Here is a 72,089-nt window from a genome sequence, read left to right as displayed (position 1 = left end):
GATACAGAGTGGTTCCCTGCATCGAACTATTATATTAATATGTACTATATACACACTACACAAATTTTTTCATAATTCTGCCGGAGTTTTCGCATCTCAAATGTGAACAGTCACAAACCATTATTAACGTCAGTTTTGTTTTCCTCGCTTCTTTCATCGGAATTTATGCATACTGAGTCGACGTAGATTAGAGCTACCTCGACAGGTGTTTGATTTACTATGTGTTTAAACAGATCTTCGTGCTCCAAATATGCCTGCACAGAAAATTTCCAATCGATCAATTTTTCAATATTCCCTTACTTTAACATCATAAATTATCAACTTCAGAAAGGACTTTCCAGACTAAGCGATGCAAGAATAACACGATAGTACGAATATAATTCCGAAAACCCGAACGTTGTATGATATTCTGTTGCCGAGATGTCGATCGATTTATAAAAGGCCTGAACAACAGTCAGTTATTGAAACAATAAGCTCCTTTTTGAGAATCAAAAATGGCGTAAAAATCATCGATATTGTGTTTTCGGTGTATGAAAACTTGGTTCTAGACACTCAAAAATAGACTGTCATCTATTACGTAGTGTATAGATCATACGCACCAAATTTTATTCAATTCGATTGATCGATTTCCAAGATTGACCCATATATTTTCTAAGTGCTCATTATGTTTTTGTCCGAGCGACAAATAGCGCTGATAGTAATGACTAATGAAACAGTAATAACTTTCCTTCATTCATTACTGGTTATGAAGACTGATACAAGAGCACGCCATAACAAGATACAAAGAATCGCACACGATTTTCAATAGGGGAATTTTTTGACACGCATTCGCAAACACGACTTTTAATGCGGCTCATATTCAATAGAATCCTTGAACTCGTAGAAATCGATTGGCGTTTTTCATCTAATCCCTTTAATAAGCTTGCGTTGAGTTTTTGAAATATAGGTTGTCATAGTTTTGTCATGTGAATTTAAAAAATTTTTGTATTGTACCGGCAATCGGCATCCGACGAATTCGTCGTTATAAAGTTGAAGATCGACCTACATCGTTTTTTTGGAATTAAGTGCACTGAAAATCATCATCGGAAACTCGGAACCATGGTTTAGATTTCATTTTCCTAGTGTAACGTGAATTTAATTACTGGAATCTTTAGTAACGAATGGTGGGGTGACAGTTTCATTTATTTTTTTCAGTGTTAGCCCCAATTCTATACGTAACATTTCGGTATTTTGTGTTTTTGTGCGGGCCATACTGGGCGACCAGGTTTACACACTAATTATTTTTGGCATCCAATAGCGTGGGGCAGGATTTCAGGGTTTTTGCGTTTCTCGGATGTGTTTTAAAGAAAAATTTAGAAAAGAATTAGGAAATTTAATTTAGGTGTTGTTTTGTGTAGTTTTTTTGAGTTGGAATAATTTTTGTGTCTGAATGTAGGGCAGAACAGAGAAGACATAGCCACTTGGAATAAAACCAAATTTAACGCCAGTTTCAAAATTTCGTTTTGCGCATACGCAGTGCCAACTTTCTTATTTATGGAGGGATTTAATTGAAATTTAACACATAGCCACTTGGAATAAAAGTAAATTTAACGCCAGTTTCAAAATTTGGTTTTACCTTACGAATTAGGAAAACTGCAGGTAATCTTAATTCGGAGTAGCCGGCAGAATGCTCGAAACTGATCTAAGGAAATTCCTATCTATGCCGCAGATGAAAAATTCTTACCTCATCCCAGGTGGTCTAATTTTAATTATCAAATAAATATTGCCAGTGATTCTTGTTTGAGGGCCTGGGATTCGATAAAAATGCAGCAAATCATTTTCATCCATGTGCCAAAATTACAAATACTATTTCATGGTAAGGGATGTAAGGGTCTTTGTAGTCCTACTGAAGTTGGTCATGCTCACAAATTTTAACCTTTTGGGAATTGTAGACATAAACATCTCAAAATAAATAGGTACCCTTAGCATCCTGTTACATGTGTGTAGACAATGTAGACATCTCATCTCATCTCATGAAGTGATGCAGTAGTTGGACTACAAACACCACTGGATGTAGTTCAAAGGGTGTACCAATAGCCTTACTTGTAAGCTCATTTGGTTTTTGTTAAATTTTACTTTATATACAAATTCCGCATGTTCCGCATAAAAGTAACAAAAGGCATAGTAATAGCACGTTACTTCAGCAGCCGTGAAAATTAAACACTTTTGCTAACCTTTAAATTTACTCCGTGCAAAGACGCTTTACTGGGTCGAGGATAATATCATTAGGACATAGACCAATAATATCTAAATGGTACTCAGAAGCGCCTAAGTATCTGCAACCAATGAATCTTAGAATTCTGTTACGTATTTTATTTTGTGTTGTTTTTAATGTTTTGCATCTAGTATTTGCTTGAAGAAATCTTCCAGCCGCAGTTAAACTGTTCCCGTTTACCACCAATAAATTTAAAAATACAACTTGATACAAAAAGGAACCTACAACTTTGAAAATTAGTATAAATTTATAGAGAAATGGCTGCCTTCAGAGGCCCCGTATTTTGGTTTGAAGAATCAAAATCAGCAAAAACTGATCGACCTATTTCCTTACAAAATACGATAAACATCCTTCTAGTATGTTAACAATTTAGAATTTAGGAGTAGCATATTATTTGTTCTCCTTTTTTAATCACCCTAACCTTTAACACGCAAGTTTTAATTGTTACAAAGTTGTTGTATAGAAAACCTAACAAGATTCTGATCAAAATCTAAACGTATTCTAAGAACATTCTGGGAAGATCACCCTAGAGAAAGAAAATACTAAGGAATTTTGAAGTTTCTGTAAGTACTAGGGATTTTTTCTATTTTTTTCTCTTCATATGTGCGAGACTTTCAGATGCGCACGCAGCAGATTATAAAATAAAAGTCCCTTTTGATTCTTAAATAATTTTCAATAACTATTGAAAGTGCTGCATGTAGTTACCAAGTTAACAGGAAAAAGATGCCAATTCATCGAATGATAGATCTGGAGAAAATTCGACATTTAATTAAATTTTTACTTTTTGCACCTATTGGTACCTGATGGTATTCCATTTACTTATACACTATGCGATATTAATGATATAGGTATAACTGCCACTATAAAATAGCTGAGGTCATAATAACATACGCGCACCACACTTTTGCGTTTGCTAGCCATAACAATACCGCTAAAATACGCTTTATAGGCACCCCCAGAAACATTAATACAACATAAAGCATAAAACACCTATTAACTTTAATTGTTGTGCATATAACAGACATGCATATACGTACTTTGGAGAACCGACCACTTATCCAACGTTTGATTTATAACTATGAATATTGAAAACGTACCTGTATTAGGCATCTTTGATGATTTAAGGTCGTTATCCATACATAACATGACGCAATTTAAATTATATAATTAAATTTGCTCACCAAAACCCTCCACGTTAAACTCCCAAGCAAGCAAGCTAAACTAAAAGTAATTAACAGAATTCCTGGGAGTTATGTGGACTAGAAATTAGTAGATGAAAACCGCGTCCCGCTTTATTTACTACAGTTAAACACAAAGCGAAATGTATTTAAATGGCGTTCGAAGGTATGAACTGAAAATGCCTCTTGTCAACAACAGCGCCGTCCTGCGTTTCTCGTTTTTAACGGTCCGAACAATGACCATCCCTCGAGCTCCACTTGTGTTATACCTACCTACTCGTCGTACGAGGTACATTAAGTTAAATACTACAACGTTGACAAGCTTTTTACATACTCTTCTTCCTCTTCTTCATATATAATTTAAACGACAAAACAATATCTCTCGAATGCAAAGTCACGTTTTTATATTTTCTTTACGTTTTCAAGTGATATCTTAGAAAACAACTTGTTTTGTAAAAGTTCTCATTCTGGGCCCGAAGTTTGTTTTACCTCGCAGACATGCACATTCGTAATTTTAACTTTTTATTTGAATTATTCGCGTAAATTACCTACATAAATCACAAACACGTACACTCCCTCGTATTTTTAAGAGATTCCATTTCAGAAAAGAAAGATAAGGCATCCTTATTTTTATTCAAACTGGTCTACAGTTAAATCATTTCTGATATAAATGTAGGTGCGATTTCGTTTGCGATTTGACCTTATGTTTTTTTTATATTAAAGATCCTATACGCAATCACATAAAAAAACGTTTTTACCGTTTCTTCAGTTAATCAGTTCACGAAAAACTAATTTTACTTCTCTGTAAGAGAAAAGGATTGATTTACAGTAAATCAACTGTTTTTTTAGTAGTTTTCCAATTACAGAAATAATGGTGTGTTGGAAAATAATCGTGTTTATTGAAATATGACCCACATTACCAGTAAGCTAGGAAATTTCGCATACAAAGACAGCAGAGACAAAAAGACAAAAAACTAATAATTTGGAAAAAGAATCTGATCCAAAAATAGGTATTACTGAAAAATCTTCGAAAATGTGTCAATTATGTAAAACAATTCGTACAGAACTTTGGTTGTATTTCATAACGATTTTGGTTCTTCGCAGGGTGGAATTAAGCCCCCGAATTAACGATTAAGGATGGCCGTTTACGTTAAGAATTCGCTATTTTGTAAGCGTATTAATTATTAAAAAGAAATTAAGAAGGAGTTAGTAGGGAAAATTCTTGAAAGAGATGGTTCTGAACCACTGTGCAAAACTAGGATGGCTGTGAAACAAAAGCATACTTGCCAGACTGTCTTCAAATATGTGGGAAAGATTTTTTCCGCGCCTGTCTCATCATGGGGCTTCGGGTGTACTCTCTAAAACCACGTTCTACATTACTCACACGTTTTGTGTGATTGATCCAAATATGTTTACTCTCTCTTAAACAATGTCCCAACTACAGCCCCGCATAGATGCTTTCATAGTCACTCCCAGTTTTTGGGTAAATTTTGCTTTATTGTCAATTTCAGGCATATGTTCAATAAAAATTGTAGGTCCGTACTTAAAAATCCGAAACGTCGAATTTCAAAATAATGTAATCATTCCAGACACTTCCGTCCTGTTCACTCGAAAATTGCGTTTAAAGTTTTGACTCCACGATCAGTCAGATCTTGTCGGGAGTTAGGGCCTATCACATTCTTTTTGTGGGTACCCACTTCCGACGTCCCGTTCACCCGTAATCCGCATTTTGGTGCGACTACCCCTCGACTTGTTATTTAATTGCACGGTCGGTAGGTACATCTATGTACAAAAAAATGTGCTAAAAAGCGTTATACAAGTGTAACGTCTAACAATTAGAATTAAGTATCTCAAAAAAATTGGGTTTTAGAGGGGACCACAACAAACATTTTTTTTAATAAACCAAATGTCTACAATGGATCGGATGAATTTCTCTTTTTTTCGGAAACCATTACAAATAGACCTAAGGTTTTGCGTATGCTCATTCTTCATTCAAGAATCCAATAGTAGTTTTTAAATATTTGGCAAAAAATTCCAGTTGAAGTTTTTGGTGGGTCAACAAAAATGGTCAGAATTTCATACAATTTGTGGACGTGAGAGTATTTAAGAACAAAACTGCGAAACACTTTTCAAAAAATAGTTATCCGTATTAAGGAATTACAAACATTGAGTTGACCGAAGAAGAACTTTTAGTTTCATTTGGTGTCACTTCATTGTTTTCTAGTATTTTAGGTAGATAAATTTGTAAACAGTTACAACTTTTGGCGGCAATATACAAAAACTGTTAGGTAATTCAAAAGGCTCGGTAGATACGAAGAATAAATTGGAAATATACAAAATGCATTGTAAATTTCAATCAATTGTATATTGGGCCAACAAAAAGATCACTAAAGATTCGTTTTAAGCAGCACATGGCACACTCAGCAGACGATGTAGTTAAGCAAGTAAATAGTAAAAGTGGATTATATTGTTATGAATAATTATAAATGATGAACTTGTAAACTTTCGCTTTCACTTGTAATTTGTAATCCTGAGACGTTCACACCTGATACTGATTGTTGTACTTTTATTTTAAATGCGTATTGCTTAAATTATTTCATCTTATCAAATAATTTTCGTGCCAATACATATCCTTTATTTACTGTTGTATAAGTAAAAATGTAATGTGTGTGAATCTGAAGGAAATAAAGCCGTTGAAATCGATTAGAAATAATCTCCAAATAAGATGAGGGCAAACTAAGAAATATTAAAATTACCAGTCAGGACGTTCCGCTTTCGAAATTTGTGATTCTCTTCTAATTTTCTGGGTTAATGAATCCAAATTATATGCCTGAACACGTCGGCGTCTCATGATAAGAGTAATGCAAATTGCTTTGTAAGAAAGGCTGAAGTTTGGCATAATCAAAATTCGAGCCATGCGACGAGAATTACAGCTAATTTTAAAAAAAGTTTATTTTTCGCAATTAAAACGAAAATATCATTCCGCTGGAATTGTAAATCGCGTAAGATTTAATTGCAAATTGAAAAAATTCGCACTCATGCGTGGGTATATCGGTAAATGTGATATGATAGTATATTTACTACGGTAGTAGCAGATTCCCTGTAGAAGCGGACTTTTGATCGAGATAACCTTTGAGTTGTGTGCCCAAGCGGCCCACCTAGCGAGTGTTAAACTGGCTGCTATTTGTCGCTAGACGCTGAAACTTAGTCTATGGTGTTTCATTTCACAGAGACGTACTCGCCAATATTGGCAATCACATTTTTTACCAATTTCTCTTAAAACTTTCGAGAGGCGAATTTGTCCAAAACTTTTAATCCGAACGATTTCAAACTTTTCCTGATTTATACTCTAAAAAAGTACAAACGAATAAGGCATGTCCTAGACAGTAAATGGCTTGCAAAAAATTGGGTCATCGCTTCCTAGCAAATATCATCGATCAGTTTTTTTTACCGATTCCTTTATCTGCATATTCTTAGTTCAATTATGCGTACAACCCTGCTCTAACCGGGTGTAACACGTTTCTACCGATAGCAAAAATTAATTGACAAGTTAAGCATACACGCGCAATAAAATTGTTAAGAATGTAACATGCCCCATGAATAAACCTTTCATTACACGTAATCGTAAACATATACGTTACACATGGGAACAATTGGGACTTCTTGCCAAATTTAAAATCATGGAAATATGAGCAACGCGACGTTTGAAACGTAATATAACTTTGAATTATCAAGAGAATTTTGAAACACATAAATTATACAAAGATGGGAAATGTACTTATATACTTATTTTTAGGTACGTCGACTGTTTCCCAAAGAAAAGAACACCGTTTTAAACATAAATAATTCCCAGAAAAAACTAAGGCAATAAGTGAATATGATCAAAATATATATTTTTTTTAAGGTATTTTCGTCATTTTAATCCCCCACATTTTTCAATTGTCAGTTTTCGCATTAATTTAATGTTATATGGAAAGGGCGGAAATATGTTTTACGTCAGTTTAATGTACATGCAGTTATTTAGGCTTAACGTAAATAAACCGTCACGTGTGACAGCAATAAATGATTTTAAATACTTTTTGCCCGCAGTCTACTTCAGTGGCACATTTTTTACATGTAGTTTACGGCTGTTACGAATATCCCTAATGTGGAAGCATGTTTGACATCACCGCTTTTATGTAAATGGAATCCACTTTCATTCTATTGTGGTGGGGTAGCTTCAAATTTGGCACTATAATGATTTAACTTTGAACACCAATCCAAAATTAGAGGTGGCAATATTCAGTTTCTAAGTTTTGTGATTTTATGATTTTAGTTAGGGCAATTTTATGGCAATCTTTGAATTATTTATATCATTTATTATAATAATTAGTATGGCAAGTAACAGTTCAATAATCGTTCACAAATTAATTTTGAAAAATTCGTTAAGCCGCTTGTGAACAAGAAGAGAAGAGTGACTTTCAAATTTGTTGTTTAGATTTTAATGGCCATTATGGACTCTATACTCGATCGATAGTTAATGCTCATTACACCAAAGATACATCCAAAAACTATATAGCCATAATGAGACCCAATTCTAATCAATTCAAACTTATGTACCACATTAATGAATGGGTTTCGGATTGCGATATAGCTAAAAGACAGATAGGTAATTATTAAAATATATGGCATAACCTAGAAAGAAAAGTGTTAACAAAAAGGAAAATAACTTACTATCTTAAGAGGGGACAGTGCTGTTCGATTCGCGTAAAGACGATTAGATAAATAACACAGGTCAACAAAAAAATAATTTTTTTTTGCGCATGGGATTTACATAATATATTCTGACTATAATAATCAAAAATAAATAAAAAGTGCAATTAGACATCGAAAATATTTGCTTTTGCAAAAGTTATAGCGATTTGATTGAAAGCTTTCAGGGGCGAAAATTAAAGCTGGAATCTTTGTTTTCCTTCAAATAAAAAGAAAAATGGAGGGTGATATTTTCCCGCGGTTACTTAGCAAAGAGAGAAAAAAATCCTGGAACAGTTTTAAGGCAATAGTCGATGGTTTCCCGTTCAGGGTTTACTGGGAAACCATAGAGCTGAAAATTATGACGAGCTGACAGGTTTTGGTTTTGCATTATCAGGTATAGAATGTCTCTAAAGATGCACAGGTTACATTCTCATTTAGATTAACTTATGGATAATATGGGAGCTTATTCGGAATAACAAGGACAACCCTTTCATCAAGACATAATGGAATTTAGGCACGTTACCAAGGCCAGTAACCTGGAAGCATGATGGAAGATCATATTTGGGGGGTTAATGAGAAAAACTTCAGTTGAACATGACAAAAACAGCAAAACTGTCCTATTTTAAACATTTAGACTCTAAGACAAACAAATTATAAATGTAGGAACGTTACCTTATAATAAATCATGCCAATGTAAGTAAGATTTTATAGGTATTTTTATTTTTTGGTTTTTTGCATTTTTTTCGCACATAAACAAATACATAACCTTTTTTTGTTCTAATTCTTATTTGTGGCTATACAAGCAATACAAATAAGGTATATATGTCCCATGCGCAAAAATGCTGTAGACCGGTGTAATGTTCTTTTTTTTTCGATGAGGGCACTAAAAAATCTGCTTATACTCTGGCCTAAATGCATTTCCAAACCAAACTGTGTGAAATCTAAATTGTAATTCGAGTTGTAATTGCTTTGTTTTTCAATAAATGAATTTAAGTAAAAACACTCATCAAAACGGTCACGCACACCCTATAGTTTTCGTCTCATGGCGCACCAAGCTGTCGCCTCTAATTTTTACACGTACTTAAGTAGCCAAGGCCGTACTGGACCATTCTCCCAAATCCCCCGCAACCAAGTTTTAAAGAAACCTGTTCTCTTAAGAGATTATCTTGTATATTTTACTACAATCCTAACTCCAAAAAAATCGCGCACCGCACAACCCCAAATAAATTCAACTCCAAACCATAACAGTTTGGTGGATGATATCAGCAGAAAGGAATCGAATACGCATATGTTACATAACATAACACCAAATAATAATAATTTAAATTTCTGTTTGTCCGTAGTCTGTAAATAATTGTTGGCACTTGTCTAGCATATTTTCGGAAGTAATCGAAATTTTTTGCTTTTGCTGTACAGTACCTATGATAAAAATTCTTTAATTGCGCAACTTTTTCCTAATCTAACCATCTTGGTATCTTCTATAATTAGTTTCCGAGATCCCACACTAGGTATGACCTTTTTTATTTACTTCGAAGGATGTAATTGTTTCGGTATGATTCCGAATCAATAGTTAATTAGTGACAATTCTAACCGGTTGCTACTCGAAGTTATAATTATAAGTCATTTCTGTCTAATTAAGCATGACAGAATTGGCGCCTACAAAATTCAATTTTGTACATCGTGAGTTAGAAGTTGCTTGATACATTATATTGACAAGCTATCTCAAAAGCTTAATCCTTCGGTAATTAATTTCAATTACTCGAAAATTACAGACAAGTGAATAGATTAACAATATTAATGTCCCTAACTTAACGGTGTAAATTGATCGAAACGAGATTTTTCACCAGAGTGTACTGTCTAAGTCTCTAATATATTACTAGCATATTGTAGGTTTCAGATTTCACGCGTTTGAACAAACTTTGATAATTTATGATGAAAGGTCTGTTATTCATAGGCAATTCCCTCAAAATAACATTTAAATCAACCATAAGAATTTCTTTATTACGCTGTTGTCTTTTTAACGCACTCATTTTAAGTGCAGCTTTTGACGTTTTTATTATACCCACATAGAAACGCAAACGGGAGGTATTATAAATAATTACCTTCGTTTAACTCATGTGGGCATTCTGGTTGTTTAGAATATAATTCCAGTTTAACTTAAATATGAATTAGCTATTTTGCCTTAAATATGTAAGCTAAACCTATACAAAATAAATGGTTATTTACATAAAAATCAGGAAAATGATATACCTATTACTGGCGAGGAAATATTGAAGTGCGAGCGAGTAGTTTAATTTCCGAGTCAGGTAATGACATTTTACTGACGAGTTTTGTATTAAATTTTACCCGAAATCGTCTTTTAATATAAAATTTCAATTTTTATATAGAGCTTTGATTACGAATTTATAGAGGAAACTAGATTTTCCCCCGCGATTTAGAACGCTCTATATTGACGGATATATGATAAAGGTAAGCCGCCAAAATGTACAGAATGTAAAAATGTAAACACATCGGCACGGTGCGACACAAGTAACTTGGCGCATTTATCTAACGCGGTGCGCAAAATAGCAGAGTGCGGCATCAACGGAAAAAGTTTTTTATAGAAAAATCCTATAATCCAATCGGGCCCAATAGTGATTCTAAACCATCTAGGCACACAAAGCCACATAAAAAAATTTCATCAAAATTCGTCAAGCTGTTAGCAGAAGTTCAGTCCCAATCCCAACACACAGAGTACAGAAGAATTTTATATACAAAAGATTGGCCGCAGAGGAAAAACAGAAGAAGAAAATGACAGAAAGAATTGAGAGATACTGGGAAAAACTGAATTGAAGCTAAAATAGAATGAGAATGTGAGTGGGTAAATGGGTAAACGTATGTAAGCAGAATGGAAGTGGGAGAACATAATATAAGCAGTCAGAGACATTAAATCTCTATGGATACCACACGCCAAGAAATGGTGAAGTTTGCATTCCTTCTTTAATTTTTTTCTCAGCAACCATAAGAGTCGCAAAGACTGATGGCACGTATTTGAATACGTTGTAGGGTAACCCTCGGGGTATCCCTTATCCGATTTTGCAATTTTGTTTTCAAAAAACCTGTCACGAAAGGGGGTGCGAAAAAAATTCTGATTTGGACGAAATTTGGTATCTGGGGTTTTTGAACATGAAAATCACCAATCTGAAATTACTTTTCGAAACATACTTATATGTAACACGCTGTATATTGGGCAATCGAAAAGATCATTGAAAATTTGCTCACCTCGTAGCGAGGTCTTACCTATATTTGTTTTCATTTCAGGGGGTAGTGTGTAAGATTACCTAAGGCACTTAGCACTATTATCTTTATTATGTAGATAAATTTGTAGGATAGAATTGTAGGTGTTGTTGACTTTATTGGCGAAATGGCGTCCAGTAGAAACTTCTCATTGCAGTAGCCATCTTGTAGCATTGATTATACGTATGCAAAGTACACATGACCTCGTTGTAATGTAAGTATTTCGATTTAATGGACCTATTCCAGGCACGAAAAATAAATCCTGTACAAATGCAAAAAATAATTAGCAATTATGTTCAAACTGAAATTGTTTAATGGTTTTCAACAAATTGTAGTGAATAAAAGCGTTTTTATGTCTAAAATGGCTGGAGTTTTTGCTTTCATTGTTACTCAACGCTACGTGTATACGTTATAGCAACAGCAAAGTTGAATTCCCTCAATAAAAGTTTATAGACGATTTTATATCAGGGTTTATGGCGTAAACAGACTGTTCTTTTACGCACATAGGTCTATTATGAGACAAGCGTTTAATTTAAGATTTCTGGGTCAAACACACACACAATAGATGGGCCTTTTCGGGTAATGCGAAGCGAACGAAATCGCATTGTACCTAGTACTAAACCAGTCGAAAAATGATCCAACCGCTCTGCAATTTTCCTGTAGTTTTGTACTGAATTTTAACGATGTGAATCAGTGAACGTATATCTCGTATAATCCGCAAACATCGATATTCCTTCCTTATGAACGATTTTAAGCAATATCTTCAAAGTTCTAGCTCATGTATAGTAATTACACCGGATTGGTAGAAAGTAACCTGCAAACTAAGGTGATGAATTTATCTTGATGGACACAATTGTGACAGTATCGTTGTAAGCTCAATTATAAATTGGAAAAAACATGGCCGGCATGGAACATTATGGCCACACTGTCTATTATATAGTCACTAGCAAAAGCTTTGCAAAATGCCGGATTTCGCAGTAACATATATACCAACGCGTTACTTCCATCACTGTTGACTTAGCACACTATTGGGTAATTGTAATAAATTTTTTTTTATAAACAAAATAATTAGAGCCTAAAATCTCAATTGCCAATTCGTAATAGTTATTTACATACGAGTATGGTAAATCAAGGTTTACGTTAACGAGTGAGATGTTTACTGCCGAAGCGTAGCTGAGGCAGGAATTTCGAAACGAGTAACGTTAACTGATTTAACATACAAATAATGTAATAGTTATTTACATTATTAGTGCGGGAACAGTTATTTTGAAGATGAGCGCGAAGTTTGGCGACGCGAGTGCGCAACGCGCACGAGCGACGCATCTCGCGCGAATCAAGCAAATCTGTTCACGCACGTAAAATGTATTCTATTTTTTGCACGGATTAGTTAAATGGAATTTATATAAATTCAAATCCTTTTCGCGAGATTTTTGCGACATTATAATTCTATTGAAAAAATCAAGTCCTCTATGCCGATAAAGTAGAAATTTAGAAATTTAAAATGTCAATTTATTGTTAAAAACTTCTGGTTTAAGCTTATTTTTGCCCGTGTACTACAGGGAATGATGTAAAGTGTATTTATATTTTCTCTTTTACTCTTCCATCATGCTACTTATTAGTTTATGATTCGCACTAAATAGTTAATTTCGTTGAATTTTTAGGCACTAGTGCGCGAAAGTAGATAGTCAATTGTAAAATTGACGTTCTCGACGTTCGTGTTTGATTGGGAAAACGCGATTTAGAACGAAGGAGTGCAAAAAACATTTTATTTCATACTGCTCTTTTTTTTATTAAAATGCCATACAATCTTTGATTAGAATGTTGTACGCATTCAAATGAAAGCAAAAGTCGATCACTTGATTTGTTTGATCTGACAGTAGTTTGACACATTAATATATAGGTTTATATGGACGTCAGCTGATGTTGCTAGGCAACATTTTCAGTCTGGTAAAAGATTTCAGTCTGGTAAAGTACGATTTACCAGACTCAAATGGGTCTGGGAAAGCGGCGATTACTAGATAGTATAAAATAAAATACTTAGGGCCGGTATTTCCATCTCAGGATAAAGTCAAGTATAAGATATCTTCCAGGTAAACCGACAGTTAGTGTCGCTTCGGGTATTTCGAACCTCGTTTAAATATTATCGGCAGGATAAGTTCTAGATAAAGTTATTGGGCAGATTTTCTGCAGCTATCAACATAACCCCAGGATATTGCGTCAAATTTCCAGTAAACTGGTGACGTTTTAAAAATTTGCGAAATTACCAACCGTACCTATACTAAATAGGAAGAAAGAAATTGAAGTATGGAAGTAGAAGTACGCAAATACATACTATGTTTTCTTGAAGGATATAGGTAACCTATTTTAGATTCCAAATGGGTCATGATTTTCTTGAGACAAGCACACGATTTTCAGATGTGCTGAAATTACTTAGCCTTTTCTTTCTACGCGGTGCATTTACATCACGATTTTGGTTCATGTTCAGAGTACTCATAAGTAAAGCTTATTCTGTAATTTACGTTTGACAAGTATATTACAAGTCACTGAATTTCTTTCCAAAACAAAAGCATTCGTTCAAATTGTCAGGTAGTAAGCTATCTTGCTCTAATATATGGCCCTGCCGTTCGCTATTTTTTTCTATTACAGACTTCTAAAATCGGCAACATTGGCTATGGTTAGGTAGCTATCTACGGGATATATTTATACCGCACGCTGATGGAAATACTCGCAGATAGATAAACGGAAGATATCGGGCGGTATAAGTTATGTGGCAGGTACGAATCTAGTACTTTATCCGAAGATGGAAATACCGGCCCTTAATCAGTAATAAAATATGAATTTAACATATCGAAATGTCAAATTAGAGCAATTTTTCTTTCTATAATTGAAATAAACAACCAAACCTGGACAACAGGTTTTAATTAACTTAAATGATAGTTACATATGTGGTAATGAAGTATAACATAAATAACAGGAAGGGAGATTTTTTAAATTTAAACATTTTAGAAAACCTATAGGTAAATGTGCAGATGAAGCGCATTTTTTAAAACCGAAATAGCTTAGTAAGTGGTTGCGTTATATGGTAGCATCATGCTATATTTATCGATGTTTTCTTTCTTGTTAGATAGTACCTAATATTACAGATTTAAACAAATCTGTGGATTTTGGTAATATCTACTGGAATCCTAAGAAATAATGAATGACACCAAATGATACTAAAAGTTCACCTTGAGGCATCTCAACGTTTTTGATTCTTTGCAATTTGGTTGTTGATAGGTACGAGAGATTGTTGAATTTTTCGCATAGGAAGACTTACCATGCACAATAGGTCCCATATAGCTTTACCTGGTTTATGAAATGTGGGAAGGCAATACATTCGTGGTAAAACGGGGTTGGATACCGTTAGTCTAAGTCTAAATTACACATTTACACGCTTTTCCATTCTAACAATACTTTTTTAATACGTGCTATTTAAGTTGCCTAAGTTCTCTAATGCATTGATGAATGTGGAATAGGAAAACGCTACCTATGTATACCTATTCTTGAAAATGAATATTAAAAGTTACATTATTTGCATTGTTTCATATTTTAAATAGTTATCTATAAATATTAGCTAGCTATTATACGCACCGTTTGAAAAATCTTTTGGCTCTTTACACAGAAGAACGACATATTACACAATACCCTCGGTAGTACAGTGGTAAGTACGACCCGCATGATTGTATCATTTGGGCGACCGAGGTTCGATTCCTCGCCGAGGGGAAATATTTTTACATTTTTTTTATAAAAACCATATTAGTATTTGTTCTAAAGCTAAATAAATAAATATTTTGAAACTTCCCTGTTGAATGAATAATTACCTACTTACCTGTAATTGTAACACACCATAAATTTTGGTAATCTTGTTAGCTGACTTGGATAAATTACTGTTTTTCTCAAGGCATAAGATCAAAACTGCATGGTTGGCTTTACTTTTTTAATTTTGATCTTATTCCTCGAAAAAAACAGTAATTTATCCAAGACAAAAATTACCTACACCTTGACATCACATTTCAAGGTATACTACTTCAAAACGTTGAGTGAAGGATCAATTAAAGAAGGTAAAGTTTTTTGGAACAAAACATTAACGTAAAATGAACTGAAAACAATTTTATGCTTTTATGGAATAGACTTTGGTTATACATCCACCACCTCGAATTGAGATCATTTAAAAAGACCTGATCCAGTTTTATGGTATATTTTCCATTGTTCAAAAGAGGCTATGGCGAGTTTTATGGATAATTATTAGCTTGAGCTCTGTGCAGTCCAACGTGAGCTGTCTTTCGTTTGCTACAGAATGCTGCAGCGGCTCCTTACTGAACAGAATATAGCACCTCAATTTTTTTATATTATCGCTAGTAGGTATCTTCTTGGTAGAATCTTCTGTTGTCGCGTGAAAGTGACCAGTGCCACAGATATACGTAAAGAACGTATATCTGTGCTACTGTATTTAAAAAATCCTGTGGGCAGCAGCAAATGTTCTTAAATTCGCGCTTACAGCAAAATCAGTACAATCAATAGGTACTTAATAATTCTGGGCTCAGTTTAAAGCCGTACTTCTCTGCTGCCTCGTGTTCTTCAAGAACTAAGTTTACTGCCATGTTTAGAGACTGGGCGACAACGTTTTGCTATACGATACATGACAGGGACAATTTCGGGAATTTGCTGGAAGTGAGCGTGACCTTTAAAAGCTTAGGTGGCGTTAAGACATGTGAAAATAGTGCGTGGTTATTCTCACGTACGATCCAATTTGATATAAGGGTTTCGCAACCCGCTGACATTAACTCTGTAAAAAAGGCAAGGCGCGCCCATTCTTAAAATCCAATTCGATTCGACCTAGAACTTATAGGTATCAAAGTGATATGTCTAATGATTGGTACCTGGCAATGGTGTTCGCATATGGTATACCTACTCCATATACGCTGTATACTCTGAAACATTTTTAAGACATGTAGCGTACACTCTCAATCAATGCGCCACTGGACATGATAATTATACATCAAGCGAATATCTGCAAAATCTGCAAATTTGTAACACTGGCTCTGCATTTTTGATATAAGATTTTTAAAAATTTGTCAAAGGATGGCCCGTGAACAAATACAATCTCAAAGAAATTGATGGGAACATCACTGGTGTCTGGGACACAGTTCCACGCCAGTTTATTGATTTTCTGGATGAATGAATTCGACTGCACGCATCACCATTATTTTGCTTATTAAAGATTCGAGCAAAATTGTTAACAAGCACATTTTGAAAAAGTGAAGGTCACCTGACATCCTTTTAAGAGTTACTATATATACCTAATCGAAAACTGTTTAAAATCAACTTCAGTTTGTATGTAGTGAACTAAACCCCCAGCACAGATATCGTGCTCCCAGGTTCTACTCTAACTTCACACTACCATAAGAAGTAAATAAAATCCACCTGGCAACGTTTGCAAATAACTATTCCCCCCTCCGAAAGCTAAACGGATCCCGCTTAAATATGAAATCGAAAAGTGGCATGTGATCAAACAATTAAGACAAACACTCCTATGATCTCAAGTACGGTAGGGAAGAAATGCAAAATAAAACATTGTAGTTTGTTTAATGATTGTGAGAGCTCGAAAATTTAGTTGAAATAAATTACATTGCAAGGTTTCCGTTGTGGATGTTAGTGATTATAGGAATTGTGATGTTTAGGCGTAGCAATTTGCCATACTTTAAAAATGGCAATTCACCGAGTAATAGTATTTTACATTATTAGCCAGGTAAGTGAGTTTTTACTGGCGATAGGAGAAGTTGACTGGCGAGCCGTCAGGCGAGCCTGTCATCTCCTACAGCCAGTAAAAACTATTACCTGGCGTATAATGTACAATATTTTATTTGTTACTCATTTGTAAACAATAGTAAACGTAAATAATTAGTTCTTAAATTGATACAAAATATCATAAATTCGCATTAATTCTGGCCAATGAAATTACTAGATTACTAACTTGTAAAATTTTTACAGGTCTGCTGTCAGTGTCAGGTGACTTATTTGCGTCTTTTACCCTGCTAAATATTAGGTAATATTCATTACAAATAGTGCAAGGAGCATAACGTTAATTAAGCTTAAAACAAAAGAGAGAAACAAGTTGTGGCAAAATATGAGTATATTTTCATTTATAATTGGACAAGAGGTTTGTATTTTACCGAGTAAATTTGGGTTGTTAAGGTAATGAAAATCTGTTGCCTAGCAATTAGACGAGAAAAACTGTCAACTAATAAAAATGCGACACCGCTCTTTCAAATCCAGAGTGGTTTAAGTAAACTTTCAAGACATTAGGTACAATAATTACTAGCATTAAACCAAGTACAAATGACAATGACTCACTGGATTATACATATAAACAAGAGAATAAGACCATCACCATTACAAAAGAAACCTTGATGATTATATATTAAGGAGCGTCGGTGCTCTCAAGATAGCGCAGACCACTTCTCCTTCTAAAACGTGGCGCAGTTGCCAGCTCTCAAAATGTGGGCATCATCGCAGGTTGAAACCTCTAAAGATATCAAATATCTAAAATCAGAATCTGGACAATTCATGTTTTGACTGTAAGGTACTTACTCTGAAAAACATATTACCTACCCGTCCATTGTGATTACCCCTGTAACCACACCTGAATGCCAAAGTACAGTTCATGTGTTTTTTATGTAGACACCATACTTATACTTGTTACTAAATCTAATTCGGAGATGCTATACCCGGTCAGGCGAGGCAAGGTCCCTACCTAGGGACAGTTAATTCACCACCAGCCATATCTACTGAGCAATGTGATTGGCATTACACTCCTTAGCAGTCTATTATTATTCCAGTGATAATCTCTGGGTACAATTCATGATTATATTATGGGTACAATTAGATTTGAATTTAGCAACAGTTTGATACGTACAAAACGGAGCGTTGATAATACCTTCTTTGAAGTAGTTTAGGTACCTTAAAATAGTCCCTATTTGATCGTCATCATTCAACAAAGCAAACTTAGCATTGCCGTTAAGCGTGGACCTGTTTAGTCAGGTTCTCAACATTTGACAACTGCATTGAAACCATAAGAAAACCAAGTTACTTTAAAATTAAATATATTCACATAGCGATATAATTTACGAAATATAAAGTTCTGAATAGAGCATTCCATAACATACATTAGAATAATGAATGACCATAGAACATAAATCTTTAAAAAAAAACAGATAAAAATAATTTTAAATATTTACTGTATTTATATTATGATAAATTGATGTATGATATATGATGTTTCAACCAAGTAATCACTTTAACACAAAATGCACTTACCAAATTTAGTACAGCTTTTAACCTTTGAACTAAAACAAATGAAAACATCACCCATTTATTAAAGGCCGATTGCTATCAAATATGTACACATCAAACGGTGAATAAAATTCTGATTGAGCATCTCAGAGAATAATTAGCAACTTAATTACAAATAAATAATTTTAATGATCGATTTCAACCCTAATATGTAATATTCGAGTTGTCGTTTTTTCAATGCTAAACAATAGACCTCTCAAGAGCCGAGCAATGTAAAATTCCTCAGAGTTTAAATGGCCTATTTACAACACAAAAATTGTACACTTTAACTTAAAATGGCAGGGAAAGGCAAGTTTAATTTTGACGACATCCACTGCCCAAGCTTTACAAATCTGACTGTCCATATAAAGCGGTGGAGAACGACATATAATCAAGCGCTCCTGGGATACCTCCACCTCCTTTGTATGGTGGCATGCGTTGGATGCAGTATTCTGCTTGATCCGGCGGTAACTCTCGTCGTAATTCATCGGGAAGTATGTAAGGCTACAAAGCAATCAATGAGAGTTGTTGCAATTTTGATTTTGACCTACCTTGTCGCCTGCCAAAATACGGAAGCTATCAATGACTTGTTCTGCAGTATCTGTATCGGTGCTTTCTCGTGTCATGAAGTCTAAGAAGGCATCAAAGTGTACGTAACCGGTACTGTTAGGATCTACAACCGCTAGAATTCTCTGGAAGTCGATGTCTCCTTGTCTATCCTTTCCAATGGAGTATCCCAAAGAAACTAGGCAAGATTTGAACTCTTCCGGCGTTAGACGACCAGTCCTATTCTTATCGAAATGATTAAATGATGATCTAAATTCGTTGAGCTGCTGTTGTGTAATTCCTTTAGAGTCTCTGGTAAGAATTTGATTTTCGACTTCATTAATGTTACGATTAATTGATGTTAATAATTGTTCCCATCCAACTCTCAATGTATCCATTGTGTATTGTGTGTACCTAAAAGTAAAGCGTGTACATACAATTTTATAGTGCACTGTGGTAGTAGTTACCTATTTTCAAAGATCATGCTTTCTTGGACTGCTTGATGGATCTTTTCTAGTTCTTCGATATGTGGTTTGTAAGCATAAACTCCCTGTTCGTATTCCTTCAAACGATGTAATTGATCTTCGAGGGTGCCATGCAAGCCCATTCCTATTGCGGTTACGGCGTCCAATTGACGTTCAATCCATGGACCAACTGCGTTGGCCTTTTCAGCGAATTGGCGACGTAACATTTCATTATCTTAAAATTCTGGTTAAGGAAAATTGTAATTCAGAATACGCAGACAAACTGTTCCAATAGTGACATCTACTGTTTTTTTAACAAGTCCTGTGCAAGTCTTACTAACTGTTGTTGAGAATTAGGGCCGTCCTTCAGACTTAGTATCTACAGTAAATAAAATTGATGGAAACCTACCCTCAACAGAATGTTTTTTCTGTAAAAATGTTAAAAATCACAAATGCCAATGAATGCATCAGCTAAGGTTAACCTCAAGACAACTCTTTGCTACCCAGACTCACCTCACTACAAATACCAGGTGAAGCATGCCAAATGGGATGGATGTTAGACTGCGATCATTCAAAAAGGGCCATTAAGGTACACTCTTGCAGTATGAGAGAATGCAGAGGATTGTCACAACTTTCATAGGAACACTCACAATTTCAGTCCATAAATCAACGACCTCGTAATAGTGAGCACCCTGACAATGTTACAATGGCAGGGCGGTCTTGAAATTCTTTAAATTTATTGGGACTACGCATTGAAGGTTAACATTATCAATTATATTCATTCTCTCTTTTTGTTTGTGTTCTTTCTGATTTCAGATTGGCAGACAGCACCCTTCTGAGCTCGGAAAGGCTGCAGATAAAATTAAAAGATAAAATATTTTAATTTCGTCAATACTCCGTGAGATAACGTTTGTGGACAGTTAAAAGAAGAATCGATAATAGATATTAGAAGACTATTAATATGGGGTAGCATAAAGGTAAAGCCGGGTCCCCCATTATCAAACTGAACCACAAGCCAAACCCCGCCGCGAGCATGAGCATGGTTCGAGCCAGGTCCAAACTATCGAACTGAACTGAACTTAATTTGTTGTTTAAATTTTATCTTTCGTGTGAGCTTGTTTATTTAAATTATGAGATGTATAAACTGCGTTGTAGAAAAGGATACTTTGTTGTTTTCGTAATTCAGCTTGCAGTGTAGCGTCACGTTGTGGCACCAGTTGTCTAACGTCCGACCATTTTCTTGTTAAATCCTAAAAAAGGCACCATGGAAGTTAAATTCACACTTGTGTTAGGCTAAATAAAAGTAACTTCGAGTGGCTTGATTTTACCTCGAGACTACCAGTGATTCCTTCCTTGGCAGCCAAACATAATGAAAATCATAAGTTTTAAAATAATAATAACGTAACACGTTCACCCTTTTCGTACTCATTCTCTCCTAATAAAAAATAAGTAAATAAGTAGATCTTACATGTGCGGTTAAGGTAGTGTAGGGATTTTCTAAACCTCCGGGTATTTGGTGCTGTTTGACAATGGCTTCCACTTCCCTTACCAATCCTACGATAGTTTGATATTCTTTGTCTGCTTCTCCCAGAGTTGCCTACAATGCTTTGTGAACTTCACTTTCGCGCGTAACGAAATCAATACCTTAAAGTGAGCATGAGCGTCGATCAAACCTTGAATTTCTTCGACGGTATGCACAATGAAAATGTCAACCAAATCTTCGCGGGTGCCATCCAACCAGTTATTAAATGGCGCGGCGCGTTTCGCAAACTCCAGATGCAAGATGTCGATCTTTTCCAATATTCTTTCGGCGTCATCGAGGGCTTGACGACGGCGCTGAGTTAACGCTCCGAGCCTATCCCATTGGTCGCATATTCTTTGGCAACGAGCGTTCACGCTTACACTGTCATGATAGTCCAGAGTACTGCAAGAACAGTTTAGTACATCATTTAGAAACACTGAGTGATACTCACTTGAGTTCCTGAGCTATGGCGGCAATTTGCTCGACGCGGTCCTGATGCGCAGCCAAATCAGATTCAAAAGCTTCATGTTTCTTCTTAAGTGCCTTTAACTCGTTTAATCGACACTGCCTAAAGTCTTGACTTTGTAACATTTCTTCCTTTCCTCGTGTCCACTCTTCGTGGGCGTCCGCTTTGCGTCTGAACTTCTCAGCTAGATGCTCTAGCCGCTCAAGACGCATCATCTCAGACAGTAGCCATTCTTCGAACGCCTTTTCTGCAGTTTCCAGGCCTTTCCATGCGTTTGCAATGTCCTAAAGCGGCTTAATCAGTGGAGAACAATTAATGAAACAGATACCCACCGAAACCATTTTTCCTTCCGTGGGCATGTAGGCAGGTCGATTAGATAAACGCAATTTCGTTTGAAGAGTATTAAAGTTTGTTTCTAATTTCGCTTTTTGCTCAACACGTGGTGGTTTGTGCTTACGCCTGTATGTACGATATTCTTCTAACTTCCTTTGACAGCCGGCCAATGAATTGTCTGTTTGGCGAGAATTTAGCCAAGGCATAGTACGTCGGATCCATTCAAGTAACTACAACAGAAAATATTAGGAGCGCCACCTGCAGTTGCCAACTCACATCACTAGCAAGTCGCTCGTATTCCTCCATAAGCCGCTCGTTCTCCTGGTTGACTTTCAAGACCTTGCAAATTCTGTTGGCTGCGGTTTCGGCCTAAAACACGAAGTGTTATATTCTCTACGATCTGTTTAATTTGGCACATGCTATTATTGATGTTAATAAAAAAAATCACCTTTTGTGCACCTGAGAAGCAATGGTAGTAGGAAGACACATAGGTCATTACAGCACGTTCATCCGGCATAGCAGTATTCTGTAAGTCTGCATGCAAACAACACGGTTAAAACAACAAAAATTACAAATATTGTTAAAATTAGTTAATTCAAAAATCACTGCACAAATATGTTTCAGAATTTTAAAAAAATCGCCTCGCTAAGGTAAAAACTTGTAACTGTACTTGCATAAAGTTTATAATGTTTATAAGTACCTACAATATCAGTGTTCGAATCTATACCACAAAGCGCGATGCCAATTTTGGATTGCTTGTGTTGATATGGATGGAAGAATTGAATTTCGTGAAATTTTTGAAAATCTTTTTAGTTTCATTTTGATGCCACCCAACACAACAATAAAACTTTGGGATATTAAGAATTTACGCAAGTACAGTTTGAAGCAATGTGTAGTTTAGTTAAATCAAAGTGTAGCACGTAAAACAAACAAAATAACAATCATTGAGCCATTTAAATCATACAGCGTTTAAATAATACAAATTTGTTAAAAAGGAGCAACACTGCAACGAATGATACCTGTTGAGCCCCTTGGAAAGCATGATAATAACAAGAAACGTATGTCATGATAGCACGCTCATCGGGCTTAGGAGTGTTGATTAAATCTGCAAATATTGACCCACATTCATATTTTTTACACAATTATCGTCTCCATTTCCGTGTTTCGTTTGTGACAAAACTGATGTGAAGAAGTGGTAAACTGAACGTACCGTCAGGATCTAACATCCTAGGAATGTCGAGATACTTCTCGGCCACGTCAAAGGCAGTGTTCAGGTTCTCCATAGGATTATCTTTCGAAAGTTTATTGTAATCGATGAGATCTGGACGATGACGATGGATAAGCGCGCAGAACGCCAAACCGTCCTTGAACGAGAGATGGAAGTTTTGAACGTTGACATTCTTGTACGGCGCCGTTTTACGTTGGCACCATAGCAGTAATCCCTCCTTCGCCGTCATTTCTTCAACCGAGATGTCCTGAATGGCGAATCGAAGAATGATGGTCCAAATCATGCCCAACGTCATTTTCAGATTACCGTCCACAATTTCTATCGATAACCACCAGTTAACGGTTGAAATTTTAGATTGTATCTGATTCGCTTACCTTCCGCACCAATTGATACAAGTTTCACGCCTTTGCTGGCGATGAAATCCAGCGCCTTGTTGACGTTAGCAATTTTGTGAAACCGCATTTTACCGCGGTCGGGCTTGGGTAGTGTCTCGCCAGAAATGACCTCCAGCAAGAGCATGAGCTTAAGACCATTACGGAAATCATCTTCTATGTTGTCGATGGCTGTGCCGGCTTTACGTAGATGACTGTTGCACCAAGCAGTGAAAGTCTGAAAATAAAATGAGTAGGTTACTATAGTGAAATTCTTTTTGGTCTTAAAGTACTAATTATTCATGGACCATGTCAGTCAATGAAGATCTTTTTGAAGACCGAGTTCAAAGAAAACTAAAATATATATACAACATTTTTTAATTCAACGCTTATACATGTATGTGGGAATTTTAAAAGCTTTGATTACAAAAGTATGACGCTTGTGTTTCTAATTAAAACATTTTTATGAATGGCGAATAGATTACTTTTGAGAGAATCCAAATAACAAGAAAACTTGTGCCAAGTGTTCTCTTTCATACACAACTTGTAGAAAACTATGGGTACAAATTGCTTCGTAAAAAGTTTGCAATTATTGAGTCCTCTACAAAAGAAAAGTGATTTGGCAAAATTAGTTTCACATTGTTTCAATCTACAATTATGCGTTTGCAAGGACATTTTCTATCTTATCTTCATAAATTACTCAATTTCTTTTATTCTATGAAACATTCCCTTTGCCTTCATGGACATTTGAATGACTGCAATACCACATAAAAGAGAAATTCTTTCATAATAATCAATATGAATCATTTACCACGCCGGTGACAATACCTAGTGGAATGCAGATATAAAACAAAGAATACACTGAGATTTGTATAAACGATTTGGAGAAGCAATCGCGAGGTTATGGTCACATACAACGTATTTCAACATTCCTCAATATCCAGTTTATTTTAACAATTTTGTTTACCCGGCTGTCTAACAGTTTATCTAATTACGGGGTCATTATATTGTGGCCAGACACCTTCCTATGAGTCATTGTAAATTAATCGCTATAAACAATGAATGAAATGAAAAATATCCCTTTTTTACTAGGAAATGATGTTATGGGGGACTACATTCGGCCTCGTTTCGTAAATAAAATTGAGGTACCTACCTTTTCCGCTTCCCGTTAGAAGAGCAAACCACAACAAGCTTTTTCCCTATAAACCAACAGTCTAAAAACGCATCCTTTGCGAGATACGCCCCCAAATGTTCCAACATTTGCGTTCCTTCTTTTTTTCGCCAACCGTAATAGATAAAAGGAGGAAGTTACGGATTTAAATAGACCGTATGCTCTTTTTGATTTTGTAAAAATGTTCCCAACATTCCTCCCAAAATCTTTACCCCAAAATTATGAGGGTTCGAAAAAATGCTTTAGAATTCGCTTCCACTGGAATATTTTTTCGTCAGGAAACTCACCTCAAGGAATGTTCACGTTCAGAAAAGATCGACCTCTTGAGGAACTCGTCTTCGAAATATCTTAGCAATTTAATTAATTTGTATTATTTATTGTGTAAGTGTTAGTTTGGCTTTGAATTTGGGTTGGATACGAATGGGTTGTGTAATATGTGTGTCAATCTAAAACAAAATTTAAACGAAGAAGACAATAGAAGAGTTTCCGCATTATATGTTGCGATGGACAAGGAGACGGTATCATGTACTTTGGTGGCACTCCACGCTTGTAGATCTCGAAATGAGGGGGTGGGGAAGTTACCTTACACCCAAAAACTTCTTGAACTACTCTTTCCGGAGGACTTCTATTTTTCTATAGATTCACCGCGTAATTATCGTTGTACTTAGCCACTGCATTGGAATTATTCCATGTAATTAATCCCAAACCGACGCTAAAGTTGTTCCCACTATCTGGGAGCGACTTGGGTACCCAATTTTCCTCAGACCCTCCATAGTGCATCTAAACCCATTGTCATGTAACGGTCTCCATTTTTGATGGTCTATTCGATGAATCCAGTGAATTAACTTCCGGAAGATGAGATGGTACTGGACAGGGGTGTTTAGTGCTCTGAGTAATCGTTTAGTAACAATCGAGGGTTAGAAACAGGTGGTATGTGAGAAAACACCTATGATCATTTTCAACTTAGAATATGCGAACAATTTTAGAAAAATAATCACCGCATCAAAAGAGACACTGTGGATACAAAAATCTGTTATTTTGATTTTGCTTTGACACCAGCTATTAAGCCGATTAGGTGGAATAGTTCAATTAATATAAAAAGCATCATTTGACATGCTACACCAAAGTATTTATTGGAAAAAAAGATTCGTATGTTGTAATGTTTGATAATACCTACATACAATAGACAAAACGTAGCAAAATTAGTACCTACATTGCGAGAACGAAATTCCAATTGTGAGATATAAAAAACCAAACTATAATTAAATATGTACTACATCACGCAATTTAATTATGTTAAGCATGAGGCAGGACGTGTTCCTCTAGTTAAAGGCTATTGTTACACACTTTTATTATTGCTCCCCTTGTGAAACAATGCAATGTGAAATCTGAGATCCTATTTTGTTAAACACTTGCATTCTCATAGCTGTGGTGTGGCTATATTGGAATTTTCAGAATGAATTTTAATCTAAAAAATTAGGTCGGAAAACAGTGCCAAAATGAAATGAGAACTACATTTTGTAATTTCAATTTTTAAGCAAACATTAAAACAAATATAACGTGCCGATTTTCCTACGCTTGCAGCTAAAATCTAAATACATATGTCATTTCTAATTCGTTTGATGGATTCGACAAACATTAAAAGTAAATAGACCAGGAATGCTTGAATTTAAAAGTGAAATTTGGAAATTAATTACACCGACAAAATTCGCGACGTTACACAAGCCGTCTATTTCTGGTAGAATTTGACCTTAGCTGGCTTTTGACGAAAAGTACACGGCAGCGGCGGCGGTTGGTAGTGAAATAATAAAAGACAATATTTCCTATGCTCGCAGTGGAATAACAAAAATATATAATTAAAATTGGGTCATCGAAGGCTTCATGCCAACTTTAACTGGGTTAACCGAAATTGTTACACAATTCTTTAGTTATAAAAATATTGATGGGAAGTTTAAAATGTGATTAAGTTACCTGAATAATTCAAACGTCACGTCATTTAATGAGTTTAATTCATTGAGTTTAGTGTGGAAAAAATGCAAACCTTGAGACCTTGCTTTAGTTTTGAAGTAATCTGGAAGAGCGCCAATTACAAAATATTTTCGTATGACTAACTTGTATAAGCTGGCCAATAACCGTTGAAAATTTTAATTCATAATAACCGTTCGGAACAAGTACTATAAATACCTTCGCATTGACGGTATCTCTATCGGGGGAGAGGAGTACGCAATTTAAACCCGACATATACCTAGTCTGGAAGCAAAACGATTACGGTACATGACTATAATAATGGCATTACTTACAATTACTAGCTTTTGAAGATTCTGGCAAATCATAACTGGCGTTTACATTCTAACCTATTTAAATTTAGTATCAAGAATCATGCACCCGTCAACAAAATTAGTGTTTCATCTCGGATTTATTGGATCTACTGACCGAGTATAAGATTATTCAGCCCCAATGGCGGCATAATGTGACAGATGTCATGTCACAGTATCTCAGTCACAACATGGAAAACCGAAGTGTCAAGAATAGAAAAAACGTTAATGAGAGATGAGAAAGATGCAAAGGTCGTCTGTTTAATAGATAATAGGTCAGTATATCAAATGGGGATTTCATTTCTTGTTGTTAATGTCGTGAATTTTTTTTCAGGAAGCATCTGTGTGGTCTTTGGTAAGAGGCAGCTTAAAAGAATGCTACCTATCGCTTCATTCTGCTGGAAGCCTAAAGTCAGAAAGCAAACTGTAACATCGATGCCGAACATTTCATCGTCTTGTTGGGAATTATCGTGAGACTGGGCGGAGGTAACATGTTCTCAGTCATGAGGGTCGCTCAGATCGGGGTAAAATACTAAAACGGGAGTGTGGATCTATGGCCAGAGTTCGTGGTGCGGTATGAGTTGGATTTCTTTATGGACAATTCAAATAAGTCGTTTTTTTACTTCCGTTTAATTCAACATATGTTTTACCAGTTAAATATTCATTTGATACTTTCTACGACACCTTTACTCGTATAGAGTGCACTTCGTAGTTCCTTTATTCCGCCGCTAGAGCTCACGCAAAGTATCTTTCTTGATTGATTTTCCTTTCCTTGAACCCGCCACCTTGACATTGGCAGTGACAGTAAATAGACATTATTATACTTGGAAGATTTACTTAATGGTCCGTATGAATAAAAAGGAGCATATGCTTATACTTGCAAAATTCAAAGTAAATACTCGTAAGTGCCCCTTCATACTGGTGTGTTTAGCAGCGCTGCACTGGATCCTATCCTGCTCCTCATCAGCGCTGCTAAGTCCCCCAGTGTGAAGGAGCACTTACGAGTATTTACTTTGAATTTTGCAAGTATAAGCATATGCTCCTTTTTATTCATATGGGCCATTGTGCCCTATTTAACTACAAGGATCCTTTTTGGAGATTATTGTTAACTGTGAACTGCTTCGATATAACTTATGAGACCGTTTCGACACCGACATTTTGGATTTTATGTATATATATCTGTATATATTAATTTTTGTCGTTACGAAGAATTCATTCAAAAAATTTAGTTTCTTTTAAATTGTAAATTAGGTTCTTGAAATTACGTTACATTTATTCTTGTACATTGCAGTTGCCGTACATGTTATCGACAACTCGTTTTCAAATCAAAATTTAGCTTTTGCTTTTTAAAGTCATTTAAATTATTGCTTTTTGTTAATTACGATTTTTAGTAATCGAATTATCCGATCTGTGTCAAACATTAATTTTGATCTCGTACATTTGGTATGCCATGCGGTTTTGTATCTGATTAGAGGTTTTATGGGAGCAGCACCCTTCTGAGCTCAGTAAGGCTGAGGGTAGAGTTCTAAGATAAGAGATTTTCGTCGATACTAACATTTGCGCACAATGGGCTTTCGATACGGCAAAATTGTAATTAATCCTTGATAGTCATTTAGCAATTACAGCTTTATTTCTGGTGGAAGCCCATTTCGATATTTAATATTTTCTGACTAAGAGTTAATTCCTCTGGAAAATTAATTTTAAATTCAAATGTTGATACTAAGTAAATTCCATATTCAGTTTCTAGCCGGTGGCAGTATAAAAGAAATAAATGATAAAACTAAACTGCAATACCCGGCGGATGGTGCCTGCTCTGCCATACATATGGTGATCACTTAAAAGGCAACGGTTTATTTACATGAGACACTCTGGGAAGAAATATGTAAGGGGTTGTTGGTATGACCTTTAATATTTCTGCACGGCCTTAAGCAAGTCTCACAGCTGAAACGACCTGTTAATTTTGTAATTTTTAAGATTTACGTTGACATGGTCAGCACACGATTCACCCTGTAACCGTCGGTTTTAATTTGTATTTAAATTTTTTTGAAAAAGTTAGGAATTTTGAGACTTTTAAGGGTAAAGTAAATACATCATCGTATCATCGAAATTTATTAGAATTTGAAAGACTAAATCTTTTGAGCCGATCTGTCTGGCATTCGTATCATATTTCGTCTTCTATTTAGGTACACCTGCCAATGCAACAAGAGATAATTCTCTGGATCATAAGAAGCAAAAATCATTAAACATTTGCTACGTTGGTTGCTGAAGTACGACCCAAAAAACTTATTAAATGGGGGGGGGGGGGGGGGCAATAGATTTCTTTCATTAAACATTTGCTACGTTGGTTGCTGAAGTACGACCCAAAAAAACTTATTAAATGGGGGGGGGGGGGGGGGTCAATAAGATTTCTTTCTAATTTCCCAATTATTTCACCTGCATTGAAATTTGAAAGGCCTGGTTTGGATCAGGAAATAATGTTTTTTACATAAATTATTTTAGAGCTATTTAGCCTGGGCGGAAGTGTCTTTTGCCATCTCGTTCTTACATTGGGAAAAAACAACGTTGAGCTGTTCATACATGCAAAATAAAGAAAGAAAAATAAAAAGTAATTATCAAATTTGTTAGATGGACTCACATAATTGATATACAAAAGGTAAATGCTATGTGGTACTATGGCCCTGGTCATTACTTTAAATAAGTGACAAATGACAGCGTAAAAGGGCCACTTCACTTTCGACCCTCAATTTATCTGAAAATATTTACCGGCCGAATAACTATGGTACAAATTTTCCATTTTCCAAGAAATTTGTCCGATGGTAAGTATTCTCGCACGATTAGGACGTTGATGTGTACGGGTGCACCATTCTGTTGAAACCAACAGTTACTAACTTATGTTTTTTTGTGTGCCGTACATCGTCCATGTAGGAACGCCAGTCTATTTTACCCTATTCCACATCTCGCGCCATTTATTTCTTTAATTTACGAAGAAACAGTAGCACTACATAATAGAGTATTTGTACACAGGTGATTTTAACATGACTTGGCTAATTTTCAAGGTTTGGTGTTAGTAAATTAGCTCTTTGGCAAACAATGTTCCAGAGGTCCTTTGTGGCTTTGAAAAGACATAAAAAATTAGAACATACTATATAGGCAAAGTAGCTGAAACCACATTGAAACAAAAACCAATCATATTTAACATAAGTCAATTAAACTTATTCCAACTAAAACCATTTACTTATTTCTTTTATTCTCCTCTCACATATTATAGATGTAACATACATTGGCTGTAAAGATTAAAAATTTACAAATTTTTTTTGCATTCAGCGATATAACTTCGCAATCTCCGCGATATGTGTATAACAATAAATTGCAAAATTTTTAAGACTCCCACACATGTTAGGATTCTCTAATTACTATTGATTTTCATTTGTGAGCCTGAGTGCTATTGTTTCTTGGTAATGGTAGGTGTCTAATTTGAATAACCTTGCATACACCAAAACAACAATTACTCCAAATGCAAAAACAGGGGAAATGCATTTCTCACCTCCGTGCGTACTCTTTGAAAATTTGCATGTACAAAAACAACAGCCAACAAAACTGGATACGACAGTAGCTTCAAATTCAACACAACCCTAAACTAATTTTAACAAAAAGACTGTTACAATTTATTTTTCTTGAAGATGAAGTTATAAATAAATGCATCGTGTCAAACGCTCCGAAGTAAATCTCTGGCACTTGCAACAATGTTTTACACAACAACAATAAATTGAAGCATACTTAAAACCCATTTTCTTTGGCACCGTAAAACTTTCAATTACAAATCCCCCTCGTAAAACATAAAAAACAAATACCGCGTTTCATTTACTGTACTACATTAGAAAAGACAAATGACAAAATGCTCTCTGCCTAGACGACGTAAAGGATGACACAATCGTAATTATCACCTTAAATTTGTAATTATGGTTACCGCCGATGCTGATGTACAAACTAATTAATCATATTGTAAATTGTTAGTCAAAGGTAACTGGAAACACGTGTTTGCGGCGGTTCATCTAACAGTATACAGAAACTGTTCGCAGGTGGCGTTTTAATTAATAATTACGTACAAATTAGCAACGCACAGTGCAGTATGAATCCTTTTTTTTATTTAAATACGCTAATTACGAAATTGGCACCTACGTTCCGCATGAATGAGGCAACCTGCCAGGTATATAATTGCACCAAATTACAAAAAAAGTATTCCTAAATTATAAGTTAGAAGACAGTATCAGCTACAGTGATACTAAAACGATACAACCCTTTTCACTACCACTACCATAAAGAACCGTTTACCAAAATTTCAGGTCGTAATTACGCTTTCCAGTTACATCGATCGAGGGACGGAAAGTTACTTTTTTGTATCAGAAACGGTACGTGAAAGCTATGCTCCCCTTAGTCTCCTTGTTTCTACGGAATTAGACCTCAAACCTATATCCTGTTATGTTTTTTTGCTTTTAATTTTCACAAATGTAGCATCTTTCTTGCAATTGGTTATGGCATGATCTAGGGAATGACAATATTAGGCAACCGGTTGCAAAAATTGTGTGGCCATGGCCATAATGTACCTAACAGACTGGCAATTATTTCTTCAAAACCCGGTTCTATATATATGACAGCTAATAATTGATCGATTTGGTATATTTTCTCCGTCATAAATATAATTGTAAAACATAATCCCTAAAGTGAAATGTACCTACTTACGCATGGGTGGCGCCTATTCTGTTTTTTACATGCCATTCATAGCATACTTACATGTCTATCCACATTATATAAAAATTCAAAAAACTCGATTTTCGTACACAAATTTATCGGCATCAAAAACATCTCGAATTAAATTTTTAACCACGTGATCAAATCCATTTTTTAACATAACGCTGACTTCGTTAATATTAGTATCTGCAATTTTTTTGAAAAAAGACGCTTTCGATAAAATGCTTACTTTTCGTCCACCCTATGTATTAATTCCTATTAAAGAGTAACACATCTTTCTACGGCATCTAAGTACTAACGATCCCAAGCCCTCTGACGGAATTCACCCAGGTATATTAAAGCTTAGGTAAGTGGTAACAGTATTCTTCTTCAAAAATGAGCTGAAAATTTACCTCCACAGTTCACAGTCAATTCCTAAAATTGTTTACTTTCTATCATCAAGCAACTTATGTAAAAAAATAAACTCGTTTAATATTGGAATATGGGCGTGGTTATACAGGGAAGAGAAGACAAAATACTCATTTTTTTTACAAATAAACCGGAGTTCCAAATGTTTCGTTTGTAACCTACGGCATTAAAATTCCCATAAGATGTAGCAAAGGCCTTACCTATATATTTGCTTATCTCTTTTCCAATTTTATGAAACACTTTAAAAAACTTTTGTAAAGACCCTTTCAAATGTGTAACGTTTGATGACCTGATGATTAGTGGGCAAAACTTTTTTTTAGTCTTTTCGTGTATTATAAGTTATAACAAGTTTTCCCTTCATTTTTATTTAAATTTTCCTTATTAAAAAAATGTACACTTGCACTCTTCTAGAGCTGTTTGCTTCCTTGTTCGGTAGATGGCGTCACTAGTTTTCAAAGTTAAAATTAAATAATTGTTTTTGAAAATTTATATATTTAATCCAGTTTCGAAAAACTTAGTTGATATTGCTAGGTGTGGCCAAGGCTCTTTGGCTTTTCCTTGTCGTGATCCTTCGCTGAAAAGTGGGTCGTTTAGCACATTCTACACTAAAACTAAAAGAGAAAGAAGCCCAACCAGTTAAAGCTAGATCATTCTTCCAAGATATCTAAAGAGGGCGCTTTTAAAAAAAGAAAAATAAAAATTCGTTGACAGATTTTACGATCCTTCCTCTTTATACAAGTTAGACTATTGAATTTTGGGGTCAAAGATCACCAAAATAAAGCTTCTGAAGTACTTTTGTGATTCCTAAAGTCAAACTGTTATGAATAAAATATTTGGTTGCTTTCAAAGTAGCTGTATATCTGCCACTCTTAACTTTTTCAAATAACGAGTGGTCCATCTAATGTTTGGACTTTGAACTACCGATTACTTGACTTCCAAAACTTCAAATGTCATTCGGGAAGTGACAATTATTTAGTAAAAACTCGGACATTTACGAAATGGGACGCTATAAGCTTGAAGAAAGTTAAGTTAATATTAAAAACTTATTTCAAAAGTGGCGAGTCTTCTACTCAAACTGTGCGAAATTGGAAAAAAATTGGCAAAAAAAAGCTGCGATACGACGCCATTGGACTATTATCTTTGGGGAGCGGTGAAAGATAAATGTTACGCCAACAATCCAGAAACAATTTCAAGACCTCAAAACTGAGATTCAAGCTGCTATTGCTGAGATAAGGCCCGAAACAATCGAAAATGTACTTTAAAATTGGGTGGATCGAATGGGCTATTGCCAAGTCAGCCGTGGTGGTTACGGGATTTTTTGGATTTTGATGATAGTCTGCACAGTCTTCCATCATGACAGAATACCACCAGTGAGTAGTGGAAGTTTTGATTAAAAATGAATTCAAACAAATTATTTGGTTAGTAGACCCCATCCATCGAAGCAACTAGAAATGCGCAGTGCGTGGTGGTGCTGGCGATGAATAATTAACAACGGAGCGGTGAAGGTGGTACTAACTAGCAAAGGTCAAAGCAGTAGATCGCACCGAGAGGTATCACTATTTCAAACCGAAAGATAGGTAGCCATTTTCCTCAAAAACTGTTAGAACTTTTAATAAGAGCATAAGCATAAGTAAACATTTGATTACAACTTACTACTTCCATTTAATTGTAGAATTAAATCATAATTCCAGAATTGGCGCACGAAGTTCATGGCACGAACTAATTAAATATTGTGCTTTTATTGTGATGATAGGTAATGGCTCAATACTCAATAGCTTTCTTTCCGAAAAGAATAATTTCCCCGTTTACCTAGTACTGTTGCCGCCAGTAATTTTGTAGGTAACAACATTAACGTAGAATGAAGTTGGCCTTAGAAACAGATAGGAATAAAAAAACATTACATGCCATATAAACACGCCCCAAACTGCCGTAATCGGGGAAAAGCGAGTGAAAACACTTGTTAAACATACAGATTTCATTGACTAACAGATAAAAGTAGAAATACAGTCACCTACGAAAACAAATAAATTACGTAAACACCGCTTCGATTCCTTTATTGACGGCTTATTTGGATGCGATACATGGTAAAGCCATTTGGAAGTTAAGTAAACGAAGATGCATTAAAATTACTATTTATTTGCATACAACCCAGCTACAGATGTATACCAAATGTTAAATTATCTATTACAGCCTGAATGATGTCGAAAGTAGGTTTTGAACAAAAAGCTTAATCCGAAAATACACTTTACATTTCCATAAATATTTTCAAATGTACCAAACCGAACCTAAATTTAGAATGCATTCCTTTCCTACAGTACTACGTACCACTCCTTTTAGCCTTGGTTTCGTTTTTATTTAAGATTTATCTGTACCAATTTCATCTATATTCCTTAGAGAGAACTGCACGATTTTATAGTTTCAGAAAATGCACAAGAATGAAACCAGCACATCTATTAACAATGCACAGCTGACGCGAGATTTTTCCAATTCGAATCCCCCGACACCATTGACCTGCGATTTGTTATAAGAAGAACAAGATTATTTTCTAGGTTTTTCTATTTACAGCAACGGAAGAAATTTCTAAACACATCAACCTACGACATAAATTCTCTGCGACCAATTTAATTTGATACAAAGCGCTTGTGCCGATTTTTTGTAAATTAATAATTCAAGCTTCCCAATTAATTACCTAACGCGATTAGTTTAAATACAGCCATAAAACCTTGTCCATCAATTGCAAACACTCCCGTTGTGACCGTTGGAATAGTATCAAATTAACTAATAGGTGCGTCCTCGTTCTCTTTTGTTAATATAAAATTTACAACTGCGACATTAAATTGCTTTATTGAAAATATCGTTGTAGCAGTGAACAAATGAAACCTCTGGCTAGATGGAAGCAACCCTCCTACGCTCCCTAAGTGGTTGAAATGTATGTTAGGGTGAGGGTGTCTGTACAATGCGTTTGATGATTATTAAACGGACTTGTATTATTGCATTTGAAACCGAATACTACAAATTAATGCTAACCTTTTAACTATAAAATCGCATTACCTACTCTTAACTGTTTTAGCCATCTTCATTATAGATTTTCGAATAGCACCTGCGATTCAGTAATTGTCCGAATCTATCAAATCACAGAAAATAAGAAAGGTGTTTTCATTATGGTTCTGTTGTTAGGGCAAATCCGGTTACAAATTAAAATTATTTGAAGAAATTCTATTGGAAATAACCGCTTGTCTGTGACAATTCGCGAAAAATAATTGCCATCGTTCGCCAAAGCCTCCAAATGCAAATATCAAGTTCCTTTCCTCGTCAATTTCGGCTATCACGTAAGGAATCTGCGAATCCCTCGATCAGGCACTTTTTCATTGCCCAAATCTTCGTGTATAATCCTGAATTTCAGACACCCAGCTTCTTTTGGGATTTTCATTCGTCGCACAAACAGTAAATCTTTAAAAGTCCTCTGGCTTCCCCGGTTATTGCCTCAAACGGTCTTCATGTTCTTGGGTCGCCCTCTCGAGCCCATCAAAACTTTGGCGTGCAATATTTTACTTCAAAATAATATGGGCCGTTCGTACAGTAGTAGTAGTAGTCATCCTTTTACACAATTTCCTTCATTAGTGAGGGAATTTGTAATCGCGGGATTGAGTACATACATTTTTTGAAACAAAAAAAACCTACAAAAACTGCCCAATGTTGTGCAACCGTACAGCCAATGTGTGTGTACCGTCATTATCGTAGCTAGGTAAAACAATCTCGTATTAGATTTTTCGAGAGATTTTTGCTGTATGACTCTCAACACGGCCGGAAGAAAATACCATAAATATCCAAAAAGTAGTAATTGTAAATTTGCCATTTTTTCGATTTAAACTGTTTTTCAAAATGTTCGTTCATTATTTTTTGAAAACAAAAAACTAGCTATCGTACATAAAAAGTAAACAGCGCTAAATTGGTCGCTTTTTTGCAATTAATTGCTTTGGGAATATAAAAATTCTCGCTCATTTACTTATTTGTAATCTTGATATCAACCTACTTTTTGTGGAACGCTTATATCTCGTTTAGCTAGACACTTGATAAACCAGGTGTCAAATTCTTGACAGAATAGCTTCCTAGCTGAGTTTTCTTTTATTAGGAGGACCTACCATCCAAATTTCGTTTTAATTGTTCCATAAATAAGAAAATTGCATTTTTGCGCATGCGCAACAATATTTTTGCGCATGAATTTTGTTTGCTTTTATTAAAGGGACTTACCATAGAAATTTCGTTTAAATTGCTTCAGAAACAAGATCGTTGCGTTTTGCACATATGCAACACAATTTTTTGACTTTGACAATTTTTTTCTCCGTTTTTTGATAATATAACCCGGCCCAATTTTTTGTAGGTTGTACACAGGAAAATAAGGTCTTCCAAATAATAGAATAAAAATTTTAGGTTGCTATTTGAAAAAAAAAGTTCGATGCCGTTACGGCGCTCCAAAATTTTTTTTCAAAAATCCGGCCCGTTATTTTTCTGTTCGGTATGCCTAAAACATATATACAAAATTTCAACAAAATCCGTCGAGCCGTTTTCTCAGAAAATTGCCAACAAACGTACGTACGTACGTACATACAGACGGAAAAAAATTTTATTCTTTAAAAGTTGCTTAAAATGGTCTAAATCGTCGATATTTGATGATATTTTGAAATGTTCAAAAAACGGCTATCGCAATAGCTACCTAGCACATGCTAGGAAGCTAAAAATTAAAGAACGAAAATCTTTTACAATAATTACAGCAAAAAATGTGGCAAACATAACTCTATAACGTTTGCTGTATAAGCAAATCGAATCGTTTCTTAGTTAGTTCCGACATCGACGCCGAATTGATGAGTATTGATTTCGCACTCGTGTGTTATAAATCAAACTTTGATCTGGATAACATTTAATTTTTTCAGGAACCACTGTTTAGAGATCAATCCGCTAAAATGTCGAATGATAGTCTTCGCCCCGCGTCATGTAAGACTTGGGTATGAATATTGATATTACCATAAATCGCAACAGACTGCAATTCACAGAATCTGCAAAATTCTGAATTGAACTTTCTGTCGTGCAAGAATACATATCGGACACAATTTCCATTTTTCAGGACATTTGCCTGATGCGCGGGTGCACCATACTGTTGAAAACAACTTTTGTTTTTTTGTACCGTACATCGTTATCTCGATCGTTACACAGGGTGTTTTTTTTGGGAGCTTTAGTTGAACGTTTCTGGGAAAGTAAAATGGTAGGTTTTTGAAAATTTGTTCTGATGGCCGAATATCGATGTAAAATATTTTCAAAATAGCCGCACTTCCGGAAACACCGGAAGTAGATAGTAACATCGTTATTTTAAATAGCAACTCCTATTTTTTATTGGATTTTTGGATTCTACGTGAAATTTCAGTTCTTTTGATACCCACATGTCGATATCTGCCATTTATTTATTCTAGCTAGTATGTATGGCGTTAAAAAATTTGAAAAGTTTATTGTTGAACTTAACATGCATATCCCACCCTCACGCGAATCCAGACAAAACACGTTTTCGTTCCATTTATGTGTTAGGGAAATATGTAACTAGGCCCAGGCCTGTTTATTTCAATAAATAAATAAATATCATAATTAATAATATTATATAACAGCAAAGTAGCCAGTCAGTAGGATAGAATGGATCTAATAGCGCAAACACGTTATTTGGATTGAAAAAATAGTATTCATATGTGCTACTTACATATCATTATTCAAAATTTTTGTGCATTCCATAAAAGATGCGATAATCAGTCATTCCTCATTACGATTTAAAAAGTATTCGACCAAAAAATAAGAACCATAGAAAATCAGCAGAGCGGTTGATGCGAAAAATGCAGTCCATGAAACACGCGGCGGTCAATGAGCAAAAGGCGGCGGACGTTTGAAAAAATCATAATGGAAGATGGTCGGGAAGATGTGACGAGCAGCTGTTCCAAACAAATCGAGCATGGAAGATGCGGCCGTACTCATTGCGAAAAAGGCAGTCCATGCAAAAAATAGGCGCGTGTTGCAAGGAATGCGATTTATGAAAGTTGCGACAAGCGAAATTCTTACTTGGCAGACGATATGAAAAAGTCAATCCAGGAAAATGCGATCCATGAAAAAGCGTCGGTGGTTGTTAAAAATGACATCCTTGTAAAATGCGAAAAACAGCATTTCTTTCCTCCTTAAGGGGTAGCAGATCGTCGACATAAAAAAGGCGTTCCATGCAAGATGCGACATTCGGCCTTCTCTATTGCGATATACAACGCATTCAAATTAATAGTATTGTTCATTTTGAATATGTGTAATTGTTAAATAAATTAAAAACATACTAAACAATAAATAACATCCTTTGATTCATTGTACGTAGAGGTTTGTGTCGTGATGGAAACAGTATCAAAATTAACTTTCTCAGATATGATACAACCAAATTCCAAACAAGTTGTAAATCAGCATATGCATGATGAAAGTGCATTTTTGGTAATGTAGATCAGTATTTCATTAGCAAAGTTTAAAATTATCGATCTCACGTAATCTAACTCAAAATAGACTAGAGCCTGCACGTCTACACTAGATCAGAAAGCTTTTAGTGATAATTTGAAGTCTCTAGCTATTGTAATTGCTGAGATCTCAGTCGGACAGCCAGCCAACCATAACGAATATAATAGCGTATTTTTTTTCCAAAAATGCTCTAATAGACCGGGAGGCAGCGTACATAGTAACTAAACCATAAGCGACAAAAAATTCGACAATACAGGCTGAAAGTACGTTGAAAACTAATAATAAAATCACTCGTCTGCCAGTCATAAGTGGCAGCATTAACTTGGGGCGGCGCTGAATAGGTGACTTCTTTAAGTGATTAACTAAATTACCAAACTATAGGGGCCACGGAAAAGATTTGTATCAAGAAATCCCATTTTTTCCATAGTTTTCAAATATGCTATGGCAGACGATTTCAAGTGCAGCGTTGGTAGCGAAAGACGCCCTCCAATGTAGGGAAAAACACCCCTGAACTAAACCATGAGGACCGTATAAAAATTATACATAAAAAATTCCTCTTTTTGTCACTACTTTAAAATATATCCTGGCAGACGATATTAAGTGTAGCTTTAATAGTGGCAGGCGTCTTAGAAGTTAAAAAATTTAGGTATAGTAAATCCCAGCGAGCGCGAGCGTGTGAGAGATAAGCGCGCGAGAGCACAACGAACAGAGATAGCTATAGATTTACGCACCGCTTGGAGTTACCAAACGAATTAAATTAGGGAAAATAATAAATTGTTTATTTCGCGATAAGATTGTCGGTATTTCTTGAATTCTTCTCAGACTGAGATCTTCAGCTCGTTCTAAACTATCCTCTGACTCCAGTTCCGTTGTCTCTATGCAACATTGATGGATCGATGATTAAAATCGACAAGTTTGTTTTGCTGAAACATTTTCGGAAGTATGATTTCTTCAAGTGCTCCTAGTCCATCGCCAGTTGTAGATGTTGTTTTAATCGATGGATTATTTTTTTGCATCTTTTAAAAGATCTCCGGTAAACCTTTGAGCGATTTTCTGAACACATCCTCGGCAAGATTTGTGCTGTGTCAGCGAGAGAAGTACATCTTACTTTTGACAGATAGTTACCCCTTCCATGAAGGACGCAGAACATGATCGTTGGGATCAAAATAAGGAAAGATTACAATCCTACTCAATTTCTGTTTCCACTCAGAAGCAGCCTGCAAATTTCATAAAACCACTTCGCAATGATAGCGCAAAGCCTCTCTTATAGATTACTTATACCGTTCATAGGCAAAAAAGACCTGTTGCGCTTTACTTGGAAGGAAAGTTGTGTTTGCCACATATGAAAATAAGTGCTATAAATTTGTGACAAGGGAAGATGATGTGGTAAAAAATGAATTGTGCTGCAGCCACTAAGATGCAGATTCTCGAATAATTTACCATCTTGGTAAACTACCAACAAGTCGCAAAGTCATTATTAGCGCTTCCGATATGGATATTGCTGTTATTGCTTTGGGAAATGTAAAATTGAGGCTACCATCAAGGTATAAATGGAAGTAGGTCTCTTTTCCAATAACACGCTGAAATTCATAAATCTTCGAGAGATGTTCGTGAATTTGGGTGTTGATGTGTGTAACGCGCAGGGTAACGCGTTACCGGGTTCCCACGCATTTACCGGATGTATGACTTGTGTATGGTCCTCATGGTTTAGTTCATCGCAATTTGGGCGAATGCCAACGAAAAATGTCTGAGTTTCTACAATCCGTTTGATTGAAGTGGATGGAACTATGTGAATCAGAAGTTTAGAATCAAATGGTTTGAAAGATCTCAGTAGTCAGTATCCTATCACTATCACTGTTGGTTATGCTCTCGCGCGCCTATCTCTCACACGCTCGGACTCGCTGGGATTTACTATACCTAAATTTTTTAACTTCTAAGACGTCTGCCACTATTAAAGCTACACTTAATATCGTCTGCCAGGATATATTTTAAAGCAGTGACAAAAAGAGGAATTTTTTATGTATAATTTTTATACGGTCCTCATGGTTTAGTTCAGGGGTGTTTTTCCCTACATTGGAGGGCGTCTTTCGCTACCAACGCTGCACTTGAAATCGTCTGCCATAGCATATTTGAAAACTATGGAAAAAATGGGATTTTTTGATACAAATCTCTTCCGTGACTCTTATAGTTTGGTAATTTAGTTGATCACCTAAAGAAGTCACCTATTCAGCGCCGCCCCAAGTTAATGCTGCCACTTACGACGGGCAGACGAGTGATTTTATTATTAGTTTTCAACGTACTTTCAGCCTGTATTGTCGAATTTTTTGTCGCTTATGGTTTAGTTACTATGTACGCTGCCTCCCGGTCTATAAGAACTGTAGACTGCTTGCGGCTACACAGGGTTGTAAAGGTGAATAATATTTTCATACTAAGTATAAATTGTCAAATTAATAATAATCATCGACATGTTTCAGCTTTTACTCAACAACGCTAAAAATTTAAAATCAATTTATTCATGGCGCGACAAGGTTTCTTGGTTCCTGAGGTGGTTCCCGCGATAAATACTGCAGAACTAATGAAACCTGATGAGCTTTAGACGCATTTGTAAACTTCTTACTTTCAAATAAGATCGGACTTCCTTCCTAATGTAGGCCAATAAAAACCTACATCGCTAATGCTCCATGTGGAAACGAAGCAGTTTACAAAAAACCGCACATAATGGCTGTTTTTTTGCTAACAGTGGACCTGTAGGTGACATTTAAGTTAAGAACAAAGATCTAAATTCTAAAACAATAAACAAAGTAAACAAACTATTCCCATACCCTGGAAACCATTTCGTTGCCAAGGTTAGTATCGATTTTCAAAAACAGACAATGAACAATAGATAAAACAATTTGCCCAAAGATTAATGCAATTTGATCTAATCTGAGGTGATATACTAAGAAAAAAGTAATTTCAAATTCAAGGTGACAGCACAGATTAAAGTATTTTGTCTGTGGTGACAGGTATTTGAGTGCCATGTCCATTGTCCATTGGCCTCATCGCAACCGGCACACACAAAAAATAATTCAGTTCAGTTTGTTTATCTTGTCATTTAAATCAATTCTGCAATAATATACCCCGAATGTATCAATACTGTATAATGTCCAAATACCGCCAGCATAAAAAAAGGAAATCCGTTGCTTTAAGTTTTGAGAAACTGTATCTTTTCCGAATACGTTTACAAAGATACCTTGCGTTGTGTTCAATGAACAGATTGGAATTTTTGGATTCTGTTTTCGCCCACATCTGCAGCTCTGAGATGAGCAAAATTCAATGGAATTTCATGGATACAATTGCGGTCTAGACAGGTACATATTAATAGTACTTTATTTTTAAAAAATAGGGCATTTTATCACGTACTTTCGATTAGACAAGTGAGCACAAGTTTACTTTCATAACAACGTTGCAAAATATGATATTTTTACACATACGTATTTGAAATTAATCATCGCGACGTACGTAATTGCCTATGTGCCCATTTCGATAGATCGAACAAACAAATAAATCAATTTATTGATCTCCCATTAAAAAACTGTAAGGGCGGATGAGCAAGCAATCGCTTAGCCCAGAGATCCTCAATTTGAGATCGTTTTTTTTAAATTTTATTTAAATAGCTGCTTTTAATACAAATATAGTATAATATACATTTACTGCTACTGTTTGGAAATACGTGACTCAACGAACTGGTCGATAACAATTTTCACGAAAATTATTCTAATATTGCTATAATTAGGTAATTTATTTGTAAGCAAGTTTTGGGTACATTACGCGATTATGAATATTATTCAAGAGGATAGCGTGTGGAGGCATGTCAACTTTTATACACAAAGTGAATGGGATGGTGTAGGTCAACAACACGAAGTGGAACAAAAATGTTTTTCCCTATTTGGTTTGTAATGAATTCATTCAGTTATAAAGTAGGTATAAACCTGATCCATGTCCTATATTTAAAGTCAAGCTTCATTTTTATACGCAGAAGTCACAACATGTTGAACCCCAACGTCGCATTCTTCGGCACACTTCATCTTAAGTGTTACAATGAAATGGGTATATACATTCTCTGGAAAGTGCAATGACGTACGTGGAAAATCGAAAATTGAAGGGGCAGTTTAAACAGTAGCCTAAAGAATGACTCTGGATTCCAATCCACTTGTGACACTGTTCTGCAACTGTCCCCATTCCGTCAGCATCAAAATTGTAACGCATTAGAAAATAAATAGTAAATTGATTAATAGATACCAATAATGTATTATTTCCTGAAAGCAAATGTCATGTCGTATTATCCAGTTTAACAAAATAAAACTGAAAATTACGTTAATTGATGAACGCAAACGTTTATCTTATTCAAATTGTTGTCATGCATGAATAAATGTCTAAGCTCAAACTGGCCTTACTTAATTTCTTTAGTGTGTAGTAAGATCAGAACAAATAGTATTTCAGTGATAAGAGAATAAACAATTTATCCAATTTCTCTTCTCTTACATTAGAGCCTAAATTGTAACCGGCCTTCGATTGTTTATTTACTGATTGAATTGTTACTTAAGATAACATTTACTGTAGTTTATAGTATTTTTATACCATGGTATTTTTCATGAAAAAAAATGTCTATTGGTATTACGCTTGGTGACCCCCGGGTCAGTTAGTTCCGCGACTTGTTAGTTAGAATAATTTGTATATTCATTTTATAGTAAATTGCAGTTTATTTATTTTGGCAGATACTAGTACAGTTAATCTGGCACAAATTTGTGGAAAAAATACCTTATAACTTTTTTTTGCATAAATCGTTCTTAGAAAAGCTCAACTCCAAAAATCCGGGATGGTATACCGTGGGGCAATTTTGAGAAAGTTCCTCGGAAAGTTCTACGGTATTTTTTTCCAAAAACGACACTTTTTCGTGCCAGATTGACTGTACTGTACTGTATTACGGAAAACGCGCGAATGAAAACGCCAGGAAATCGTAAAGAGACGTAAAGAAATTTCTAGAGGACTAAATTTCCCACCAAAAACTCCATGACTTGTCTGTCCTAAACCGTTTAGAAATGATAAGCATCTATGTACATGTTTTGCGGAGTCGTATTGGCAATACCTTTGAAGCTTTATTTTTCAAAAAATTTCCAACGCGCTCTTCACTTCCTTTCCCTTACCGCGGTCTGCTACGACAGAGATGGAACACTAACCTGAAAAAAAAGAAAGATTAGTAATTGATGTCCACACTTTGTGATACGTATAGATTCAATATTAATTACGACATTTACTATTAGTAATTCTAATAAATTACATTAATGCTGGGAAGCAAATATTAAAACATTGTTGAACGCTTGTCTTCTATAATTCAAATATTTATAATTGGTATTTGGGATATACAGTATGTCCACGGATTGAGTGCATATAAGGTGTATATGACACATTTTTTCAGAGCTGGATTCTTCAAGTTCTGACGATCACTCCTGCTTAGTATCAAACTAACACCTATATTGAAAAAAATTAGTCAAATCAATTAATATACAGGGTATTTTTTGCCGGATTCTAAAAATTAGTCTTACTGTCTCTATTTTAGCGGACATAACAAAACTGTAGTTACTTAGCTTAGAATTAAAAGTTAAGGAAGACTTTCAACTGTCATACAAATGAGCCTACTTTGATTTTTTTCATCGGCATCCAATACTTTTGAACTCATGTTTGTAACAAAAATCAACGCAGGCTGATTTGAATGAATATTAAAAGTCTACCATAACTTTTACGAGTCTAAACAATTTTTTGTTATATCTGCTAAAATACAGACCTTGTCTTTCGGCGGTACATGTAGTACTAAACAACGGCAAAAAAGACCCTGTATATTAATTGATTTGGCTCATGTTTTCAATATCTAAGAGCGATCTTCAGAATATGAAGATCCAATTCCAAAAATTTGTCGTCTAGACGTTGTATGCACTCAATCCGTGGACACACTAAGTAATTATACCTGGTATCTACTTAGTTGAATATAAATTTAAAATTATTAGTATTTACCTCCTTCCTTTTTCTCGGACGCGATTAGCAATATCGCAATCAAATTTTCAAGCTACACGCATAAAACGTGCTCTAAGAAAATAGGCATTTGCGTGTGTATTCTCTAACCTTTTATTAGGTTAGTGCGCATTGTTTTCCATGTGTTGATATTTCAGTAGCGATACCATCTAATCCACCATACACCATCAAAGGTAAACGATCAATTACATAGAAAGTAAGCAAATGAGAAGAAAAAACGCACGTTAGTATAAAGCGGTATACATTTCTCAAATGTAGGACCTTTTATTACTCAAAGTGAACGCGCTCAATGAACAGAGGCTTACCACCATGTCCCATAAAAGATTTTATGATCGTTTGTTCCATTTGAATGCGATTACACAAAGCTAGTTTCCTAAATTGTCCCATAATATCAACGCAATTAAAACCGAGAACAATTCTAAACATTAGCATAACAATTTCATCTAAACGGTAGAGCTACTACTATGCATCGCCATTTCATTTGACAGATAATGTGCGAATAATAATGGGTAGTATTATAATTATACTGGTAAAGATAAATAATCAAGTGAAGTCGGTGTATGTTTGTAGCGCCGAGTAAATTTAATTTTTTGCTCGTCAATTTTTAGTATCTATTGTTTCCGAATGGTGGCGGTACCTAGTTTCTTATTCCAAATGGACTATATGCAGGTATCCAATTGGAGGGACACAAATATAGTTAAACTCTCCGACAGTAGAGGATAATCTTAAACTCAGTAACACATAATAAATCTGGTTCAATCTTTGAATATGGCCTTTTCGATTTTACAAAAATTTCCCCTTAAACGGTAGTGCGAAATAAGATTCCGATTTCTACGAAAACTGGTATCATGGGCATCTTTGAATATGAATATCACAACAAAGCAAACAACATTTGATTTTGTTAAATTTTTAAAAATCATCTTTGGATTTCGTATTTCCATATTCAAAACCTTCGGATACTAGGTAAATTTCGTCGAGAGCACATTTTTTCGAACCACGTAGGTATACGGGTGGACAGTCTTGGAAATATATTGTTCGTATCTGGTGTGGTTCCGGAGGAAAAAATAGATTTTAGGCCTTTTTGGACATTTCATGCGCAGAACTAACTTTAATTAAATTTACTTCAAGTGTTGTCATTTCCGTAAGAAAAATATTCCAAAATATATTTGGGCGGAATTTCGAAGACTTGGCGAAAAAACTAAGCGTTTGGTTCACCTCCCAAATTGTTTATCTGCTGTTAATCCAATGTTGGATTCAAATTACACGTTACCAAACCACAAAAAACTACTGCAGCTGCACGGTAGGCTTAGAACGAGGCTTAGGATGTTGAACAAGAGAATTAAATTGTTTGGCAAAACGCTAGAACTTTGAATGCTTTCAACGTTGTGGCATTAATAAATGGGAATTGTGCTTCCGACCTTGTTGATTCCATGCCTCAACACTTTTGCGAAGTCAGCCAAAAATTATTTGGCCGCGGATTTATTTCACAATCTTTTAACTACAAATAACTCCTCACATTACATATTAACACCTACCCACTGAAACATTTATGTTCAATTTTAACGTGAGGAGGAACCAGTGACTTAATTCTTAGCGCATCAAACCCCAATACAGTTTTGTAATTCCTTTTTTTGTTACAGGTGGATCAACAAAAAGAAAGAATGAGCAGTGCTTCGAGCTGCCGAGCTTTCCGAGTTTATTTATAGCGTTCAGATAGTGTAAAAATAGATCATGCTAAAACAAATTCTTTCCCAATAATCTATACAAATACCGATTTATCTCAAACTAGTTACTAGCGTCTACATCCGTTGCCTTATTTGAATATGTGCACGACCTTTGGCAGTGAGCATTATTACAAACGGTACCGCGACAATGCAAGAATTAAAACTATCTGAATCACAGCTACTGAATATAACCCGAATGTTTAAGAACAAATGTAGTTTTTCTGCAAGTTAAATTTGGCGGAGATAAATTTGCTCAACACATGCAGGCGAAGAAAATTTGCAGTGTAGGTTTACGCAACCATTGAGGAAGTGATGACATACATGGACAGGGGTCAATGGGACCCCTTCACTGCAAGAATTTTGAACATAGGATTTTCGGTTAATGTCGAGCAAATTTTAACATCGCCGACCGGATATCAATGAACTAATAAAAAATAAATTCTCTGGCTGACACTATTTTTGGCACAAACGCAAAATTTTCCGCTACATTAATATACATACCCAAACTGTGAAATACCAAAATTCAGTGGCAATTTCATATTTTGCAGATTATTAATTGATTGACCTTTTATCAATTGATGCCGTTTAGGAGTGTGCCAGGTAAGAACCTTACCGCCTACACTAAATGTAAACAAATAATATGCGTGCTACCACTAAAACAGTAAAAATACATAATAGGCGAATAAAAAAATTTAAGATATCAACTAATAATAAACATAGCATGTAATAATTTATAATGATTTATAAACAAATTATGGCTATAGGTCAACCTGTTACAGTATCAATATTTAGTACCCAATTATCTTTAACCATTTGACACTTTTGATTAAGATCTTTTTATAACGTTGTAGCAATTTGAGTGTAAAGTTATTAAAATAGCGTAGGCAGACACACAAAAGCCGCCCATTCTATGTACTACCGCCACAACTTCAACCAAAACGGGTCGCAAAAGTGTCCTTCAAAACCCACGCGGAATTCCAATACGCATTTACAAGTTTGTTAATAGGATTCCCACTAATTATAAAGCTTTGTTTCAAGGTGCCCGAGGTATTGACACGAGAGCAGTACACAGCTCCCGGGTTTGGTCACGGAGTACTGGAAAGGTCAGCTGAACGAGGTAAAGTTTGGAATTTTTCGGCTTACGCAGATCAACGCAACAGCCCGGGTAGCTCAGTCGGTAGAGCATTGGACTTTTAATCCAAGGGTCCAGGGTTCAAGTCCCTGCGCGGGCGGATATATTTTTGCAGAAAAAAGCTTCAAATCACTGGGTCTCAAAAGTATGTAAACGGAAGGAGATTCAGGGTAAAATTATTTTTGGTTGCAACTAAACCTAAATATGCTGAATCCAGTAACGTCCAGATTTGGTTTGCTGCTGCAAAAAACTGACCCACATATTTTTACATGCGTTAAGTAGACCCAATGAATTTGGAACGATATCGAGATTAATAAGGCATCGCCGTTTGTTTCAAAATATCCCAAAAAGTGTCGTTTGGGCAGGGACTTTGCGTAACCGCAAAATACTTCGTTTAGCTTTAGATTAAAAAAAGCGATATCAGTTCACACTCCAAATTTTTTATGGTCGATACTTAATACCTACATTATCAATGAGATGTTTGCTGATATTTTGCCGTTTCGCGTGTTAAATTTTACTGACAAACCTTGTATCAGCCCGGGTAGCTCAGTCGGTAGAGCATTGGACTTTTAATCCAAGGGTCCAGGGTTCAAGTCCCTGCGCGGGCGAGTATTTTTGCAGTAAAATCCACAAACGTTGAGTTGAGAGACACCAAATCTCAAAAACACTGATGCAAATACAGACGACAGATCAAATGAGTTTGTTCAGAGTACCCTTGTACAATTTTTTTTATTGCCGCTTGATTTAAAAATGCAGGATCCATCAACGTCAACATTTGTTGTCAAAACAGAGATACAATACAGCAACAATCTTAGGTATCTTTGGAAAGTGGAGGATATCGAAAGCAGTAAGTCCCTAAAAAATAACGCCCGCGCAGGGACTTGAACCCTGGACCCTTGGATTAAAAGTCCAATGCTCTACCGACTGAGCTACCCGGGCCACAGTTTGGACCCTGAAGATACATCTAATCGTAAAACAACTGGGTTTGAATAAAATAAAATGAATGATATCAGTTGGTTATTAAAATAATTGTCCTAAAATTTTATCGCCGTTACTTAAGCATTATCTATGTATTGGTTCCATACGTTTTGATGTTAAGGTATGTAAACTATCGTCAGCCCGGGTAGCTCAGTCGGTAGAGCATTGGACTTTTAATCCAAGGGTCCAGGGTTCAAGTCCCTGCGCGGGCGAGTATTTTGAAAAAAAAAATTTACAAACCTTGATTTGAGAGACGTCACACTCACATCTTAAAAAACACGTAAGTGCGTGTAACTTAGTACGCTCATGCCAGGTTTCGTAACGATGATTAAAAATATTAGAATGGAAAACATCTTACCTTATAATCAAAGATGAGTAACAATCTAATATTTTTAATCATTGAGTAACCTTGATATTCGTTTGTGAAACCGGGCATCAGAGTATCATTCCAAAATTTTTTAATTTGGATAAACATGTTGGTAATGTGTTGGGCCCTCTCGTATTCGTTTTGTTGTTCACATCGTAAACTGTACTGTAAAACTCAATACAGTCCAGGTCGCTATGCTAGAAGGGCATTACACTTTTAATTAAGAGTCCAGAGGTCCATGTTCTTCATCCTACATCACATTTGGATCGGATTTATTCACTTTTATTATTAGTACGTACATATCTTTAGTGTAGTATGAGCTCAGAGATTTTAAAATTTTTTATCGTTTTTAGCTTTCCAACGGTACAATTTTCAATGTTTGAGGTTCAATAGTTAGTTTACGATGTTCACGTTAAATTTAATGAATTGCTATCATATCGAACCAATACATATAGTGATGCATTAAGAAGTTGACATAGGGATTTACGTGTATTGCTTTTCCATATGTCTACATTTAAATGACAAACTCTCTTCTGAAGGACGCCTAATTTTATGCAACTAAAATAACTTCTTAAAACAAGTATTGGTCTGGCTGTCATATTAATCAATTTGAATATTGTTGCTATTTTAATTTTCGTTGGTGAAGAAATTGATATTGTCAATTGGTATAGTAGTATAGTGCCGGAAACAGTGTAAGGAGCGTAAAAGATTCATTTTTTATGAAGCTAAAACAACAATATTTAAATTAATTAATATGACAGCCAAATCTTTGTTTTAAAAAGTTAGTTTGGTTGCATAAAATTAGGCGCGTTCCAGAAGAGATTTTATCTTCTAAAAGTAGACATAGGTAAAAACAATACACGTAAATCCCTATCTACTTCGTAATAATGCGTTAAGTAATAACGGTGATAAAATTTGAGGACAATTGTCTCGATAACGAACTGATATCACTATTTTTTTTATTCAAACGCATTTTGCGACTAGGTGTCAGGAATCAAACAGTGGCCCGGGTAGCTCAGTCGGTAGAGCATTGGACTTTTAATCCAAGGGTCCAGGGTTCAAGTCCCTGCGCGGGCGATACTTTTTAGAATATTTTGTCACGAACTGCGAATAGTTGTTGTTTTCGACACCCCAAGTGTCAAAAAGTTTGCATGACCTGTACGCCACTATTTTGTGAACCAATTTTCTTATGTGTTGATGACATGTGACACTCTCTTTTGAAATTTTCTCACAAACTAGTGACGCAAGAAAGGGTCATATTTAGGTTAACACTAAATCTGGAAAATACAATGTATATTTTTGCGACGACGCGACGTCTCTCAACTCGACGATTGCAGATTTTTCTACAAAAACATTCGCCCGCGCAGGGACTTGAACCCTGGACCCTTGGATTAAAAGTCCAATGCTCTACCGACTGAGCTACCCGGGCTGATGTAGGTTTATTAGTACCATGCGATCAAAAATAAGTTGCTGTCGAGTGACCATTGGAATTTTTGTTTACATTGGAAATCGTACTTCCAAAGGCAACTCGACAGCAACTCATTTTTGATCGCCCGTTACAATTTACGAAGAGCACCCCCATGGCATAAGAAAGCAATACATACGTAGATAATGCGTTAAATAACGACGGAAAAAATTAAGGATAATTTTCTTGATAAGGAACTGATATCGTTACTTTTTTATCTAAACGAAATTTTTGTGTCGTTAAATGGAAAAAAAATCCCTGCGCGGGCGATACTTTTTAAGGACTTGTTGTTTTTATTTAGCCGAAGCGAGGAATTCAGTACTTTCAAATTGGGTAATTGAAATCACAGAATATTGATGTTCCAATTTTTGGTGCAAAATTTCATTACTTTAGCAATTTTGTGACATGACATGGTTGGAAATTAAGGATGTTTCTATTACTCTGATCCAGATTTTACAATCTAGAGTCTAGCTAGATTAAATACATATGTAATATAATTAGTGAAATGGTTGAAAAAATCTAACAGCTCCAATTGCTATATGAGTTTACAAAAGTCGAGACAAAAGTACAGAATCGGGAATTAATTGATAAATGTTGTACAGAAAAACAAAATATAGAAATCACTCGAGAAACCATTAGGAACGTGTTCAATGCAATGCAGAATGCAAACATTCAATTTACCGCTTGGTTTCTTGATCTAATTGTCTCGCTTTAGGGGCAATGATGTAAGTATGACATCGAGTATGACATTTATACTTGAGCGATTTAAAGCATTTGTAGTTGCTGTCACCTTGCACATAAAGGAAATAAGATCAGAAAAATTTTAACAATTTGAGCTTAACGATGTTGATCCATCTACTTATTTACTATTTATTGGATTGCAAATGTTTGATTTCTAACTCTGTGTTTGCCACATTTGTTGTTCGGAAGCAAATGTCGCAAATTTCTCTGATGAAATTGTAAAAAATACAGTGTGCTACAACCAAACCAACACCTACCAGTTGTCATCAATAACCCATAATTAACTACAGAATCAAGATATTAATCAGATACTGTTTAATATAGCGGTAATCCCATAAAAGTGCTCTTATTACGACGCTCAATTAGTTGTCCGCATTAGAAACGAAGGACCTATTTCACACAGGCATAGTCAAATAAGTATATCTTCCCATACATAAATTCTCTTAGAAGCTTTGTATTCCTAACGGCAATAAACAACAAACGGGTTAATTAAAATTAATTCCGGTTAAACAAGTAAAAGGAGCGATAATCTATTAGCATTTAACATACCAATATATTTGATAACGTGTCCCGCATTTTCGTCGCTATGCAGAGAAAGCGCGTATTAGTATTCGGTATATGGAAAGCAATAATAACATATTATTAATAATTCTGTAAGTACTTACCTAGATATTTTAGTAAAATTTATTCATGTAATACTTCTGTTGGGCATATGTTGGACATTTTTAATATTTCACGTTCGGTGAAATTCTAATTATCTATCATTAGTATTATTTGACGTGCCCATCAGAGAACGCCGTTCTAATTACCTACTCTTCGATCGATCATCTGCACTTCATCACTTTGGGATGCACAAAAATATGGCAATCGATGAAACGGTAATTGAATTGTGGGATTCTATCATATATCGACACCATCCGCCATAACAAATTAACTACTTATGGAAATTCGTACAAGTTTACGATAGTTGGATACCTTTGCTATATTTAATTAGACATGTCCAAGTACCTATTTATTATACCAGATGTATAATATTTCACTTCTTATATGCATCCTAACCATTTTTAGTAATGTTTTGCATATTTTTGAATACATATTCGAACGTTTGTATAGTAATGTTGAGATTTGGTATAATACCAACGGTTTTTGGAAACCAAAAGTGGGAGAATAAGAAAATTAGAATATAATTTATTTATGAAGGAAGAACCTCGTAAGAATTTTCATTTTCCTCCTTGTAGTAGCTTGTTGGATATTTATTAAAGATGTATTGGTTGCAAACATGATTATTTGACTGAAAAATTGACTCTTGTGTCCATAACTCAAGTTCAGTTCGCCAGACGATTTTGGCTGGAAAGGCAACGACCGGCCAATTCCTCCCATGGATGGGAATTGTGAAAATCGCATTGTAAGTATTGCTCAACTGGACGATATTGGCCGGTTGGAATAATTTTAGGTAACGCCAGGACTGACGTTGAGTAGAGTGCTGTTCGGGAAGCAAAACGGTGTGTTGGAGGAGAGTATTCACAAAGGCAAAATGAATCGTCTATCTGTTGCCGAGGGCGAAACGAATATTTTGAAAACGAAGTATCGGGGGAGGGTACTCTCAAAGTGCGGTTAGAATGTCTAGAGGAGACATTATCTACTGGCGATGTGAAAATTTAACTGTGAATAACTCGAAAATGAAGTGTTAGGGGATTTCTCTAGTGGATTGATTCTTCTTGCATTATACCAATAGCGTAGATTTTGAATGTGTCAGGTGGCCTTTAAATGTTTACATATGTTCAAAAAGCCCACTCACCTTAATCATCTTTTAAACATCAATAAATATAGTACTTATGCTGCTATCTTATAACCCAATTACTTACTAATGTATTTCGACAAAAAATACGCTTTATCTTAACAATGGTTGTGCACAATTTATACTTGTTTTTATAATTTAGGAATATAGGAATAGAATGCTACAGATCAAACGTTCAAATGTATTTCCGTTTTAGGTTGAATTGCTGTAGGCGTTGGGAACAACTCTTCTTACGTTGGCGTTGGCGATTTACTGAATTATAATAATATGTAAAGTTGGAGGTATGTTAGTTTTTTGGGTTCGACGGCAAGTTACATGTGATTTCTGTACAGGGAATGCAGTCGTGAGCACAAAGTCAACGTCTAGCCTAAGTTAACCGACACACATCGCTCGGAGTGAAGATAACAAAAATTGAGTCAAGGAGTCATTTATTTACTTTTATTAGTCAATTAACTAATTTATTTTATTGGGATACTTTGTACTTTTATTATCGGTACGATTTTGCTCGTAATCCTATTCATTTTGATGACTTTCCTTAACGTCTTTCCAGTTTTATACAGGGAGAGTGAAACTTTCAAGGAAACAGTGGCGCTAATCACATGGTAAGTTACCAGTAAATTGCAAAGATTTTTATGCCCTACAAACTATCCGCTGTAAAGCATGTTATGCCTATTTACTTTCACATCCCTGAGCTAGTTGGCTGTTTATGCGAAGGGTTTTAGAAAAACAAGTGCCATCTTAACTCACTCACATAAACCTGTAGAACCTTCCTTTCCTGAGCTAAGAACGGACAGACTAATGGACCAAAGTGCGATTTCGAAGACCTAATAAAATGTAAAAAGTCATAATTAAAGCAAATTATTGTTGCACCCTTGGTAATAATTATTGTGCATTTGATCCGCGAAATCGTCCGCCACTGACTGAACGTGCATTGTACTGAAGGTACCCACAAAGGAAGAATGCAATATTGCGGAGAATTTCTGCAAGAAGGTAAACATGGATAAATATAGTGTGCTACTAACAATAAGAATAACCCAATGACTAAGCTATTTCGGTTTACAAAAATGCACTTTATCTGCACAATAGTTGTGCACAATTTACACATGTTTTGAATAATAACCATTTAAATTAAATGAATGGGTTTATTTCCTTGTTGACGTCTGCAATACCTTTGAATGCTTATTACAAGCAGTTATAAAAATATAAACGATAGACACATGCTGTCTTAAACTTCTCTGTGCAAAATTGCATAGTCTATCATTTGCGCAAACAGTTTTTTTTATATCTTGTGTAATTTTTACAGCATTTAAGAATAATTTGCGAACCGCGCAAAACGCGCATTGTGGAAAACCCGAGGGAAAATCGTTATCAAAAACGGTTGCAAATAGACATATTATACACTCGCCGACTTTGTTGGAGAAAATTTAGTCGCCTGCAATTTATTTTGTATACATGTTCAGTTGCTCTGAATTTTGAAATCAATGTGCGCGATCGTATTTTTACTGAAAAAAACTTCATAAGACTCCACTAGTGGAAATGTGATAGATAGAGCCTGTTTTTTCCTGTCTCTCTTACATGGCATCATAAATTGGATTCACTTTGTGCTTATACTGATCACACACCTCATTATTTTCCACAGTGCAGAAAACTGAACTTTTCGTTTCTCTATTTTACTTTTTTGAAATAGGCGTTTTAGAAAACATGGCATCTTTAACGTACTTTTGAACTTAGCAGTAGAATACGAACTTGTTTTTGTTATGGTAATCAATTTTTTTGTAATTTCTCCAAAGGGTGAGTACCCTCCTCCGACACTCCGTTCGGTAGATATTCGTACTGAAAGTTTTGACATCACCAGCAGCGACCAGACGTTCCACTTGCCCTTTATGAGTACTCTCTTCAGACAATTCGTTTTCAAGACCTCGCTAATAGATATGCCTCATCCAAACGATTTACTTTGACATTGTGAGTACTCTCTCCCTTTCTCAACTTTTGCCGGATCTTTATTTGTTTTAAGAAGTTATTTTGAATGCATAAAATTAGGCGCCCTTCAGAACAGATTTTGCCTTTAAAAGTAGCCATAGGGAAAAACAATACACGTAAATCCCTATGTCTACTTCTTAATAAATAGCAATGTAGATAGCGATAAGCATATTATATAGAAGAAAATCATTAGAAGCGGGATATCTTACCACGACCGAAACCGCAAAAAAATATTCCACGCATCATTAACCATAAAATAATACAGTACCAGTACGATATGATCTTTGGTTTAAAATGCAGAAATGCTGGCACGAGATGATGAGTAGGTAATTACGCAGTTATAGCGTTAAATACCTACCTAATGATTCGTAATTCTGGGAGAGGTAGAGTAACGCTGAATAATAATCCAACAGTAACAGCAAAGATTATTGTTTTTTTAATCTATGGTAACATTAACAAGTGCCTCGGAAATGTTGCTCCTATTTTTTTGCTTTTATTGCCTTAGTAGTGTAAAAAGATTCATACATCTTAATTAGATGAACAGGAAACAAACTCCTCCTCGACAGCGGAATCATGAATGTTTATTCTATTTTATGTTTTTACACATTCTCAAGATTGATTTATATTAACGGCATTGCTATACAAATTTCTGGTGACTTGTTTTTTTGGTTATTCTTCCTTTTCATCAGAGGTCACTATTTTACAAAAAATAAACTAATTGCCTTCGAGTTGCTGCAAATGGTAATTACTAGATAATATACAAAACCTTGAACTAAATTGGCATCTCATTAACATTCCTACTTGGTTAACTTCCACATTTTGTAACGAACAAAAAAATCATTTTCAAATATCCTCGGATTGTATTTGTTAACCCTTTAAATTATCATCTACAGATGAAAACGTAATGATACTCACTATTTATGGTTATCCAAGCACAAACTGTAAATAATGTAGACGCCATGTTCATTTCAATGGCTCTAGTCCTGGTTCAATTAAATTTGTTCCGTCCATCACTTACAGCGAATTTTGGATTCACACCGCGTTTTATTTATGATTTGTTAAAATATGCAAAGAGCAAATGTATTCATAATAATCTTCTTTGGGTTATTAATTTTAGGAGTATGTCGTCTTCCGACCGTATAGGCATCGTATCTACTTTAAATAAAACTGTACAGTGCGAAATGGTTGATGGCTTTCAAGATTTCAATCACATTCTGTAAGAGCTGGACGTACTTACTGTAATTATCGTATCATACAAAGATACAAAGTTTATTTTTTAATTCTGAGCAGTCAGTATGCAGAACAGCGGTTGTGTTACACATAATAATGAAGACATTTTATTTTCTGTTTTACTTTTTATTTATAGTGTGTAAGCTCTAATGATTATCTTCGAAAAAATCGAGGAAGCGTAGATAGTAGACACTAACCAAAATAATAAATTATTCAATGTCATATTAAATGGAGCTTAAAATTTTAATAATTTTTGCTTTATAGCACTGGAGATCATTGTTCTACGAGTTGTTTGATTCACTAACAATTTACAATGTACTGGTGTCTATTTTTTTTAGAAAACTTATTTTGGACATCCTTTACCGAACAGAGTACTTCTTAATTAATATTGATACCTCGACTGATCCATTACATTGATCCACAAGTGTTTTTAAATAAATGACAACGATGCGTTGCCAACGTTATGTTTCATTTTTCGGGAAACTCAAAACTATCATCAATCATTTATAATCACCCGATACTTCACCACCACCTCCAAACTCGCAAAAACGAGCAATAAAAACCGAGATAAAAACCCTAATTAAGAGACTGATTCAGAAAAACAATCGCATGATTGACTAACCTGTCCGTGATCAACCAAATTATTTTCAAACTATAATCCTTCCGACTCATTTAGAATTGTCCACCCACACGATATAAAAGTGAAATTTTCGGTTCGCAATCTAAAAATAATGTTTGGCTTCCATCCGTATGACTTCATAAACTAAATCTAATTTATAAAATATTGTGATCGCATTTAGGAATTTATTGGTCTCTTTGGTCGGTGAACTCTAAACATTTTTTTAAATATAAGTTCAGAAGGCAAAAATACCCTAGCGAATAAACAAATGCGAACAAATGGTATCTATCGCTATGTCTAAAAAAGCTAGTATTTGCGTTGATTATTGAATTTATCACAGATACATCTATTGGAACTTAAATAAGTAAGTAAATGTTTGACAGGTGAATCATACACATGTAGGTATGTAATGAGTGTGTATATGCAATATATTTGTTTTAACTGCGTCAACTTAATTACTAATTAAGTAATAATAAGCGATCCCTACCCATCGCAATTTACTCATGATAATCTTACGTAGTTATGGTCTGTATACAGTCACACCATGGTGCTATAATTGATATTATGAATATTCACAGTGATTTCACAATTTAAAGACAATCTCACCACGCAACGAAACGAATCGTGCTATTTATTGAGAGAAAAACACGAAATACTTTATTAATGTTGTAAGCGTCTGCACTACTTACAGAACATCCTGTATAAACAATATTCGATACCAAAGGCAAAATGTACAGTTAGAAACTCGGTTAGACATCTCAACGACTACTATTATGTAAATTTAAATAGGAGGCATCAGCAATTATTTTATACAGAAGAACACCAGGTTGCCAGTCGTAAATTCCTTGTGGTTTTATTTACTGTAATAAGCTTCCAGAACCTCGTCCAGAACATTCGAAAAGATTGACCATGTGCTGCTTTGGTTGAAAATTGAATGGTCTGGAGTAAAGAATGCCAAAATCTCTATATATTCACCAATTTTGTCTGGAAAATGACTAAACTATCTGCAATAAATGATCCATATGATTTACTAGTTAGGATAAAGGAACAGATTTGTTATTTATCTACTGACATTGTTGAGAAATATTGTTTGTTCGAAATCCAAACCATGATCCATCCATGCGTATGTCACCGAATGGATTGCCGTGGCACACATCGGTGGTGGATTTGTGCTAAGGGTAAAACTTCTTACCATATCTGTATATTCCACATTTCTCTCATTTTTAAATATTTCCAAAAAATTGTAAACACTGCGTGAATTTCTGCAGTTTTCAGTATATTTACTTCGTTCTTTTTGAATTCGGTAACTTATAGCCTCGCTCTGCCACCGGAACCAAGAAACATCTTGACGATTAATGTGCGCTTGCGCAGGCTGCACAATATCAACTTTCTTATTTAATAATATATTCTGTTGAAATTTTAACCACAGATTCTGGAGACTGGAGCTATAAATAAATGATTGTATCTGTTTGTAGTCAAAATATTCACATTCCACAATATTCATGCGCTGCGCGCTACTAAAACTGAGTTTCAAGGTCAAAAGTGTAGGTATCAATAATGTTACGCGATGAAAATCAAATCCATTATCGCCCAAAATGTGGTTTGTGGTTTAAGCAATAAATTAACCACAAACTACATTTCAAAATCGCCCAATTTGCGATAAAGCGCCCAATATGGCCACACTGCCACAGATACTTCTAGTAAAGGTAATCATATCGCATAGTAAAAATCAGAGGGGCGCATGCGCAGACTGCGCAATGCCAACTTTATTATTTATGGAAACATTTCTTTGACATTTTAACCAAAGATGGTTTTAGTAAAAGCAAACGTATCGCATATTGTAGAAATCCGATTAATCTTTTTTATTGAGATATCTTTTTGATATTTTATTCACAGATGCTTCTGTTAGAGGCAAACCGAGAAGCAAACATATCTCATATTCTAAACATTAGATGTCCCATGGTCTATGCCAACTTCCCTATTTATTAAGATATTTCTTCCGACTTTTAACCACAGATGCTTCTAGTAAAGACAAACATATCGCATATTATAAAAATAAGATGCGCGAATGCGTAGATTGCGCAATGACAACTTCCTTATTTATTGAGATTTTTCTTTGAAATTTTAACCAGATGCTTTTAGTAAAGAAAAACATAGCCATAGATCTCGCCATAGCCTTTTGGGAAGTAGTGATAAATGCATGGAAAATGCGCCTTTTTACATATTTTTGTTATTATGTATGATATCCTGAAGGAACACTTCAATCAAACGAAGACCAATTCTTTTCTGGTTGGCACTTAAAAATGGCCACTATTTCTCTAGAATTTCCTGGGTTCCTGGTTTGAAGTATGAACGTTCTCTAGTGTATTAGCGAGCAGGATTTGGAAACAGAAACCTTGTCCGAGCCCCTCAACTTCAGAGGTGGTCTAAGAATTTCGCAATATTCTCGAGAATGGTATTGTATGCAGCATTTTACATCCAGCAAAGGATTGCAAGGGGACAGAGAATATTTTGCACTTCTGACCGCATCCGTTATGATACAGCCTTCACGTTGCAAAATTAATTGCAATAGGAAATTGCACTACGTTATTTTCATGTTTTTTTAGGGATTTGTACCTTTATTCTTTTGATTACAGATCGAAAAAACGAATGGAGTTTAATAAAGAGTAGGGAAAGTACAGTTCCTGCAGGGTCTATATAGTTTAAGTATATAGACCCTGCAGTTCCTGTCCACCACAAATCATACAAACCCAGAACTACCCATACACAGCAATATTCATATAGGTACAAAACCATTCGTATCCAGGATGACGCACACCCAAAGTGAAAGGGTACTTACATGGAGTAAGCATCCAAATAAATCGAAGGTGCAACGTATTTTGTTTGGAAGCGTATCCCTTGGCGTAAGTTCAAAAATATGCGTTACTTCTGAGGATCCACAACAGATAAAAAGATGACATTTGCGGTTTTAGCTATGTTCTTGGGTCTCCAATAAGGTAGCTTTTTAGTACAATTTTTTCTAGCGGTATACTGAATATGAAAGTGAAGGATTTTATTATGGATCGGAATTTCCTTCGCCATCTCATTTAGAGGTGCCTCAATTTGGAGTCGGAATTTTGGAAGACGATGCATAAATTACCCAAAAACCTGACCAACTCCGTTAATTTTATCCTGCCAAATATTATGGCTGCAAGAAACAGATTCAAGAATAATCGTCAAAAACGCACATTTGGAAAAAACGAAGAAAAAAATGTTACGTTCCCCTCGATTAGTCAATTTTTTTGTTATATCCAAAACGGAGCATGTGTAGTAGGTAGTATCACTCCATCAGATTAGTTTACTTAAATAAAGCACATAAAAACAGGCATTCCCATAATTCATTTTTTATGTGTAGTAGCAAGTATGTACTTGAATTGAGCGGTTTAATAATAAGGGCAGTCAAAACTTGTGATTTAGATTTATCATGCTGCTTGTTTCTGATAAAGATTTTTGTAATACATAGTATATACCTACTCGTCCAGACCTTCCATTTTCACATTGAGAGTACCTCTTCCGACACGTTTCCGTTTTCGAGATATTCGCATTTGAAGATTTAGCACCATTAACAGAATACGGCACGTCCAGACCTATGCCTTTCGCTTTGAGAGTACCCTCTTTCGATACTTCGGTGTCAAGATGTCCAAATTTCATGAGCATAAAAAATATGACGAAGAGTCGGAGAGCTCGAGAACTGATCAAAAATGTTCATCAAGGCTAGACATCTTTAAAATGCGATCATAATGCATTTGCTGCGAGAGCCTAAACTGATTTGAGCACGCGATGGAGTGTTTTGGAAGGCGATATAACACGCTGAAAAGTACATTGGAAATCATTTATAAGACTCAAGAAAGCCAGCGTATTAAGTGTCGTGATGAATGCTAACCCACTATAATATTAAAGCGGTAGAGCGGTGTGACTCTACATGGTAATTGGGCTTGATCCTCGATTTGGTCCACTATAGTCTATACCAGGCGGTAATTGGGCTTGATCCTCGATTTGGTCCACTATAGTCTATACCAGGCATGGGCAACCCACGGTCCGCGGGTCTGATACGGCCTGCCGATAAGTTTTGTCCGGCCCGCTAACATAATTCATAGTTAATACTTCATTCGGCCCGCCAAGTTATATTAAAAATTCGAATTAATTAATTAATTATGATTATGTTACACCGCAGCATCTAGTGGACGCAATCCGAAGCTTCCAAGACGTTTGAAAGCCTCTTTAAAGATGCATTTCTTTTTTCACAGATATCTCCAGGTATTTTCCAGAATTTTTGTCGCGATGTATACCGGGTGGGGCAATAAAACGACACTTGTTTTCGGATTCAGCAACATTTTTAAGCCATATATTGCAACAAATGAGAGGAGCATAAATGAAAATTCGGATACAAGCTGAATATGGGGATTTTTTTATCCAGATCTGGTAAACTCTATATGCAAAATCGTGTCAATTTTCAAGAGTACTTATTGTTTTTTTTAATGATTTTTACGAAAGCAAAAACCAACACCAAAAAGATTTCTTTAAACATAATATGGATTTTCAACTTTGGCCCGTGGCGCATATGAAAAATTTTATTTTGGTCCCTTGAAAAAAAAGGTTGCCCATGCCTGGTCTATACTATACTATACTATACCTATACCATACAAGTAATAAGCCTATTGAAAATGGGTGAAATCTGAGGTCAAATCCAATGACCCCTTGGGCCTTGGGGTCATGCATCTTTGTCTCTGCTAAATGCTTGAACCTACTCGGTTCAAACTGTGCTCAGTTGCCCTATATCATATATGCCACAACAAGCCTATTGAAAATGGATCAAATCCGAACGGCACCGTCGTGCTGTATTCAATCTGGATAGTAACGGTCTGAGTCCATAAGACATTCTTTGAACACGATTCAAATTCGCAAAATTGAGTAATCCATGGAGCTCCCGAGGGAGCTCCTTTTCGCGCAAGATCGGCACGATCCCACATCTAGCGGTTACTAGACTTCAATTATCCCTATCGGAAAATTGTAACGGAAAGACGCAATTGAATGAAACAGAAAATATTAGTCACGTTATCACAGATGTGAAGTTTTATCATGCTGATTTGCGCAAACGAAACAGATTTAAATGAATTGAGCCGCGGGACAATATCAATTGTACTACTAAAATATTCTCAGGCGAGCGTTTTCCGGAATAAACCACCTGTTTTCCTTCCTTTTTATCTCTGCGGTTAGCTAAATTAGCTTGTATTCGGCGAATTGGGTCAATTCATTCTTACACAGACATCCTACGTAATGCACTAATTGTGTCTTTCTCGATATTATATAAAAATACTGGCGATTTTTACGGGCGAGTTTGTGGGCGACGTGTAAAAATAGAGGTAGCTCGCGGCGGCGGAGGCGTCGATTTTGCAAAATGCGTCCGTTTCGACACAAAATTGACATATTGCATATCGATGCAATTGGCAGGAAGTAACGCGTAAGGTTACCTATTATAAAAATTACGGTACACTCGGTGCGAAAATTCAAAGGTGGAATTTTTCGCACAAAAATGCAGTAAATTAAAATGCAGAAATGCAAAAATAATTAGTCGGTTATCTACGAAATCCACGGTAAAATTTCGAACGTCGAATCCTTCTTTGGTCATGGGCGTCGGGAAATTCGACGCCTATGCAGTGCTCTCTTTTCAACCTTTTAAAATACCGTTTTTCTATCATTTATTTTCTACTCCGGCAACTACGCGCAGCTGCGCTTACTCCTGCAGGAAATATTTAACACACGGCGGTTCATATAAAATTAAATCCGACCAGTTTTCCCCGCACGTTATCGGAAAAATTAAATTCAACAAATACCGTAAGCCTCTTCTAGGGAAAAAATTCCAGACCTTGAGCGTTCAACATCTGTCACAGATAGTTTTTAACGGTTCACTCGGTTAAAAGTAGAATTCTTAATCATCGCAAATTTATTTTTTAAATTGTCTACATTTGAATAAGTTGTAACGAGATCGGGCGCCGTTTGCCAAAAATAGCCGGTCACATTTGCCAGAAGGTAGATAATGTTACATTCGTCAAAAATTTGCATAATTACTTCGAAATGAATTGTCCCGGAGGGGGACGTCGTAATTTAAGAATAAGAAATAATACCGGTACGTAGATAACCTATAAATAACCTGAAGTCTCAGCACAGATACAGAGTCCTTGACCAGAAATAAAGAAAAATAATATCGGGTGACTTCACGTAGACGTTTGAACAAAACAATCATTAATTCAATACGGGGGTAAAGTAACAATTGCTAGCTTTGTTTATAATCACGGAGGCGACACGACTTCATCACCGGAGGTGTGCTTTAAACCGAATAAGTTACATATTAAATTTCTGGCTGCAATAATCCGGTCGTTTTATGTTCGGTAATTTTGATAGATAAGCGTTAATATAGGTAATTTACCTTCTTTTGCTGCTTCTCCCAAGCGGGATCAAGTAAACCTTCACGTTCCCATTCCTCCTCTTGCTCCATGTAGCCGTCGGCGTAATCTATGTTATTGTAACCGTCGGTGGCGATCATTTTTCAAAAAAAGCACAAATTAAAAGTCGTTTTATTTTCAATTCGTTCGAGAACACACAATTCAATGTCGTGCAAAGCACACGACCTTACGCGTACCTAACCCCACTAGCTCGAGCCCGACTGTACAACTGGCAGTTAATCCTCTGGCGGTAAGCGCAAACGCAACCAGCTGTGCTACTCCACGAAGAGACGTGGTGTGCTTCTATGATAGCCAGAAACCGTACTAGATTAGAAAGTAATAATATTGTTATGATGTCCCCTACCTAGCCGTTTCACGTATTTTTAGAACAGCGAGAAATTATAGGTACCTCCTACACAATAACGAATTACAGCCTTCACACCATCAAAATTTTATCACCCTCCAGTCTTTATCATTTAAATCTTATCAAAAACTTATGATACCGTCAATAATGTGAAAAAAATACAGGTCCCACCGAGATTTGAACTCGGATCGCTGGATTCAAAGTCCAGAGTGCTAACCATTACACCATGGGACCGTATACGTAGCAGTTTCTACACCGAAACTTCAGCAATGCTTTTATTTAAAATATAAATAACTTCATACAAGAACAAACAAATACATATTTATAAAAGAATGTTACTCTTACAATTAATTGTATAAAAATCTGGTGACAAATCTGGCTAATCTCGCTAATCACATCTACTAGGAATCTAGTCACCTATATACCTTTGGATTTAAAAAAAAAAGCTAGAGTTTAGCCCAAATGCTATTAATATTAAAAAACCTACTACGATTTCCTCGTTGGTTAATTAAACAACTGCATTTCGAGTATATACGACCAACGACCGTGATTTCGACCCCGCTGGACCTAGCCCCCCCACCATTGTGAATCAATTTAAGAATGGTATCCAATTTATGAGCTATTTAGGAGCTTTTCATATCGCAAGCTTAAAATTTTAGAGCTCGCTTAAATCCCTAGGAATCGAAAATTCCTTATGGGGTGGCCGAGTCTACTTGGACTCAGCCCCCCCCACCCCACTGATCAGAATTACTTTTTCAAATTAAATTTTGTACTGGAATTACGAGCTATTTAAGAGCTTTCATTTACAAGTAATTTCGATTTTTGAGCGCCACCCTTAAAAGAGCAAATAGATATAATTGATGGGGCGGCCAGCTCCACTTGGACGTAGACCCTGCTCTGTTATTGTTTACTTATTTCAAATTAATTTTCATGCATAAATTACGAGCTATTTAAGAGCTTTCATTTACAAGCAATTTCGATTTTTGAGCGCCACCCTTAAAAGAGCAAATAGATATAATCGATGGGTCGGCCAGTTCCACTTGTGACTGTTACAGCTTCCTAGTGCGTTTAGTACTTGTGTGCATCCAAGGAAAAGTCCTGAATCGACTACATATGAGTCTAATTCTGCAATCGGTGCTTTGTTGTCTGTTACTCTAAAGATTTTCCTTTTAGTAAGGTTTTCTGTTAATATAATTGAGCAACTGCCGTCAGGATTGCGTATACCTCGTCTTGGAGCAAGGGTGCTTTTTGTCCTAGTTTATGAAGCCCTGTCAATTGCTTCCGTACACTCCACAGCCGGTGCCCTCCGTAGTTTTTGAGCCATTTGTGTAATACACGATTCCATTCAGCTTTACCTTACTAGTATTATCCTGCCTCCCATCCGTATCGAGCGGGGATTATCATCTTAAACAGTTTTTTTTATCACAAACTGTTTTGGTTATCCTCTCAGTTATCCTACCGAGCTATTTTACTTTTAGATGTTTCATCAAAGATTAAGCGAATGCCTCACCCTTGACGATTCCTCCTCTCCATTAACTCTCAGCCAGTATGCCCGTCTGAGTGCCTCTGCCATAATTACCAGGTGTAGTGGCGGTTCATAGGTATAGTTTCCATAGCTACTGTCAGGGACGTTATCATTGTCCTCGTAATTCTAAGGCAAGCTTTGCGCTGCAGCTTGATCAGTATCTGTATGTTCTTCTGGGCAAAGGTCTGATCCTACCACATACGCATACGTAATAACTGGTATAATTATTTTAGTGTATATTCAGGGACCTTGTGACGTTGTTCGCTATTTTTTCCATTTGTAATTTGAAGTTAGGCCCTTGGCCGAACGTGATGCCCAAGTGTTTACCTTCTCTCACTACCTGTAGCTTGGTGCCCTACATTGCAAGGTCCTTTAGCTTTGTCGGCACTTTTGTACGTGAGAAAAGCTAATGAGGTTTGTTTCTGTTGAATTAACAAACAAGCCTCCTCTTCGCACTATGATTCCACTAGATTTAAAGCTCCATGCCTCACAACTGATACGATCTCCTCAAATCCCCTACGTACTACAATCACTATGTCATCGGCAACACTGTGGTGTAACCCGCATCATTTAATCTCCAGCATTTTGGCTTTCGATCCTTTTGGGGTTCCACTTGAGGATCCAGGCGTGTGTCCTTCCGGTCTTCGTTTCGAAGAATCAAAATGTCTGCCCCCACCCCCCTGGAGCTGCTCTCGCTAGCTCTGACCTCAAGCAGTCCACCGATACCATGGATTGCGCATGTGATCAGCAGCGCTCTCCCTTGTGGCGACATTCCGTAAATTGGGGAAAAGCATCGACTCTGTCAAGGATCCAGGCTTTGATTCGCCATATGTCCTCTTACCGAGAGTCTCCTGGTTCCTGTCGCATTCCTTATTAGCTTCCGGTGCGCCGCTCCGGAGAGTTTTTTAGGCTCTTTAATACCGGTGCTCTCGGAGTAGTTTGTTGAGTTTTCTGTTTTTTCTTGGGCCATAAGAGTGCCACCAGTATGGGGGAAAGAAATGTCCACTCACAGTCGTATGCAAACACAGAGAGTACGTACTGATGCAACTAACCGGTAGCTCAGAGGTAAGGCTACTGTGAAATGGACCTGGCCGCCCTCAACGATTGACTATTTGACTATTGAGGGTGGAGCTCAAAAATTAAACTTACTTATTAAATGAAAACTTTTCAACAACTCGTAATTCATGGACAAAGATTAATTTGTAATAAATAAAGAAAAACAGATTAGGGGCTACGCCAGAATAGAACTGGCCGCTCCCAGGATGACATCTATTTGCTCTTTTTAAGAGTGACGTTCTTAAATTGCAATTACTTGTAAATGAAAGCTCTTAAATAGCTCGTAATTCATGCATAAAAATTAATTTGAAATAAGTAAACGATAACAGAGGAGGGGCTACGTCCAAGTGGAGCTGGCCGCCCCATAGATTATATCTATTTACTCTTTTAAGGGTGGCGCTCAAAAATCGAAATTGCTTGTAAATGAAAGCTCTTAAATAGCTCGTAATTCCAGTACAAAGTTTAATTTGAAAAAAGTAATTCTGATCAGTGGGGGGGCTGAGTCCAAGTAGACTGGGCCACCCCATAAGAAATGTTCGATTCCTAGTGAGTAAAGCGAGCTCTAAAATTTTAAGTTTGCGATATGAAAAGCTCCTAAATAGCTCATAAATTGGATACCATTCTTAAATTAATTCACAATGGTGGGGGGGCTAGGTCCAGCGGGGTGTGATTTCGAGCCACCAAATTAAATTCGAACGGAATGATCATGGAAATATATGCCCGCGCAACCTATCATACACCCTCAACGTTTCTTACAAATCTAACTGAATATATGCACTCACACCCACCAGCTAACTAAAGTCTGTTTGATTTTATCTATCACCTAGTTCAGCGGATATTTTGACAAAATGTTACAGAAGAATAATTTTGCATTATCTGCTACTTATAGCCTAAAAAACAAATAATTTAAAATTAAATCTACCAAATTTTCTTACGTAATACTTAAGTATGTACGTATTTTGAAACTGAAACTGTACAAAATTATCTTTACAGCTACATATTAGTATATTATACATTGCGTATAGTATATAATCAATTGAAAAGTAAATCAATAATTAAATGCACACATGAAATTATTTGTCAGTTTCCTGTTGCACAAAAAATGAGTGGCGGTAGAGTGCCTTTGGAAGTTTGGAGTTAATAAGTAGGATTTCTCATGTAAAAAAAATTCCAAAACTGGTTCGTCAGCAACTCATTTTTGATCGCATAGCATAGTTTTCGAAAGAAAAAAATTTCCCTTATGTGATGGTTTTGTCCGTCTGTCCGTTTGTCTGTTCCCTGTCTAACTCGAGAACGCAAAGAGACAGCGATGTCAAATCTTCGCCAATCGATTTCTATGATTTCAATGATCAGTGCTCTTGAATATGAGCCGGATCAAATGTCTGGTTTCCGAATACGAGCTGAGTGACAAAAAATTCCCCTACTGAAAATCGTATTATTCGTATCCTGTTTATTTTATTTATTGTCTCTTTTTTGTTCTGGGTCCTCAACAGGCTTGTGTCCAATTACAGAGTGACCCGCATATAATGATTTTAAGAGGTGCCCCTGCAGAAGGTAATAGTACTATCTTAGTATCTTGACAACATAGAGCACCCAGGTAAATCTAAGTATATATTGTTGTGTTTTTTTATTAGGCCGCAGTTGGTCGGCATTTATTTACTCTGGAAAGACGTTTATTTCCCATTTTTATGCAGAGGATCGTTGTTTTAGTTCAATTAATGCTCGGCCGGAGTTAATTAAGAAGTTGAAGTCTGGGAAAATCGAATCCGTAATTAGTGTGTTTAAATGTAATAAATTTTGTCTTGTTATTGTTAAATTCGTGGAAGGTAGCAGAGTGCTCGCGCTTTGCACAAGTGTTACTTTAGATAAGGAAACTTTTAGTTGTTTAAGAACGAATTTCATAGGAATTTTGGCGTGGTAAAACTCGTAAAAGTGCCAGTCTAAGTTGATTTACGTTCGGTCATAGTTTCATTTATGCAATTATGCTATTGGTCCGCGGAGTCGACCGTTAAGCCTTTTCGGATCCGACATTCAAATTATTCATGGAAAAGCGTGGCAACGAGATTTGACGATACTGGAGTATAAATGATTTTGAACAGCGAAGAGGAGGGGCTTATTGTACCGTTTCGCAAAGCCTACGTTTGGTCTTATGGGAAGATTTTTTTGAAAAGTTTATTGTAGCGGCGTTTGCATAAGTTACGCTAGTTTATTCGTCGTGTGTTGTTTTTTTTTTTGAAAGTCCGGGAACGTGTTTTTTTCGCCGGCATCGTCGAGGAGTTTAAGGTCTTTGGAAGGAGTTTGTTGGAGAGGAAACGAGCGGTACAATAACGCCATTTTGAGCAGCGAGAGTTCGTTTGTGTTGTAACATCATCTGGAGGAGACGGAACGTTTGTTTAACGCCAGCATCGCCGAGGAGCTGTCGGAGTAGCTGTATCAGCACATACCTGGGGCCGTGTTTGTGCTTTTGTGTGTGTTTCGGTCGTGGGTGCATTTTGGAATTTAGCACCGTGAGTACTGTTATTTTTGTTTTAATTTTAATTGTAAGAATCGCCGTCTGAGACGGTTTTGTGTTTCATTTCATGTCAGTCATTTTTTTTTCGGATTTTGTAAATTTAGCCTTTTAAATTTTTTTTTTTGTCATTTATTATTTGTGTGTGTAAAGTAAAAGTCAAGGATTCGAGTTTCTCAAATTTTAAGTTTTCTTTTTTTTTCCCGAGTGTGAAACGAGTTTGGTAAAGTAAAAAGGTTTGGATCATCGGTGGGACTTAGATTTCATTCCAGAAGTCAGTTAACAAGGGATTATTTTGTTTGGAATTTAAGGGAGGTATTAGCCACCGACCCGGCGAGGTTGCTACCCCTTGTCCGGACGAAGAAAAGGGGTAGTCGGACTCATTTTACGGGCCCTGAGATTTGTGTTTTAAGAGTTTGTGTGGGATTGAGCTAGTAAGGGTAAGTTGTGTGGATATTTTTCAGGCTTAGGAAGTATACACAACAATATGTAAAAGAAAAGTTAACAAACTTTCGATTATCAAGCGGCCTAGCGTTCGACGAGAACATTGTCTTGAATTAGAAGATGGGTTAACTTATGGGAATACACAGCGCCTGATGAAATGATGAGACTGACTTGTACTCGGAATTTTAGACAAAGGCACCGAGGAAAAATTGCGATAATACACAAATGAAATTTGTCTGTGTGGATGGTGATGAAATTTGAGTACGTTTTTTTTCCAAAATTGGGGTTCCCCCTAAAAGGCGCGCCACTGTGCAGTTGCCCAATACATCCGTTCGTATATCTAGCCACATCCAACATAACCACAAAAACATAACCTAGCGAATGAGCTTGGAATACGATTTACCTAGGATATTATTTGCCAGTTTGATATTAAAATGGAATATAATCAAAAAGCGAGGTAAGTAAATTGCCATTATTTGCAATTTGATATTGAATTGTTATTTTCTAGGGGACAGAAGCACCATAAAAATAAGGCCCGCTATAAACCAAAACATGAGGGTAAGAAAAAAGGGAATGATCAGGAAAATCAAGTAGCAAGGCGATCACTAGAACCCAAAAAAGACAAATCTGAATTCAGTTACACGAGTAGTGATGACTTTGAGGATGACGAGCTTATATCAGAAACTGAAGCTGTTGCATTAAACGATTTCACTTTACTAGCAGAAGCTCCGATATCGGTTGGAGGCCATTTTCAATTTAAACGTGATCGGAATATGGAAGCAGGATGTGATTTTAAAAGCTTAAGCGAAAATGATTTGTTTTCTTTAGATTTAAATGTTTTGCAATACAGTTTAGGTTGCGTACCTTTTTATGAAAGATGTGGTATTAGCAAAGATCATTTTACTGTAAGTTTGTGTGTGGAATTGATAGGGGAATTTTATATTTAGATAGTTTTAGGAAAGTGAAATAGAAGCAATGGATGCAAGGGCCCATTCTAACAAAGTTCAATATGAAAGTTATTTAAAATTGAGTGCAATCATTAAGAAAGATTCTGGCAGCAGTAGTGGAGATTTTCATATTTCTCAAAGTACAAATGATACTGATAACAAAATCACTGATATTAGCACTAGAGAACCACACTCGGGTAGGTTTGTTGAACTATTAGTCAAGAGTTCCTAGTTTATTTAGGTAGCTGCTGCTGCTTTTCCTAAAGAACTAGTAAATTAATCTTTAATCTTGCATTTCTAATTACCTATATTAATTTTTATCTCTGTGCCTTTTCTAGCTTGTGAGGAATCTACACATAGTGCTTTGGGTTCTTCCAAATTGGATGTGGATGTGAATAAGGTTGAATTAGAAGATTGGTTGGATGATATACTTGGTAATTAAGAAAAACATGCACTTTGAGACTATTTTTTTTACAGTTGTTAATAAAAATTGTTTATATTCTGTTTGTCTTTCACTACAACTAGTTTGTTCATAAGGGTTAGACAACCGAAGTAGGTCCTTGCATTGTTTAAAAAAGTATTTCAACAACGGTGTTTGTTTGTGCAGGCTGTGATAATTTGTGCACCTCCTCTCCGTTTATAATTTTACTTTAACAGAAAAACCTGAAAATGTACCTACTTACCTTTTCTTTGAAAGAAACAAATCCATAGTGTTCCTTTGTATTTTTAACGCAATTTAATTTAGAGAGACAGGAGTCACCAGAACATTGGTAATAGCTCAAGGAAATAAATCCAAATAAGACCTACAGTGATTCAACTCTTTAGTTCCCTAGGGCTAGGATATCCTATAGCCATGATTACGCCTTATGATATAACTACTACTTTTTTTTAAATTTGTAGGTACATGAGTTATGGTACAGTTCCCTAATCAGTAGGTTTCACAAATAAAATCTTCAGTACCTAAAGCCACAGAAATGAATCTGTGCTAAAGCATTGAATAAAAAAAGCTAACAAACTCAATGTCGTTGTGCCTGCTGTCCGCAACCAACAATACATGTTGATAGCCAGGTAATTGCATTGAATTTATTCGTTTATAAATACAATGGAAATAGCCAATAGGGACTCGTAGTTTCGTACCTACCTATAAATATTGCAATGATTATGAAATTTGCTAATAACAATCTCTAACATTCACAATAAATTTATTATTAGTGCACTTTTACTTTACCATATAGTACCTGTTATTGTTATTCCCATTACCGTATTCTCCAAATTTCTGATTACCCTGGCATTGGGCATTGGCTCGCTTCTCCCGTCCTGTCCTAGCGAAATTAAATACCTACCTCCTTCCTTCATAATGGTAATTAGGTACTAGCACAGATATACGCTGTGGTATTGTCTCTTCTCTACTAATTCTTAGTGAACCCTCGTACGCACCTCGAAAGAGGCGACGGCTCTAACGCAGGGTCTTATTCAAGGACCTGCCTAAGGCTGTGTCTGGGTCGTTGGATCAGTAGGGAGGCAACCCGACGTCATCAGGGACCAAACGTCTCACATCGGTGGGACCAGGACGAGCGTATCCTCGCATTTGGTGTCGATCAGGTAAGGCATCCTGTCGGACACTCCAGCGGCAGAATTTTCAGGCACACGCGAGAGTCCCGCGCGTCATTGTTTCGTTATTTTATTTATTTATTGTTCTTCTTGTTCTGGGTCCTCAACAGGCTTACGCCCAATTACCGAGTGACCCC

The 72,089-nt window shown here is 35.9% G+C and overlaps 2 protein-coding genes and 7 non-coding genes across 12 annotated transcripts; 5 read left to right on the top strand and 4 right to left on the bottom strand.

Moving 5' to 3' along the window:
- Positions 1-18,701: 18,701 nt before the first annotated feature.
- On the bottom strand, positions 18,702-63,828 carry LOC116167668 (alpha-actinin, sarcomeric). 4 transcript variants are annotated; one of them, XM_031483114.1, is made up of 14 exons: positions 63,481-63,828; positions 23,747-23,981; positions 23,355-23,690; positions 23,155-23,249; positions 22,593-22,670; positions 22,421-22,513; positions 22,144-22,374; positions 21,797-22,095; positions 21,468-21,747; positions 21,292-21,420; positions 20,989-21,073; positions 19,827-20,058; positions 19,365-19,773; positions 18,702-19,317 (listed from the first exon to the last, which is right to left on the bottom strand). In XM_031483114.1, the coding sequence occupies exons 1-14, from the start codon at positions 63,595-63,597 to the stop codon at positions 19,159-19,161; spliced, it is 2,778 nt and encodes a 925-aa protein (XP_031338974.1). In that variant the 5' UTR covers positions 63,598-63,828; the 3' UTR covers positions 18,702-19,158. The 4 variants fall into 4 exon arrangements, with proteins under 4 accessions (XP_031338974.1, XP_031338972.1, XP_031338971.1 ...); XM_031483112.1 differs by lacking the exon at positions 22,593-22,670 and having other exon boundaries at positions 23,164-23,249; XM_031483111.1 differs by lacking the exon at positions 23,155-23,249 and having other exon boundaries at positions 22,593-22,678.
- On the top strand, positions 47,864-47,936 carry Trnak-uuu. The gene has a single exon. It is a non-coding gene; the product is annotated as a tRNA-Lys (tRNA).
- On the top strand, positions 48,372-48,444 carry Trnak-uuu. Its single transcript has one exon. It is a non-coding gene; the product is annotated as a tRNA-Lys (tRNA).
- Trnak-uuu lies at positions 48,703-48,775 on the bottom strand. Its single transcript has one exon. It is a non-coding gene; the product is annotated as a tRNA-Lys (tRNA).
- On the top strand, positions 48,954-49,026 carry Trnak-uuu. Its single transcript has one exon. It is a non-coding gene; the product is annotated as a tRNA-Lys (tRNA).
- On the top strand, positions 50,186-50,258 carry Trnak-uuu. The gene has a single exon. It is a non-coding gene; the product is annotated as a tRNA-Lys (tRNA).
- On the bottom strand, positions 50,538-50,610 carry Trnak-uuu. Its single transcript has one exon. It is a non-coding gene; the product is annotated as a tRNA-Lys (tRNA).
- Positions 63,829-64,022: 194 nt separating the features above from the next.
- Trnaq-uug lies at positions 64,023-64,094 on the bottom strand. Its single transcript has one exon. It is a non-coding gene; the product is annotated as a tRNA-Gln (tRNA).
- Positions 64,095-69,720: 5,626 nt separating this feature from the next.
- Positions 69,721-70,843, top strand: LOC116168721. Its single transcript, XM_031484674.1, has 4 exons — positions 69,721-69,851; positions 69,903-70,299; positions 70,352-70,538; positions 70,680-70,843. Exons 1-4 carry the CDS (start codon positions 69,829-69,831, stop codon positions 70,781-70,783), a joined length of 711 nt encoding a protein of 236 aa, XP_031340534.1. The 5' UTR covers positions 69,721-69,828; the 3' UTR covers positions 70,784-70,843.
- The last annotated feature ends 1,246 nt before the right edge of the window (positions 70,844-72,089 follow it).

The sequence above is a fragment of the Photinus pyralis genome, unplaced genomic scaffold (assembly GCF_008802855.1).
Source record: "Photinus pyralis isolate 1611_PpyrPB1 unplaced genomic scaffold, Ppyr1.3 Ppyr1.4_LG4, whole genome shotgun sequence".
NCBI lineage: Eukaryota > Metazoa > Arthropoda > Insecta > Coleoptera > Lampyridae > Photinus > Photinus pyralis.
Note: the sequence above shows the minus strand (reverse complement) of the source record. Positions and strands in the feature narration are given on the sequence as shown.

Bases quoted from the DNA above. Each gene is read 5' to 3' on its own strand.
- LOC116167668 (XM_031483114.1), bottom strand. From the start codon at position 63,597: ATGATCGCCACCGACGGTTACAATAACATAGATTACGCCGACGGCTAC. The intron at 23,691-23,746 runs GTAAGCGAATCA...GGTTATCGATAG, and splicing joins TGTATCAATTGGTGCGGAAG to AAATTGTGGACGGTAATCTG. The intron at 19,318-19,364 runs GTAGGTCAAAAT...ATTGCTTTGTAG, and splicing joins GTATTTTGGCAGGCGACAAG to CCTTACATACTTCCCGATGA.
- LOC116168721 (XM_031484674.1), top strand. From the start codon at position 69,829: ATGGAATATAATCAAAAAGCGAG. The intron at 69,852-69,902 runs GTAAGTAAATTG...GTTATTTTCTAG, and splicing joins GAATATAATCAAAAAGCGAG to GGGACAGAAGCACCATAAAA. The intron at 70,539-70,679 runs GTAGGTTTGTTG...TGCCTTTTCTAG, and splicing joins CACTAGAGAACCACACTCGG to CTTGTGAGGAATCTACACAT.